This window comes from Moschus berezovskii, chromosome 7, assembly GCF_049115385.1.
Source record: "Moschus berezovskii isolate FMDL1 chromosome 7, NW_MosBer_1.0, whole genome shotgun sequence".
Taxonomy (NCBI): Eukaryota; Metazoa; Chordata; class Mammalia; order Artiodactyla; family Moschidae; genus Moschus; species Moschus berezovskii.
In genome coordinates, this window is record NC_142466.1 from 119,738,626 (window position 1) to 119,810,714 (window position 72,089).

General features: G+C 49.5%; 1 long non-coding RNA gene across 2 annotated transcripts; it reads right to left on the bottom strand.

Moving 5' to 3' along the window:
- Positions 1 to 21,609: 21,609 nt before the first annotated feature.
- LOC129557229 (uncharacterized) lies at positions 21,610 to 39,715 on the bottom strand. Of its 2 annotated transcripts, none has more exons than XR_008686185.2 (3): positions 39,582 to 39,715; positions 38,396 to 38,503; positions 21,610 to 22,141 (listed from the first exon to the last, which is right to left on the bottom strand). It is a non-coding gene; the product is annotated as an uncharacterized LOC129557229 (long non-coding RNA). The 2 variants fall into 2 exon arrangements; XR_016037937.1 differs by lacking the exons at positions 38,396 to 38,503; positions 39,582 to 39,715 and adding exons at positions 23,713 to 26,220; positions 27,196 to 27,515.
- Between the last annotated feature and the right edge of the window lie 32,374 nt (positions 39,716 to 72,089).

The window sequence follows — 72,089 nt, forward strand, 5'->3', positions numbered from 1 at the left end:
CTTACTGCCAAGTCTGCCCATATTAGAGCAAGGCAAAATACAGTCTTCAGCTTTAAATTATGACTTAGCACAAATTTGTGAAGATATTATTTCATCAAATATTCCTGTTGGGTATTTTACAATATGTCTCTATTGAGTTAATGTCATTTGACCTTTATAAATGAGTAGACTGTATAAATGAATAAAATGCAATCCCAGATTGATCTTATTATGTAACATCGTTAAAGAATCAAAATGCATTTCCCCTACCAACTTTTTTCTAGTTTGTTTTCGTCTGAAACAAAGAAAATAAGCAACGATCACCGGGAATAGAAAATGACCTTTCATGGGACCATAAATGCAAATCCTGGATCTAATAAAGACAGAATTCAGACGGAGCAGACCAAAAGAAATATGGATTTGATTTCCATTTTAGCCTCAGACGTTTGTGGGCCCCCAAGCCCCTAACACTCGTGTGTGGCTGGTGAGGGTGGGAGGGGCCCGGGCTGGGCTTGCTGGTGAGATGCTTGGACCCTGTCCCCACAGGAAGCAGTGCCTCCTCCCGCCCAGCTGGGGAGACTAAACCTCAAACCCCAAACCCGTGTGCATGCTCCATCGCTCAGGCATGTCAGACTCTTTGGGACCCTAAGGACTATTGCCCGACAGGCTCCTCTGTCCATGGGATTCTCCAGGCAAGAATACTGGAGGGGGTTGCCATGCCTTCAGACCCTTGAGTGCCGTTTACAAGGTGCAAATCAAAATAAATCAAAACTTGAAGCACCTTCCTAGTAACCTGCAGGGCCATGGAGCTATGCTGCTTGCAGCCATTCAGTAACAAGAAGAAGTAGCATTGAAGACATTGTGATCTTCATTCTGGTGAAAGAGGAAAATTAACTTTGTGAGACTTGTAGAAAAGCCAAGAGAATCGAGGTTTTGTTTGCATCTGAGACTGCCCTTTGTGTTGAAGTGATGAAGTGGCCTTTACAATCTTGTTTTACTTTAATAGCTAATAAAAGACGTCCAACTTTTTAAATGCATACCGTCTCTTCCAGGTGCAGGGTCAGCGCTGGTGCACTTGGTGTGTCTAAGCTGTGGAAATGGACATTCCTGCACTTGGAAGGATTTGAGAAAAGTCCATAAATGCACGATGTTGGTGCCTGGGGATGCCCCATGATATGTTTACATTAAGTCTATGGTCATTTACAATAAAACACAATGGTCATTTTAATGGAATGGTGGTCAGGCAGCATGAGGAAATGGCCTGTGTCCTACGTGCCCAGAGCCGTATAACAAGGATCTGGAGCCTGCAGGCTGTCCGGGCGGAAGCTGGCTCTCCTGCAGTGATGCCCCAGGCATCCAGGGAGCCCTCTCTGCCCTGCACTCCGTGTGGCTGCCCGTGTCACCCTGGGCTCGTCCGGCTTGGCGAGCAGACGGTGTGAAAGCTGGACTCCTGCTTGTCCTTAGAGACCATTTTCCTCTCTCCCCAGACACTTCCGAACAATGCAACAAATACAATTTTTAGGAGACTGCATTCCCCACAGGCGTCGCCCTGCTGACGTGGGGAATCTGTCCTGCAGGATGTAGACGTCAAGGTTCCGTCAGGTGCTGGTGACAGAATAATGAAGCGGCTTTACTCATTTGCTGGAAAGGAAAGGGTCCGTTCAAGGACTCTGCTGTGTCAGTCTGCTCTGGCCCAGCTCTCTCCCAACAAAAGGCTTTACCGGGAGGAGGGCCCCTGGCCGAGACGGAGTGGGTCACGGGCTGGCTTGCTCCTGGGACAAGAGCAGCTGCAGGCCTCTCCTCGCACAGAGCAACAGCGGGAGGCGTGTGTTGTGGACCCCACAGCAGGAAGTCTCGTGCTGGTCAGTTTATCAGGCGGGAAAGACCCGGGGTGCCACTCCCACCCCTCACCCCACATCATACACCGTGCAGGTGGGAGAACCAGGCACTGGTGCAGTGTCCGGGCCCTTAACCTTAGCTCCTGAATTAATACAATTTCTACTCAAATCAATAGGACCCTAGTAATAATTACACTGGGTTCAGTCCCTGGGTGGGGAAGATCCCCTGGAGGAGAGCATGGCAACCCACTTCAGTATTCTTGCCTGGAGAACCCCATGGACAGACGAGTCTGGTGGGCTACAGTCCACGGGGTCGCAGTCGGACATGACTCGGTGACTAAGCCCAGCACAGCACAGGAGTTACACTGGGTTGTCACTGTTGTTTAGTCGCTAAGGACCACAGGGTAAATCCAGGCAAACTGGTCGCACCTCGTCGAAACAGTACTTTTCTGCATGTTTAGGGAACCGTGAGCCTGGGCATCTGCTTGGTCTCCGGGATACTGGCCAGTGAGGCCTGCAATCAAAGAGTTGGAAGCCAGGATGTCTGCACCTGGATGTCTGCACCCGAAAGCCTCCAGGCAGTCAGTCTAGCCCCACACCACTAACTTGTAGAAAAGATAATCAAGACAGTTTTCATTTTTCTCTGAGTCAGGAGGGAAAACAAACAGAGCTGCTCACGTCTGTTTGCTTGTTTGTTTTCCTCTTATAAACACGCATGCTGAGATCTCTGATGATGATCACGGTTTCCAAGATAAATTAGCACTTCATTCTGTAAGCTGACTGGAGCTATTTATTTTAAAATGAGCTCCTGTTTCCTTTTCACGGGGTTCTTTGTAATTTCTCAGTTGAATGATTATACTTTACTGATCCATTTACGTCCTCACCCTTCTCAAGGGTGAGTGACCCCTCTGAAGGTCAGCTCTGCTGAAATGACATTAGTCAGCTGATTACCACCTTTTTCAGATCATTACTAACTCTATTAAGACTATTCAGAGGGCCCAAACCCAACCAAGTCCAGGGGCAAATGTCCTTGACTCAAATGTCTCCATTTGTCAACTCTCCACTTCTGGTCTTCCAGAGAATTCTCTCCCTCCAGGGTGGGCAGTTTTGCGTTCGGGTGCCCAGACACACACGATGCTTTCCCCTGGCAGGCCCCCTGAGCAGAGAAACTCTGCGTGATTTTATTCTTTTTTGCTTTCAATTTGTAGGTAGGAAGAAAGTTTGCTAACAACAAGGGCTGTGTCTCTGCAGCCTCAGCTCTGTCTGATTTCCTGTGGTCAGGAACGGGAGCTGCCTTTCCTCCGGGACAGTTACCTTCTGAGTCCATCTTGGAGGCTGGAGTTGGGGGGCCGCGTCTGGAGGTGGCCCCGGGGGAGGGGTGAGGCGTCAGCTCCTTGAACTCTGAGCTCCTCTCAAACTAGTAGAGACCACCACAGTTGTCAGCACAGCTCCTCTGATAAAAATCTGGTGTTTGTCTGGAGTGGAGGGTCCCCCAAAGCAGGGGTCCCCAACCTCTGAGGTCTAACACCTGCTGATCTGAGGTGGAGCTGATGTAATGACAATAGAAATATAGTCACAGTAAATGCAACGTGACTGAGTCACCCCCAAACCGGCACCCACCCTGGTGTGTGGGAAGACTGTCTTCTGTGAAAAGGGCCCCTGGCGGCCCCAAAGGACCGGCCACTGGGGTGCGGCTGGCTTCTGCGTGGCCTTGGTTTGGTTTCTCTATCAGTGTGAATATCAACACAGCAGGAAAAACCTGCTCAAGTACTAGTTTAAAAATAGTTCAGCCTCAAGAAGCCCTTAAAAGTCTCAGGGATCTCAGGACCCTTGGATGTAGCCCTGCAGTTTAGGGACTGCTCTATGCAAAGTTAGTGTGTTAAAGAAGTATCACATTTTAATGTGTTGTTATACACTTTTGCAAATCTTTTCTTTTTTGCATCATTATTACTAAATGAAAGTGATTTATACTTGTCTTGTTTCATTCTTTGCTTCTGGAATCAATATTTTACTCCTAATAAAGGTAATTTGGAGGATGTTTTGCTTTCTCTAGGAGAGTTCTCTATTGGCTCAATTTCTTTTGAGGATATTGATTTCAACGTTATCACTCTACTATGGTCAAATTTATAAAACTATAAAGTGAAATTTTTAGTTTATTTGGGTGTTTACATTTTACATGTATAAAATTGCACAAAGTGTTATCTTGGATTTTTAAATTTTCTTCTGATTTATGGTTATTTTTCTCTTGTCATTTCTAATTTAATTTGTTTGTCTTTCTCCTATTTTCTTGATTAAGTTAGCTTGTAATTTTTGCATATTCTTTTGACTTTTCACAAACGTGTTTCCGATTTGGTCTGCTCTTTGTGTTGTAAATAAATTCTTTTTTACTCTTTCCTTGGGCTTCCCTGGTGGCTCAGAGGTTAACGCGTCTGCCTCCAATGCAGGAGACCGGGGTTCGATCCCTGGGTCAGGAAGGTCCCTGGAGAAGGAAACGGTAACCCACTCCAGTATTCTTGCCTGGAGAATCCCGTGGACGGAGAAGCCTGGTAGGCTACAGTCCACGGGGTCGCATAGAGTCGGACACGACTGAGTGATGGAACAGAATGGAACTCTTTACTTATCCATGTCTTGCAGGTCAGGAAGCAACAGTCAGAACTGGCCATGGAACAACAGACTGGTTCCAAATAGGAAAAGGAGTACGTCAAGGCTGTATATTGTCACCGTGCTTATTTAACTTATATGCCGAGTACATCATGAGGAACGCTGGGCTGGAAGAAGCACAAGCTGGAATCAAGATTGCCGGGAGAAATATCAATAACCTCAGATATGCAGATGACACCACCCTTATGGCAGAAAGTGAAGAGGAACTAAAATGCCTCTTGATGAAAGTGAAAGAGGAGAGTGAAAAGGCTGGCTTGAAGCTCAACATTCAGAAAACAAAGATCATGGCATCTGGTCCCATCACTTCATGGGAAATAGATGGAAAAACAGTGGAAACAGTGTCAGACTTTATTTTTTTGGGCTCCAAAATCACTGCAGATGCTGATTGCAGCCATGAAATTAGAAGATGCTTACTCCTTGGAAGGAAAGTTATGACCAACCTTGATAGTATATTAAAAAGCAGAGACATTACTTTGCCAACAAAGGTCTGTCTAGTCAAGGCTATGATTTTCCCCATGGTCATGTATGGATGTGAGAGTTGGACTGTGAAGAAAGCTGATCGCCGAAGAATTGATGCTTTTGAACTGTGGTGCTGGAGAAGACTCTTGAGAGTCCCTTGGTCTGCAAGGAGATCCAACCAGTCCATTCTAAGGGAGATCAATCCTGGGTGTTCATTGGAAGGACTGATGCTAAAGCTGAAACTGCAATACTTTGGCCACCTCATGTGACGAGTTGACTCACTGGAAAAGATTCTGATGCTGGGAAAGGTTGGGGGCGGGAGGAGAAGGGGATGACAGAGAATGAGATGGCTGGATGGCATCACCGACTCTGTGGACATGAGTTTGAGTGAACTCTGGGAGTTGGTGATGGACAGGGAGGCCTGGCGTGCTGTGATTCATGGGGTCACGGAGAGTCGGACACAACTGAGCGACTGAACTGAACTGAACTGAACCATGTCTTGTGCTTTCTTTTTTATTTTAGGGTAGAAAATGTAATTTAAGGGATTGGCTAAATCATATTAGACAAAGAAAAGCGATCAGTGAGCTATCAGAGGTAGCATCTTCAGAAGCAGACACATCCCCAGGGATGGGAGGATAGGGGAAGAAGTCGAGGTTCTAGAAATGGGGACCCAGGCCCCGAAGGAGAGCAGGACTGCAGCAGGTGCTGGTATGTCTAGGGTGCTGTGATGAGCCGGTCCTGGTGATGTGGAAAACCTGGAAGTTGGGAACAGCTGTCATGACGCCAGCCTGCTCTATTCCAACCCCTCCTTCAGTTGTTTCTTTTTGAATCTTTTGGTTTAAGAGGTTCTCTTATATACAAGGCGCATGGAAGTTTTCTCTGTTAGCCAATTTAAAGTATTTCAATAGGTGCATTGAGCACATTTACATTTACTGATGTAGGCAAATTAATCTCAGTTTTGCCATCTGTTTTGTGTTATATTTGGCTTTCCTAATAACTCAGTTGGTAAAGAATCCGCCTGCAACGCAGGAGACCCTGGTTCAGTTCCTGGGTTGGAAAGATCCACTGGAGAAGGGATAGGATACCCACTCCAGTATTCTGGCCTGGAGAATTCCATGGACTGTATCATCCATGGGGTCACAAAGAGCTGGACACGGCTGAGCGACTTTCACTCACTTGTGCTGTATTTGTGCGTCCACCAGGCTATGAGATGGTCACTGGATCATCTCTATTCTCTCTCAGTCCTGTCCTTGTAAGACTGTCATTTGGTTTGCAGAGAGATTTGTATTGCTGTTGCATTGTTCCGTTTCCGTTCCGTTCCGTCGCTCAGTCGTGTCCGACTCTATGCGACCCCGTGGACTGTAGCCTACCAGGCTTCTCCGTCCATGGGATTCTCCAGGCAAGAATACTGGAGTGGGTTACCGTTTCCTTCTCCAGGGGATCTTCCCGACCCAGGGATTGAACCCGGGTCTCCCGCATTGGAGGCAGACGCTTTACCTCTGAGCCACCAGGGAAGCTTTATCCAAACACTTCTTGTTAACACTCTCTGATCTTCTCTACTTCAAATGCTGATTCTCTGTAGTAAGTAATCTCCCATCTTCATTTCCAGCATTTAACTCAAAGTAACCTCCTTTTCTCACATGCCAGTAAAGCAATTCTCAAAATTCTGCAAGACAGGCTTCAACAATATGTGAACTGTGAACTTCCAGATGTTCAAGCTGTATTTAGAAAAGGCAGAGGAACCAGAGATCAAACTGTCAACATCCACTGGATCATCAAAAAAGCAAGAGAGTTCCAGAAGACATCTATTTCTGCTTCATTGACTATGCCAAAGCCTTTGACTGTGTGGATCACAATAAGCTGTGGAAAATTCTGAAAGAAATGGGAATACCAGACCACCTGACCTGCCTCTTGAGAAACCTGTATGCAGGTCAGGAAGCAACAGTTAGAACTGGACATGGAACAACAGACTGTTCCAAATAGGAAAAGGAGTACGTCAAGGTTGTTTATTGTCACCCTGCTTACTTAACTTATATGCAGAGTACATCATGAGAAATGCTGGGCTGGAAGAAGCACAAGCTGGAATCAAGATTGCTGGGAGAAATATCAATAACCTCAGAAATGCAGATGACACCACCTTTATGGCAGAAAATGAAGAAGACCTAAAGAGCCTCTTGATGAAAGTGAAAGAGGAGAGTGAAAAAGCTGGCTTAAAACTCGACATTCACTGAGGAACAAGATGGTGGAGGAATAGGATAGTGAGACCACTCTCTCCCCCACAAATTCATCAAAAGAACATTTGAGCATGGAGTAAAGTCCACAAAACAACTTCTGAATGCTGGCAGAGGACATCAGGCACCCAGAAAAGCAGCCCATTGTCTTCAAAAGGAGGTAGGAGAAAAAATAAAAGATAAAAAGAGAGACAAAAGAAGTAAGGACGGAGCTCCATCCGGGGAAGGGAGCCTTTAAAAAGAGAGGTTTCCAAACACCAGGAAACACTCTTACTGGTGAATATGTGGCGAGGCTTGGAAGCTCAGAGGGCCACATAACCCTCTTTTTTTTTAAGATTTTTTTAAAACCCACAGATTACCTGCCAAACGGTAACTCCCAGCGGAGAAGCAGCGCAGACGCCTGCATACGCCATTAGCAAGCGGGCACTGGGCAGGGAGGAGCCGGCTGAACTGCTTAGAGAGAGGACTGGGCTTGAATGCCGCGAGAACAATTTGAGAGAACTGGGGAGAGCAAAGCAGACTGGGATAGCTTCCCCACGAAAAGACGGAAAGCTCTAACCTAAGACTCCGCCAGCCCCGCTCACAGAACAAAGGGCTGAGCACAGCGAGCCGGCTGCGGTCAGCCCATCCCCCATCCCCCGCCAAGACAGGCAGGGAGGGCAAGCCAGAGCCTGAGGGGGCAATCGCAGCCCCAGAAAGGCATCCAATACAAACTGCAGGCAGGCTTCGTTGCTAATCAAGACTTCTTGGGCTCGGGTGGTCGATATCCACCTGAGAAGGTGGGCCGGTTGTACACCCAGAAAACCGAGTGGCAGGGACTGGGGAGGCGATAAGTCGCAGCGAACACGCTCACCAAACACCTGGTCACCTGAGCTGCTCAGACCGGGGAAGGCACCAAATGCAGACCCAGCCAAGTGGAGTACCCGAGAACCTGAACTGGAGCCGCTCAGACCTGGGAAGTGCATACAACCCAGCGCCAGCCTCGGACAGCTCCTGGCAGAGCAACCTAGAGCCTGTGCAGTGTAGACTGGGACAGCACACACGCTGTGAGCGGGGACAAACCCAGTGTGGCCGAGACGCTGCGAGCACTCCCCACAGACGCCAAAGATATTTGTCTGCAGCGTTCCTCCCTTCCCAGAACAGGACTGAACAACTGAGCCTTAAAAAGTGTCCACCAGCCCCCTAGTATCAGGGCAGAAATTAGACACTGAAGAGACCAGCAAACAGAAGCTAAAACAGAGGGAACCACCTTGGAAATGACAGATAGAGTAGTCTAGAGGCTACTCCAAGAATAAGACAAAAACCAGAGGCAAGAGGCTTAAGCCCGAATCCTGAGAACACCAGAGAACTCCTGACTCCAGGGAACATTAATCGATAGGAGCTCATCAAACGCCTCCATACCTACACTAAAACCAAGCACCACCCAAGGGTCAACAAGTTCCAGAGCAAGACATACCACGCAAATTCTCCAGCAACACAGGAAAATAGCCCTGAGCTTCAATATACAGGCTGCCCAAAGTCACTCCAAACCCACTGACATCTCATAACTCATTACTGGACACTTCATTGCACTCCAGAGAGAAGAAATCCAGCTCCACCCACCAGAACACCAACAAGCTTCCCTAACCAGGGAACCTTGACAAGTCACCTGTCCAACCCCACACACAACGAGGAAACTACATAATAAAGAGAACTCCACAAACTGCCAGAAGAGGGAAAGGCCACCACAAGCAAAGCAATATAAGCAAGATGAAGAGGCAGAGAAATACCCAGCAAGTAAAGGAACAAGATAAATGCCCACCAACACAAACAAAAGAGGAAGATATAGGGAATCTACCTGATAAAGAATTTAGAATTTTGGTGGTGAAAATGATTCAAAATCTTGAGAGCAAAATGGAGTTACAGATAAATAACCTGGAGAAAAGGATTGAGAAGATGGAAGAAAGGTTTAATAAGGACTTAGAGGAAATAAAAAAGAGTCAATATACAATGAATAATGCAATAGATGAGATCAGAAACACTCTGGAGGGAACAAACAGTAGAATAACAGAGGCAGAAGACAGGATAAGTGAGCTAGAAGATAGAATTGTAGAAATAAATGAAACAGAGAGGAAAAAAGAAAAATGAATTAAAAGAAATGAAGACAATATTAGAGACCTCTGGGACAATGTTAAACGCTCCAACATTTGAATCATAGGAGTCCCAGAAGAAGAAGACAAAAAGAAAGACCATGAGAGAATACTTGAGGAGATAATAGTTGAAAACGTCCCTAAAATGGGGAAAGAAATAATCACCCAAGTCCAAGAAACCCAGAGAGTCCCCAACAGGATAAACCCAAGGCAAAATACTCCAAGACACATATTAATCAAATTAACAAAGATCAAACACAAAGAACAAATATTAAAAGCAGCAAGGGAAAAGCAGCAAATAACACACAAGGGGATTCTCATAAGGATAACAGCTGATCTTTCAACAGAAACTCTTCAGGCCAGGAGGGAATGGCAAGACATACTTAAAGTGATGAAAGAAAATAACCTACAGCCCAGATTACTATACCCAGCAAGGATCTCATTCAAATATGAAGGAGAAATCAAAAGCTTTACAGACAAGCAAAAGCTGAGAGAATTCAGCATCACCAAACCAGCTCTCCAACAAATGCTAAAGGATCTTCTCTAGACAGGAAACACAGAAAGGGTGTATAAACTCGAACCCAAAGCAATAAAGAAAATGGCTACGGGATGGTACTTATCAATAATTACCTTAAACGTAAATGGGTTGAATGTCCCAACCAAAAGACAAAGGCTGTCTGAATGGATACAAAAACAAGAACCCCATATATGTTGTCTACAAGAGACCCACCTCAAAACGAGGGACACATACAGACTGAAAGTGAAGGGCTGGAAAAAGATATTCCACGCAAATAGAGACCAAAAGAAAGCAGGAGTAGCAATACTCATATCAGATAAAATAGACTTTAAAACAAAGGCTGTGAAAAGAGACAAAGAAGGAAACTACATAATGATCAAAGGATCAATCCAAGAAGAAGATATAACAATTATAAATATTTATGCACCCAACATAGGAGCACCGCAATATGTAAGACAATTACTAACAAGTATGAAAGGGGAAATCAACAACAATGCAATAATAGTAGGAGATTTTAATACCCCACTCACACCTATGGATAGATCAACTAAACAGAAAAGTAACAAGGAAACACAAACTTTAAATGATACAATAGACCAGTTAGACCTAATAGATCTCTATAGGACATTTCACCCCAAAACAATGAATTTCACCTTTTTCTCGAGCACACATGGAACCTTTTCCAGGATAGATCACATCCTGGGCCATAAATCTAGCCTTGGTAAATTCAAAAAAATTGAAATCATTCCAAGCATCTTTTCTGACCACAACGCAGTAAGATTAGATCTCAATTACAGGAGAATAACTATTAAAAATGCCAAGATATGGAGGCTGAACAACACGCTGCTGAACAACGAACAAATCATAGAAGAAATCAAAAGAGACATCAAAATATGCACAGAAATGAATGAAAATGAAAACACAACAACCCAAAACCTCTGGGACACTGTAAAAGCAGTGCTAAGGGGGAAGTTCATAGCAATACAGGCACACCTCAAGAAACAAGAAAAAAGTCAACTAAATAACCTAAATCTACATCTAAAGAAACTAGAAAAGGAAGAAATGAAGAACCCCAGGGTTAGTAGAAGGAAAGAAATCGTAAAAATTAGGGCAGAGATAAATGCAAAAGAAACAAAAGAGACCATAGCAAAAATCAACAAAGCCAAAAGCTGGTTCTTTGAGAAGGTAAATAAAATTGACAAACCACTAGCCAGACTCATCAAGAAACAAAGGGAGAAGAACCAAATCAATAAAATTTGAAATGAAAATGGAGAGATCACAACCGACAACACAGAAATACAAAGGATTATTAGAGAATACTATCAGCAATTATATGGCAATAAAATGAATAACCTGGAAGAAATGGACAAATTCCTAGAAAAGTACAACTTTCCAAAACTGAATCAGGAAGAAATAGAAAATCTGAGCAGATCCATCACAAGCACGGAACTAGAGGCTGTAATCAGGAATCTTCCAGCAAACAAAAGCCCAGGTCCAGATGGCTTCACAGCTGAATTCTACCAAAAATTTAGAGAAGAGCTAACACCTATTCTACTCAAACTCGTCCAGAAAATTGCTGAGGAAGGAAAACTTCCAAACTCATTCTATGAGGCCACCATCACCCTAATCCCAAAACCTGGTAAAGACCCCACAAAAAAAGAAAACTACAGGCCAATATCACTGATGAACATAGATGCAAAAATCCTTAACAAATTCTAGCAATCATAATCCAACAACACATTAAGAAGATCATACATCATGACCAAGTGGGCTTTATCCCAGGAATGCAAGAGTTTTTCAATATCCACAAATCAATCAACGTAATACACCACATTAACAAACTGAAAAATAAAAATCATATGATTATATCAATAGATGCAGAGAAAGCCTTCGACAAAATTCAACATCCATTTATGATAAAAACCCTCCAGAAAGTGGGAATAGAAGGGACATACCTCATGCTGATTGCAGCCATGAAATTAAAAGACGCTTGCTCCTTGGAAGGAAAGTTATGACCAACCTTGATAATATATTAAAAAGCAGAGACATTACTTTGCCAACAAAGGTCCGTCTAGTCAAGGCTATGGTTTTTCCTATGGTCATGTATGGATGTGAGAGTTGGACTATGAAGAAAGCTGATCGCCGAAGAATTGATGCTTTTGAACTGTGGTGTTGGAGAAGACTCTTGAGAGTCCCTTGTACCGCAAGGAGATCCAACCAGTCCATTCTAAGGGAGATCTATCCTGGGTGTTCATTGGAAGGACTGATGCTCAAGCTGAAACTGCAATACTTTGGCCACCTCATGTGACAAGTTGACTCACTGGAAAAGACTCTGATGCTGGGAAAGGTTGGGGGCGGGAGGAGAAAGGGACGACCGAGAATGAAATGGCCGGATGGCATCACCAACTCTGTGGACATGGGTTTGAGTGAACTCTGGGAGTTGGTGATGGACAGGGAGGCCTGGCGTGCTGTGATTCATGGGGTCACGGAGAGTCGAACACGACTGAGCGACTGAACTGAACTGAACTGAACTGAACATCAACATAATAAAAGCTGTATATGACAAACCCACAGCAAACATTATCCTCAATGGTAAAAAACTGAAAGCATTTCCCCTAAAGTCAGGAACAAGACAAGGGTGCCCACTCTCACCACTACTATTCAACATAGTTCTGGAAGTTTTGGCTACAGCAATCAGAGCAGAAAAAATATAAAAGGAATACAAATTGGAAAAGAAGAAGTAAAACTTTCACTGTTCGCTGATGACATGATCCTCTACACAGAAAACCCTAAAGACTCTACCAGAACACTGCTAGAGCTAATCAATGAATACAGTAAAGTTGCAGGATATAAAATCAACACACAGAAATCCCTTGCATTCCTATACACTAACAATGAGAAAATAGAAAGAGAAATTAAGGAAACTATTGCATTCACTGTTGCAACGGAAAGAATTAAATATTTAGGAATATATCTACCTACGGAAACAAAAGACTTGTACATAGAAAACTATAAAACACTAGTGAAAGTAATCAAAGAGGACACTAATAGATGGAGAAATATACCGTGTTCATGGATTGGAAGAATAAATATTGTAAAAATGAGTGTACTACCCAAAGGAATTTATACATTCAGTGCAATCCCTATCAAGCTACCAACGATATTTTTCACAGAACTAGAACAAATAATCTCGCAATTTGTATGGAAATACAAAAAACCTCAAATAGCCAAAGCAATCTTGAGGAAGAAGAATGGAACTGGGGGAATTAACCTGCCAGACTTCAGGCTCTACTACAAAGCCACAGTCATCAAGACAGTATGGTACTGGCATAAAGACAGAAATATAGATCAATGGAACAAAATATAAAACCTAGAGATAAATCCACGCACCTATGGACACCTTATCTTTGACAAAGGAGGCAAGAATATAAAATGGAGAAAAGACAGTCTCTTTAACAGGTGGTGCTGGGAAAACTGGTCAGTCACTTGTAAAAGAATGAAACTAGAACACTTCCTAACACCATACACCAAAATAAACTCAAAATGGATTAGAGAGCTAAATGTAAGACCAGATTCTATAAAACTCTTAGAGGAGAACACAGGCAAAACACTCTCCGACATAAATCACAGTAGGATCCTCCAAGACCCACCTCCCAGAATATTGGAAATAAAAGCAAAAATAAACAAATGGGACCTAATTAAAATTAAAAGGTTCTGCACAGCAAAGGAAACTATAAGCAAGGTGAAAAGACAGCCTTCAGAATGGGAGAAAATAATAGCAAATGAAGCAACTGATAAAGGATTAATCTCCAAAATATACAAGCAGCTCCTGCAGCTCAATTCCAGAAAAATAAATGACCCAATCAAAAAATGGGCCAAAGAACTAAACAGACATTTCTCCAAAGAAGACATACAGATGGCTAACAAACACATGAAAAAATGCTTAACATCCCTCATAATCAGAGAAATGCAAATCAAAACCACAATGAGATACCATTTCACACCAGTCAGAATGGCTGCTATCCAAAAGTCTACATGCAATAAATGCTGGAGAGGGTGTGGAGAGAAAGGAACCCTCTTACACTGTTGGTGGGAATGCAAACTAGTACAGCCACTATGGAGAACAGTGTGGAGATTCCTCAAAAAACGAAATAGAACTGCCATATGATCCAGCAATTTCACTCCTGGGCATACACACCGAGGAAACCAGAATTGAAAGAGACACGTGTACCCCAATGTTCATTGCAGCACTGTTTATAATAGCCAGGACATGGAAGCAACCTAGATGTCCATCTGCAGACGAATGGATAAGAAAGCTTTGGTACATATACACAATGGAGTATTACTCAGCCATTAAAAAGAATGCATTTGAATCAGTTCTAATGAGGTGGATGAAACTGGAGCCTATTATACAGAGTGAAGTAAGCCAGAAAGAAAAACACCAATACAGTATACTAATGCATATATATGGAATTTAGAAAGATGCAAATGATAACCCTGTATACGAGACAGCAAAAGACACACAGATATATAGAACAGTCTTTGGGACTCTGTGGGAGAGCGTGAGGGTGGGATGATTTGGGAGAATGACATTGAAACATGTATGTTATCATATGTGAAACGAATCGCCAGTTCAGGGTCGATGCATGTTACAGGATGCTCGGGGCTGGTGTGCAGGGATGACCCAGAGGGAGGATAAAGGGAGGAGGGAGGTGGGAGGGGGGTTCAGGAGGGGGAACTCATGTACACCCGAGGTGGATTCATGTCAATGTATGGCAAAACCAACCAATATAATATTGTAAAATAATTAGCCTCCAATAAAAAATTAAAAAAAAAGAAAAAGCTCGACATTCAGATAACTAAGATCATGGCATCTTGTCCCATCACTTCATGGCAGATAGATGGGGAAACAGTGGAAACAGTGGCAGACTTTAACTTGGGAGGTTCCAAAATCACTGCAGATGGTGACCAGCCATGAAATTAAAAGATGCTTACTCCTTGGAAGGAAAGTTATGACCAACCTAGACAGCATCTTGAAAAGCAAAACATTACTTTTCCAACAAAGGTTCGTCTAGTCAAGGCTATGGTTTTTCCAGCAGTCACGTATGGATGTGAGAGTTGGACTGTGAAGAAAGCTGATCACTGAAGAATTGATGCTTTTGAACTGTGGTGCTGGAGAAGACTCTTGAGAGTCCCTTGGACTGCAAGGAAATCCAACCAGTCCATTCTAAAGGAGATCAATCCTGGGTGTTCATTGGTAGGACTGATGCTAAAGCTGAAACTCCAATACTTTGGCCACCTCATGCGAAGAACTGACTCATTTGAAAAGACCCTGATGCTGGCAAAGATTGAAGGCGGAAGAAGAAGGGGCCGACAGAGGATGAGATGGTCGGGTGGCATCACTGACCCAATGCACATGGGTTTGGATAAACTCTGGGAGTTGGTGATGGACAGTGAGGCCTGGCATGCTGAAGTCCATGGGGTCGCGAAGAGTCGGACACAACTGAGTGACTGAACTGAACCGAACCTCCTCTTACTGAGTTCAGAGTCTCTCTGGCGATTGTCAAGTCTTTCTAACCTTTTGTGCTCTCTTTCAACCCCCTCTATTTCTGAATACCCTTACTCTGTTGCCTTTATCTCAGAAATGCATGTCCGGCGGCCCGTAGCGTCTGCACCCGTGTGACTGCGGCTGTTGAAGGCCGTCTCTGGCTTCTGTTGAAAAACTAACCCCCAGTCTCGGTTTCTGCTCTGATAAAATGGAAAAGGTCTAATCTTTCAAGGCCAGTTTTAAGATTGTCTGCTTGACTTTTCGTCTCTGCTTTCTGGAGTTTTATTTCGATGTGCCCTCTTTATTGCTTATTCTTTTATGCTTATTCTGACTGGGGTTTATGGGATTCTCAAATCTGCGGTCTGATGTCTTTCATCAGTTTTGAGGCATTTTTGTCTTCTAAACGCTCGCTCCTCTCCACCCCTCCTTCCTGGGCTCCCAGAGCCCGGGTCACAGGTACGTCTGGCCTTGCACTTGCTCCATGACTGCTGTGGCTTTTTATTCTTATGGGTCTCTCCTGGGTTCTCTCTGTGCTTTGCTGACAATGTTACCTCTGGGACATCTGTTTCACTGTCTCTTCTAGCTGTTTGTTGAGTTATTGATTTCAGGTATTGAATTTTTAATCCTAGAATTTCCAATAGTCTTTTCAAGCTTCCAATCCACTTCTAAATTTTTTGTTTTATAATTTCTAGCACAAACTAATCACAAATATTTAAAGCTGTACCAATTCCTACTGTGATACCTGGGCATCCTTCGGGAGGTAGCAGGCGGTCACCCAGCATCCCTGCACCCTCGCCATGTGGGGTCCTGAGCAACTGTTTGGCGTGAAGCAGCCCCTTCATGATCACCTGTTGGGTTTATGAATGCTTGCTATGCATCTGTCTCTGGATGATCTAGGCCAGTTACTGGGGTCAACAACCAGTAGGGCCCTTCCCATCCCCGAGGAGCTCGAAGGAGTGACCCTGAAGGCGTGTGTCAGGGCGACGTGGCAGCTCTAGTCTTGTGGAAGTGGCTCACGGAGGACCCTGGCTCCCCAGATTCTGGGAGGATTGTGGAACTCTGTGCTCAGCGTGGGTAAAGGCATCAAGTAACCCGTGTACTTTACCCTGAGGGGACCCAGCTCCGTGATCTCACCCTGAGGGGACCCAGCCCCGTGACCTCACCCTGAGGGGACCCACCTGCATGACCTCACCCTGAGGGGACCCACCTGCGTGACCTCACCCTGAGGGGACCCACCTGCGTGACCTCACTGTGAAGGGATCCAGCTCTGTGACCTCACCCTGAGGGGACCCACCTGCGTGACCTCACTGTGAAGGGACCCAGCTCCGTGATCTCACCCTGAGGGGACCCAGCCCCGTGACTTCACCCTGAGGGGAATCACCTGCGTGACCTCACTGTGAGGGGACCCAGCTCTGTGACCTCACACTGAGGGGACCCAGCCCTGTGACCTCACCCTGAGGGGACCCACCTGCATGACCTCACTGTGAAGGGACCCAGCTCCGTGATCTCACTCTGAGGGGACCCACCTGAGTGACCTCACTCTGAGGGGACCCACCTGCGTGACCTCACCCTGAGGGGACCCACCTGCGTGACCTCACCCTGAGGGGACCCAGCCCCGTGACCACACCATGAGGGGACCCAGCCCCGTGACCTCACCCTGAGGGGACCCACCTGCGTGACCTCACCCTGAGGGGATCCACCTGCATGACCTCACCCTGAGGGGACCCAGCCCCGTGACCACACCATGAGGGGACCCAGCCCCGTGACCTCACCCTGAGGGGACCCACCTGCGTGACCTCACCGTGAGGGGACCCACCTGCGTGACCTCACCCTGAGGGGACCCAGCTCTGTGACCTCACCCTGAGGGGACCCAGCTCTGTGACCTCACCCTGAGGGGACCCACCTGCGTGACCTCACCCTGAGGGGACCCACCTGTGTGACCTCACCCTGAGGGGACCCACCTGCGTGACCTCACCCTGAGGGGACCCACCTGTGTGACCTCACCCTGAGGGGACCCACCTGCGTGACCTCACCGTGAGGGGACCCAGCTCCATGACCTCACCCTGAGGGGACCCACCTGCGTGACCTCACCGTGAGGGGACCCAGCTCCATGACCTCACCCTGAGGGGACCCACCTGCGTGACCTCTCCCTGAGGGGACCCAGCTCCGTGACCACACCATGAAGGGACCCAGCCCCGTGACCTCACCCTGAGGGGACCCACCTGCGTGACCTCACCCTGAGGGGACCCAGCTCTGTGACCTCACCCTGAGGGGACCCAGCTCTGTGACCTCACCCTGAGGGGGCCCACCTGCGTGACCTCACCCTGAGGGGACCCACCTGTGTGACCTCACCCTGAGGGGACCCACCTGCGTGACCTCACTGTGAGGGGAACCAGCTCTGTGACCACACCGTGAGGGGACCCACCTGCGTGACCTCACCCTGAGGGGACCCAGCTCTGTGACCTCACCCTGAGGGGGCCGACCTGCGTGACCTCACCCTGAGGGGACCCACCTGTGTGACCTCACCCTGAGGGGACCCACCTGCGTGACCTCACTGTGAGAGGAACCAGCTCCGTGACCACACCGTGAGGGGACCCACCTGCGTGACCTCACCCTGAGGGGACCCAGCTCCGTGACCTCACCCTGAGGGGACCCAGCTCTGTGACCTCACCATGAGGAGACCCAGCTCCGTGACCTCACCCTGAGGGGACCCACCTGTGTGACCTCACCCTGAGGGGACCCACCTGCGTGACCTCACCCTGAGGGGACCCAGCTCTGTGACCTCACACTGAGGGGACCCAGCCCTGTGACCTCACCCTGAGGGGACCCACCTGCATGACCACACCGTGAGGGGACCCAGCTCCGTGACCTCTCCCTGAGGGGACCCAGCTCTGTGACCTCACCATGAGGAGACCCAGCTTTATGACCTCACCATTAGGGGACCCAGCCCCGTGACCTCACCCTGAGGGGACCCACCTGCGTGACCTCACCCTGAGGGGACCCAGCTCCATGACCTCACCCTGAGGGGACCCACCTGTGTGACCTCACCATGAGGAGACCCAGCTCTGTGACCTCACCCTGAGGGGACCCACCTGCGTGACCTCACCGTGAGGGGACCCAGATCCATGACCTCACCCTGAGGGGACCCACCTGCGTGACCTCACCCTGAGGGGACCCAGCTCCGTGACCTCACCCTGAGGGGACCCAGCTCCGTGACCTCACCCTGAGGGGACCCAACCCCGTGACCTCACCCTGAGGGGACCCACCTGCGTGACCTCACCGTGAGGGGACCCAGCTCTGTGACCTCACTGTGAGGGGACCCACCTCCCTGACCTCACCGTGAGGGGACCCACCTGCGTGAGTCCCTGTGCCCCCAGGCTGTGCACTGCCCTGGACGGACACCTGCTGAGGAGTGACGAGCATGGTGTGTGAAAGACAGGCTGGCCTCTCCTGCTCAGGACAGCGGTGATAGGGCCCAGCATCTCCCTGGAGAAATCAGGGGCCAGAAATCCACTGACTCGCAGCAGAGCAGCGGCAACACTGTCAAGCTGCCTTCAGAACATTCTGTTGTCGGCTCCTCCTGCTAATGCGTGAAGGGGGTGCTGCCACTACATATCAGGGGGTCATTTATGAAGTCCAGTGACCCCCAGAGGTCCACACCCCTGGTCACACTGCCTCCTGGACTCCTCCTGGCCGAGTCAGGGACCAGCCTCCTTCCTGGTCACCTGTGAGGAGCTATGGACGCATGCACCCTTGAGGCTGCCCACTTGCCTCAGACCCCAGCCTTCCTGTGTCTGAAGAACACAATTTTGCATTTGTACAACCTTTTAGAGAAGGTCCTTTTTAGAAGACTCATTTCCCCTTATTTAGATGTGTCTGCAGCTAGTTCCATAATTAAACTTTGAAAGCCCCCTCATTTCCATGGACTTAAATGTCTTAAGAGGATGCAGCTGTGTCGTTCTTGGCATCTTTCAAAGAAAATACACAGATTAGGAAGTGCAGAAAGAAGGGCTCTTTGCTCTCAGCAGCTCCTCCGAGACCCCGCCTCCTGCTTTCCCCCAGCTTGAGTCCGTGACGTGCCTGCCTTCCTAGCACTGGGGATCCATCTGTCCTGTCAGAGTCCATGAAACTGTCCAGGGCCCCAGGGATGAGGAAGATGCAAACTCCTTGCTTTGACTTGCTAGTAGCTTGGCTTTGGCAGTTCTCATTTATTCTTTGTGAAGGGATACAGCCCTGGGTGTGGGGAGGTCACTTCCATTAGCACAACCCTTACCTTAATGAGAGATGGTTCTCCGTGCCCGATGGTTCTCTGTGCCCAGTGGTTCATGGAGCCACTGGAGCTGGGAATAAAACAGAGTTGCAATAAATAAAACACAGCCTTCATTTCTCTGTATCCCTCTGAGAGAGCAAACATTCTTACCTACCTAACCCATAGAGTTTATATTTACTATTTCTCCCAGTGAACCAGAAGGTTTACGTTTAAATAGAGCAGCAAATGCAGACATTCAGGTCCTCTTGAAGGTGCCGTGTGGACACATGGGTCACGTAGAGACATCCTGTCTGAGATAGGGCTAGTGGATCTGCTCAAGGTCACCTGGGCCACCGCGTTTGGGAGACACATCCAAACGGCTCCAATTTTATTTGTCTTGATTCCTGCCTTTTTCACTTGGGGCTTCTCCATTATTTCAAAGACAAAAACAATATTCAAGCTCTTATAAAAGAGTGAAGGAAACCCATCCTTAACAGGTAGAGGGGATGGCAGGGCCCTAGCCTCAGAGGTTGCCTGCTGTGCCAGCCAGGCCTGCCAACTGCCCCTCAGCTGGCGCCACGTCCCCTGAGACAGCTTGGCTGGAAAAGTTTCTGTCATTGTGAATGTGCCATGAACACCAAACTTTTCCATGTCCTCAACCCTGTACGCCAGCTAACGGCCATCTTCTCAGAGGAGAATCCTGACGCATCAACTGGCCCGCCCAAACAACTTTCAAAATATGAAAAAAAAAAAAAGGAAAGAAAGAAAACCAAAACAGAAGTAGCCCACAGGGAGCTCAACGGCTTTTCCTTGTCTTGGTAACTTTTCCAGTAGTTTTGCAAGAAATGCACATTTTGCCAAGTATTTAAAAAATTTGGTTTTTACAGATCTGCATGTATTCTAAAATTGAGCACAAAACAAGAGAAATCTTGAGAGCTTTTCGATGAGGCTCCCCATTAAAGGCTTGTTTCTGTCCCCAGGCAGCCCTTCTGTCAGAACCAGGCCCAGGGACCGGATGTCTAGGAACGACGTTTGGTTTATTATGTTAAAGCACAGAGTTGTCCCCTTCCTCACCTCTCAGCCGAGGCCGCGGGCGAAGCACACCCTCACTGCTTGCGCTGGAGCCACAAAATACTGAAAAATCTTGAAAACTAGAAGATTCTGAATTCCTCTTCTGTTAAAAGAGGAAAGAATATTCTATAAAACTAAAAAGACCACATTATTTCCAAGTTCCATCCATAATTTACAAGGAAGTTTCCACTCCTAAATATTATGTGAATTAAAACCCTTCCATTTAAAGTGACTTTTTAAACTTTTCATCAAATGCAAAATTTCTAATAGTTTTCACGAAAGGGAACATAACAGGCTTGACGAAGTGCAGACCTTAAAAGTGCAGATGGTGATTATTTCCAGAACCACAAGTTCTAGTTTTCTTGGCGCAGAGGGAAAAGTGTCTCTTTAGGAAAAAAAAAGAAAGAAAGAAGAAAAGAATAGGCAGCTGTTCCCCCTGTTGGTGGGGTCCCCTTGCCCGCTGGAGTTGCGGCCGAGTCTCAGACCCCAGGCCTGAGGCTGAGTGTCCCCTTGACCTCATGGGCTGGAGGCGCACAGAAAAGAGTCGGACACCCACCCCACCCCCAGGCAGTGCCTCTCTTCTCAGACTTGGGGTCCCTAGAACACGGGTTCCTGGGCGCAGCACCTCTCTGACCCTGTGGATACCCCCAGACGCCTCGCTCCCCATCCTCGGCTCCTGGCAGATACAGGAATTCTCCCCTGGACCTCCAACCAATTACGGACCACAGTGGAGGACTTGTGGGTGTCTGGCTTCCTCTCCAGGCCCTGAGCTGCTCCTGTGACAGGACTGTCTGTCCAGTTCCTCTGCTGCGTGTAGCCTCATCCTACACATGATAATGTGCAAGAAATGACCGCTGACAGGACATGAGTGAGCCCTGCAGAAGTCCCGCTGTCGACTGAAAGAGCACAGGATCTGAGAGCTGAGAGTCGAGTTTTATTGGGGTAAAATGAGGACTCTAACCTGGGAGACCACATTTCAGAGAGCACTGAGGAGACGCCCCACAGAGGCAGGCTGGGGGTCAGTACATACACTATTCCAGTGGAGTGGGAAATACATGCAATCAAACACATTGTTTCTTTTTCAGAAGGCTGCTGCTAGTTACGAGGAGCAGACATCACCACGAAGGATTTTAGTGCTTTTCTAGGTAGGAGATGCAAGGTTCGGCTTGTGCGTCTTCTGAAAATATCCGTCAGCCTGAAGGACTGTTCTGCCAGCTTTCGCAGAGCACAGAGGGTCTTATTCCTGTCTCCACCCTGGACTCCTCTCAGGGGGCTGAAGGTCAGGGGTCAGGGCAGCTTGCATTTAATTGATGCCAGGTAGACGACAGGTGCCAACCTTCAGCTGGTACACCGGCTGAGGGAAGGCAGGACAAGGCAGAAGGCTCTCTCTGCAAAGCTCAAGCTTCGTGTGTTGCGGCTGCAGATTTTGGGGGCGATGCTGCAAACAGACTCCAGAATTCTGTAAAGCAATTGTCCTTCAATTAAAAAAAAATGCATTTTTAAAAGCAATTAAGCTTGAGAGCCCGAAATCCTGATTTCTGTCAAATTCAAATTCCTAGGGAGACTGAAGAAATATAGTATGACATTCTGAACCCAAATTGCAAATATGAAAGGAAGTTGTGAGTTAATCTACACTGGCCTTTCCTAAAATGTGACCCTTAAACTTTTATTCCTTTAAATAAAATAGGAGAAAATTATGATATTGAAGGGAGGACTCAGGTTATTTTAGTATTTGTTCTAATGTTAGAAAAATTGATACAGTGTGTCAAAATTAATGTACTGTGCTGCAATATGTGTTTATATTTTTAAGGGAAACATACTTTTTTTCTTGTAGATTTAATTTATATTCATTATCAACTATTAAGAATAAATAAAAGTAAACTAAACTGAAATTAAATTATCCATATCTCATCACCCAGAAATAATTCTTCTTAACATTTTAGTGGGTGTTCTTCCCGATTCTGTCCATGTGTGTTTGCATTATAGTTTCCAGAAGTAGGGCTATATTGTATTTACTCTTTTGTAAACTTTCTTCACCTAACAGTATGTTGTTGGCATTTTTCCAAGTCAAACTCTAATTATGATTTTTGGGACCAGTGTGGATTTATCATAATTCATTTAGTTACTCTTTTACTAATTGCAGTTTATCTTGTTTCCAGTTTTATTTTTATTAAACACTTCTGTAAAAATTATTCTTTAAGCGTACACATTTGCTTGCTTATTTTTTTCTTACAAAAGTTTTCTGGCACTGTTGCATATGGTTTTTAAATTATCAGCACATATTCTTAAATGGTCCTTCTAAAAGCTCATCCTGACATCCCACTGAGGCTCACACAGAACAGTGACTTTCCCATCTTCACAGCCCAGGAATGGCTCTCTCTTCTGTTTCAGCCATTTTGGCTGCAAAGGAAGAGCAGACGATTGTTGTTCACACTTTCATTTTTGGAAATCTAGTGATAGTAAGCCTTTTCTTATGTTTCTACTGGCTCTTGTGTTTGTTTAATAAGAACAAGAACTCCTTTGTCGAGGAAAGTGTTATAAGGGCCACTTGGAATAGGGGACGAAGGTGTAGGGGCCCAGTGCTGGCTGGGGCCTGGAGATCACGGTGACAGCGACACGCTTAGAGTTAGAAAAGGGGTGATGCATCTGAGAAGGGAAGGTGATGGTGTGCTGTGGTCTGAGGCAGGGGTAAAGTGCTGAGGAAATCCCCGGTCTTGTGGTCATCCACATGCATCTCACAAACAAGGCTGTTCTGTGCTGTAGGACACGAGTGTGTGTGTGTGATCACCTTCACTCATCTCTCACTGTGAGGAATGGGAAATGCATCTGCCCAGTTACTGACTCTGAGGCAGAAATCATATAAACCCGGCACAATTCGATTCTTCCCTGAGGTCAGCCTGGTCCTGAGATCAATCTCCGGGTGTGAGACCATTTCTGTCAGTGATGATTGCTGCATATTTGTCACCGTGCCCCTAGATCAAATGAGCTAGAAACAGAAGTAAAACCCAAGCAATCAAAAAACACATGTACCAGGAAGGTGAACTGTTTGTCAAGGATGCTGAAGTAGGTGAACCGAGGTGTGGGCAAGCCCACACCCTGACTCAGCTGCAGAGTCTCCTGTCCCCAGGCCTCAATGAGGGGTCTCCCGCGTGGGCAGAAGCCTCCTGGCTTCCGTCTCCCTCTAGATGGTGGCAACCGCAGCCTGCTTTCACCTCCTCTGCACGCTGACTTCAGAAGGATGAACCTGTGGAGGCCTTGACTTCAGGAGGATGAGCCCGCGGAGGCCGTGGCTTGTGCGCAAGTCCTCGCTGGGCTGAGCCGCGTCCACAGGCCCCAGGTCCAGGGTGGCTCAGCTCCCCGTGCTCCTCCTGCCCAGCCTGGTCTTCACAGGTAGCGTTCCTTTCCTCGGGCTGCTCTCAGCCAAGGCTGTGGGGAGTGAGGAGCTGATCCACGTAGCTGGGGTGTATTTTTGCTTTGCCAGCCGGGCTCCTGTGAATAAAGAGCCAGCTGCACAAGGACAATGTGTGCAAACAACGTGCAAATGACCAGAGTGGCGTCAGGACAGCGCGAGGCTCCGGATCAGCACCCGTGAGACGGATGACGGCGTCAGAAATGCAGACGGGCCCGGGGGGCAGGCCCCACACCGCATCCGAGCTGGGGGCGGCAGGCCTGGGCCGGGCTCGCTTCTGCATCTGAGAACACGTCCTCACATCCTGGGACAAGGTTGACAAGAACCGAGATGCACTTTTTTCAGGAAGAAGTAACGAGGGCTCTTTCTGTCTCTAAGCAGATGCGAGGAGCGTGGCTGCAGCGCCAACGATGAAGGATCTCACGGAGCTGTTACTCACTCAGCAGGTGGTCTCACTCCTCAGCCTGCAGATGGGCTCGTCTGTGCGCGTGTCTGTGTGTCTGTGTAACAATGTGCATTTGCAGAGTGACAAAGTACGTAGAACATATGCGTACGCAGTGAGCGTATGAAATACCCTGTTCTCAAGCAGCAGACCTTCACTTTAGACTTTAGTTTCACAGAAACTGGAGAGAAAGGTACAGAGACTTGAGATAAAGCTCCTGCCCCCACACCCCCACCATGCACAGCCTCCCCAACTGCCGGCGTCTCCCCAGAAAGTGCCTTTCCTACAGTGGGTGACCCACAAGGACACGTCACCACCGCTCTTGGTGCTGACAGTCTGCAGGTTTGCACACGTGTACAGTGACACGTGTCCACTGTCCCGTGTCACGTGGAGCAGAGTCTTGCCCTGAGCATTCTCCGTGTCCCACCTATTTTCCCCTCAAACCTTTGGCACCCACTGATCTTTCTGTTCTGTCTTTTCCAGAATGTCATACTGTTGGAATTTTGCAGTGTGTAGGTCTTTCAGAATGCCTTCTTTCACTTAGTAATGTATATTTAAAGTTCCCCCATGTCTTTTCATGGCAGGTAACTCATTTCTTATTCAGTTCAGTTCAGTTCAGTCACTCAGTCGTGTCTGACTCTGCGACCCCATGGACTGCAGCACGCCAGGCTTCCCTGTCCATCAGCAACTCCCGGAGCTTATCCAAACGCATGTCCATTGAGCTGGTGATGCCATCCAACCATCTCACCCTCTGTCATCCCCTTCTCCTCCTGCCCTCAATCTTTCCCAGCATCAGGGTCTTTTCCAATGAGTCAGCTCTTTGCATCAGTTGGCCAAAATATTGGAGCTTCAGCTTCAACATCAGTCCTTTCAGTGAACATCCAGGACTGATCTCCTTTAGGATGGACTGGTTGGATCTCCTTGCAGTCCAAGGGACTCTCAAAAGGCTTTTCCAACACCACAGTTCAAAAGCGTCAATTCTTTGGCGCTCAGCTTTCTTTATTATTAGCACTGAATAATATTCCATTATTGTGTCTGGACATATGAGTTTATTTTTACCTGTTCACCCTCTGAAGGACGTCTTGGTTGCATCCACGTTCTGGAGTTATCGATAAAACCGCAATAACTATCTGCATGCAGGTTCTCATGTGAGCATCTCTTTTCAGCAGCCTTGGTTAAGTACCAGGGAGCACGAGCTTTGGACTATGTGGTAAGAGCATGTTTTCTGTGTAGGAAACCATCCAGCTGACTTCTGAAGTGGCTGCACCTTTTGTGAGACTTCCTATTGATACACACCTTCCCAAAACATGCCGCTGACAGGGCTCTGGATTCTGGCCTTCTAATAGGTGTGTGGTGCTACCTTGCTGTTGAAACCATGTGCTTAAACGCAGTACGACTGAAGTGACTTAGCAGCAGCAGCAAGGGTAACAGTACTGAGAAGGGTGGGGCACAGAAGTCAGTCAGAACTGCTCGTGTGAGTGGGGACCCGCGGAAGGCCGGCGCCCACAGGCTGCTAAACTGTGCCGGTTGCGCTGAAGTCGCTTGAGCTCCCTGAGCCTCTGTTCATCAGTTAGCAGTGAGCGTGATGATAATGCCCGCCTCCTGGGCTTTGGTAAGCTGTGGGTTGAGCAATGTCAGCTGTCACCATCATTATGTCAGAAGCACTGGTCACAAGAACGAATACTAGCTGGAATAAGAATGTAGAAGAGAGAATTTAGATAAATCAGTGAGTTGACACCCCAACAGGACACTGACAATAAGCCAATTCATTCATTAATTTATTTTGCAAATAGTTATTAAACACTGATGTCATACTTGGACCTCAGGACACAATTCCCTCAAACCAGGTCTGGCCTTTGTCCTCACTGAGGTGAGTTTAAATGATCATAGCAGAAACTAAGGGATAAATGCTGTTATTCACTGGATAATTTAAATTACTAGTAGCAAGCCTCTTGATGAGGATGAAAGAGGAGAATGAAAAACTGGCTTGAAATTCAGTATTAAAAAAACTAAGGCCATGGCATCTGGTCCCAACACCTCGTGGCAATTAGATGGAGGAAAGGGGAAGCAGGGACAGATTTCACTTTCTTAGGCTCCCAATCACTGTGGACAGTGACTTCAGTCAGACTTGCTCTTTGGGAGGAAAACTATGTCATTTCACTGACAAAGGTCCATACAGACAAACCGTGGTTTTTCCAGTTGTCATACACAGATGTGAGAGTTGGACCGAAAAGAAGACTGTCAAATGACTTACGCATCTAAAGTATGCTGGAGAAAACGAGAGTCCCCTGGACTGCAAGGAGATCAAACCAGTCAGTCCTAAAGGAAACCAACCCTGCATTCACTGGAAGGAGCTGAGGCTCCAATACTTCGGCTACCCAACGTGAAGAGCTGACTCTTTGGAAAAGACCCTGATTCTGGGAAAGATTGAAGGCAAAAGAAGGGGACGGCAGAGATTGAGACGGTTTGACAGCATCGCTGACTCAGTGGACGTGAATTTGAGCAAACTCTGGGAGGTAGTGGAGGACAGAGGAGCCTGATGTGCTGCAGTCAAGGGTCACAAAGGGTTGGACAGGACTCGGCGGCTGAACAACAGCAGCACCGAGAAAGAGCATCCTGGGCTCTGTGATGGAAACGACAACCCAGCTCCCAGCCGCCTCACCTCGAGTGTCCGACCTCTTTCCATCAGACATCAGCACTCGAGAGCGGAGCCTCACTTTAGCCTCTGTCAGCTTTACTGATGACGTGGGCAGGTTTCCTCTCTGCCGGACACGCTATCCTGAGAACTGCTTCCGGAGGGGTGGCCGTGACTCAGCGCAGCTGGATGACTCAGAGTCGTGTGCTCGGATCTCTGGGCTCAGAAGAAGGATGTGGTCATTCGGCAACATGCAAATGATGCAATTTCTTACTCCTTTGCAAGCCCAGTGTGGTCACAGTCAAAAAAGAGTGCATCTATTTATTCCTCAGCAAACAAGAGCAAGTAAGCACATCTTTCTAAGTTTCCTATTTCTTCTTAAAGCAACAGTGGAACCTGCTTGAGCAGAACCTAGCTTCTTCTCAAGCCTTTGGTTCACTCAGGTATGAACTGACTTCTCGGTGGGGTTTGATGAAACCTCACCCCATAACTTTTCAAGTCGAAGACGTTACTCTATTTTATAAGGGAATACACTTTTGCATAGATGCTGGACCAGCCGTGCTTTCCCTGGCGCGTGTGACGCTGCTTCTCACACAGGTCAGGAGGACCCAGCTGCTGGGGGCAGGGACCGTTGAGCCCTGACAGACTGGTCTGCACCTCCTCGTTCTCGGCAGGACGTGCACTCGTGACCGCAGGGCCTTTGGCTGGGCAGAGCCGGGGGGATTTTCTCCGGTTCTCGGCTTTAGGGCATCTACACTGTCTAACCTGCACCTGATCCTCGTGCTGCTTCCATACTGATGTCCAGAGGGGTCCTTTCAAAGGCAGCGTCAGACCCTGGACTTACATAAGCTTCCATCCACAGACCCACAACCAGAACTTAACTTTTTAACCTCCAATCCCCTGTCTCAACACTCACCTCTTCTGGAAACTTAATTGATCAGAGCCTCCAAATGAGAGAAGTCAGCTGATGCACGCACTGCCCACTGGCCTGCGTCCTAGCCCATCTTCTCTGGTCTCACTCCGCGCCGCTGGGTTCGGGCTCACCCACAGCCTTCCCATCAGGCGGTGTTTCTCAGTGATGACTGACTACATGTACATCTGGCCCCGTGCTGAGACAGTGTGGCTGCTGGAGGTGAGCTGACCGAGTTACTTAAATTTCTTGAGCTTTCATGTAACCCTTTTCAAACCGGGGTGGTAACACCCTCCCCGGCAGAGGTGAGCCCCTTTCCACAGGGACAGGGATGTCCATGCCTCCTCTGTTTTCTGGGCGGCAAGGAGACCCTAGGAGGTACAGCTAAACCTGGGTCTGCAATTGACTTGCTGTGGAAAGGGTTTTAGCTCCTAAGAGAAAATGTGTCCGTTCCTTTAACTTGTGTTAGCGTTACAGTCTTGCAACATACTCCATGCACACTAAGCGGACATAAGGAAAAGGATCACAGAGCATTTCAGGGGAAATAAAAACTGAGTCAGATTTTTCTATTCTGTTAACCAGCCTGAGGAGAAGGCAATGGCAAGCCACTCCAGTACTCTTGCCTAGAAAATCCCATGGATGGAGGAGCCTGGTAGGCTGCAGTCCGTGGGGTAGCTCAGGGTCGGACACGACTGAGCGACTTCACTTTCACTTTTCACTTTCACACATTGGAGAAAGAAATGGCAACCCACTCCAGTGTTCTTGCCTGGAGAATCCCAGGGACGGGGGAGCCTGGTGGACTTCTGTCTATGGGGTCACACAGAGTCGGACACGACTGAAGTGACTTAGCAGCAGCAGCAGCAACCAGCCTGAGGATCTCTCACACGGCATCAAACATTTTGCTAGGTTTTGCTGGGTGAGCCCCTCTGCACTTTTAAAGAGGGCTGACTCTCCAGATTTTGTGCACACTCTGCCTAAACTTGTAATTTCATTTTGGGGAAGAATTAACAAGTGAAGAAAAAATTCTGTGTTTGGCATCTACCCGGGTCCCTCTCCTCGGGTGCCCTGACCCCTCACTTGGAGATGAGGACTGGCCCCACCTGGCCACATGGGGACCCAGTGTTCCTTGCGCTGTGAGCACTTAGCAACCATAGGATGTCACCAGTTCAAGAGCAGTTGTTTCAGTTGGCGCATCTGAGCACAGCATTTCCATGCACGTCAGGCCCGTGTAGAGGGAGCTGCTCCGCTGAGACTCACCATGGTCTCAACCTCTTAACCCCTTGGCCTTTGTGAGGTCGCTGCCTGAGTCAGGAGAGGGAAGGCTGCTGCGGATGAATATTAAAAGAGTTTGTCTAAAAGAGAAACCAGTGGGTTTTATGAGACTCTGAATTAAAGGGAAAGGGATTTGAACAGATAAGCGTCTCTAAAATCTGGTTCTTACTTGTCTTTCAGTTTCAGCACTTTTTGGTGCATCACAGGTCCACTCAGTCAGTTCAGTCCCTCAGTCGTGTCCGACTCTTTGTGACCCCATGGACTGCAGCATGCCAGGCCTCCCTGTCCATCGCCAACTCCCAGAGATTACTCAGACTCATGGACCCCGCTGCCTCAGAAACAAACCTTCAGATAAGTCCCCGTCTCTGCATAAGCCAGCTCTGGAGAGTTCTGCTCCTGGTCACCAAGCATGCCACCAATGGGAAGACCTCCGTGCCGACCTTGCTAGAATTATCTACAATAAGTTAGTGCTGACCAGCTGTGAAGCCGTGATTTAGCTGATCTCTTAGGTCAGGCCTTGAGTCACCACTCCCTTCCTGAGCGGAGAAGCTCAGTGGACCGGCCTGTGTTTCCTGTTACTGAACGAATTGTGCCAGAGCTGTTCACTCTCATGGCTAAGGCTGCAAGGGCTGCAACCCTGTGTGTGCCCTGGGGTGCTGTGTTGTACCCAGCACATACCCATGCTGGTCTGAGGTCCCTGATGCAGGCGTCACTCCTGTACTGGGGAGACCAGCCGGCCCAGGACACAGCTCCCGCCCCACCCTACCCCCCAGCTGGAACGTTCCAGCCTGGATTTCCCAAACCTGGGGTCTCACCCCCGCCCCCCCCCGGCCTCATCAGAGCTTCATGTGCAGCCACAGCTTCCCGGGATCAGCCCACACCTGCCCAAGGTGACGAATGACCCTGTCATCTCCGTTTGTTTGTACAAATTTTGAGGAGAGACTTTTCATAGGTCAGATATTAGCAAAAAGAAGTGACCTTATTTTAGAAAGCACGATGTCTCAGAGCTTCAAAGGGTTTCCATCAATATTCAAGAATGATTCTTCCAGGACATAACAGAGTTAAGAAGGTGAGGAGGCACAGTGAATCACTAGCTGACTCATCTACTGACTTCAAGCGAAAGTTGGAAATTGTACTTTAATGCAATACAGGCGAGGCAATTCGCTCAGTGGCCAAAGGGTGAATCTCAAACCCAATCACTAACTTCAGCGGAAGAAGGGCCAGCACTGTGCCCCCTGCCCCTCTGACCCAAGCCAGCCTGGGTCCCTGGGTGAGCAATGGTGCCTTTCCTGGGCTGGCTGACTCAGGGCTCTTGGAGTCAGACCCGGCCGTCTGGGTGGGGGCCCAGAGCCAACCACTGCCTCCTTGCAAATGAGATTCAGGAAAAATCGTGCCTCTCTTTAGAGATCGCTTCTGAACCAGCCTGAGCTGTGAGTCACTGCCCTTGACAATACATCTGAAAATGAAATGCATTTTTTGAAGTCTCTAACAATTTGCAAAAACTAAGTTCCTTTGTTTCAGACAAAAATATATACACCATGTCAGCTCACAGCAGTTCTAAGATCTTGAATTATTATGGTAATAAACAAAATGATTCTGCGGCACAAACTCTTAAAGTCGAAAGTTAGATTGAAGGAGATCGCAGCCCACTCCCATCAAAGAGAAGACAAACTTCCCCTGTGGCCGGCTCCAGCCCGATGCCCACCTCCGTCCAGCCCAGCCCGTCTACACTGAGGCCCACTCAGCCATCGCCCTTGTCCCAGTGGCCTCCAGGGCTTTAGGGGAAGGTCCTAAGCCCATCAGCACACCCTTGGCCCTCATCTCTGGCTCCACATGAGATGGTACTTCTCCTTCTCAGCTTCCTGATTTTTCTCATGAATTCATGTGCTATTAAGCGCTATTCATTATTCGTGCATTCAGGACAGTGTCCAACACACAGCTGAGTGACTGACGGAAGCCCTGCTCAAGGCACGTTTAAGCGAAATGTTATCAGAGCCCAAATTGCTCGCATCACGACGCGCCTGCCTCCCTCAGCTAACTATCATCTTGGCTTCCGTCGTCATCATCGGGGGTTAGTTTCGTGTATTTTTGAACCTTGTAAAGATGAATCACACGCTCGTGATGTCGTCATCCAGGCTCAGCTGTGCCGGGGGAGAGCGGCCTCCTGCTGAGGCTCGGTGGCCGTGTCCTTGGTGAACCCACGCTCCATCCTCCACTCAGCAAAGGTCCATCTCAGCGGCCTAGCCCACACCGTGGCGCTGTGTCCGAGGAGAGCCCATCTTCTCTTGCTGTGGCACGAGAGTTTCGCTAGGATACGGACAGAGCTTTGCAGATGTCTGCTCCCACACTGTCTTGCCTGTCTTTTCTGACAATGTCTTTGTGGACAGACTTTCATGATTTCAATGTGGCCCTTTGTCACACCTTCCTTGATGGTTGGCTTTTCTGTTTGCTGATAGAGGGCTCCTCCTCGAGGCAGTCCAGATGTCTGACTGTCACCTCCGTGGGGCCTTGCTCACCTCCACGTTTATACTCACTCTCCCCTGGGAGGGTTTTGCTGATGCTGAGAGCTAGGGCCACACTGTAATTCTTCAGAATGACCCGTTCACCGAGAAGTCTGTGCTTTACTACTTCTCTGAGGTGTCCACTGCCCTCAGCTGAGTGTCCAGCTGCTGTGGGCTTCTCTGTCCATTCTGTTCCTGGGTCTATCATCCATGCTGTGACAATTCCCCAGTTTTTAATTATTGTAGCTTTGTAAGGCTACAATTATTGCAAATTTGTTCCTCCACAAGATTTTCTTAGTCTTATAAATTATGCTAACATTTTATATTAAACCCATAAAACACTGCAGAAACTGACATATTTAAAATGATTGAGCCTTTCAATTCAATTAGGTCGTTTCTAATTTCTATAATGCTTTCTGGATTTTGTCATAAAGGTCTTGAGTATCTTTTGTTGGATGTGTTGCTAATATTTGACTCTTTGTGTCCCTAAAAAGGTATCTTTTAAATTGTGTTTTCTAATCATTTATTGCTGGTATGGAGAAGGAAATGGCAACCCACTCCAGTGTTCTTGCCTGGAGAATCCCAGGGAAGGGGGAGCCTGGTGGGCTTCCGTCTATGGGGTCACACAGAGTCGGACACGACTGAAGTGACTTAGCAGCAGCAGAGGTAAACAAAATTAAAAGATGCTTGCTCCTTGGAAGAAAAGTTATGACCAACCTAGACAGCATATTAAAAACATTACTTTGCCAACAAAGGTCCATCTAGTCAAGGCTATGGTTTTTCCAGCAGTCATGTATGGATGTGAGAGTTGGACTAAAAAGAAAGTTGAGCCCCAAAGAATTGATGCTTTTGAACTCTGCTGTTGGAGAAGACTCTTGAGAGTCCCTTGGACGGCAAGGAGATCCAACAAGTCCGTGCTAAAGGAGATCAGTCCTGAATATTCATTTGTAGGACTGATGCTGAAGCTGAACCGCCAATACTTTGGCCACCTGATACGAAGAGCTGACACATTGGAAAAGACCCTGATGCTGGGAAAGATTGAGGGCAGGAGGAGAAGGGGACAACAGAGGATGAGATGGTTGGATGGCATCACTGACTCAATGGACACGCGTTTGAGTGAACTCTGGGAGTTGGTGATGGACAGGGAGGACTTCCGTGCTGCAGTCCCTGGGGTCGCAAACAGTGAGACAGGACTTAGCGACTGAACTGAACTGAACTGAACTGAGAGGTAAAATGTTTCGTATGTTGATCTTTATCCAATGTCTTGCTAAATTTAGTTATCAAATTTTAAGTTTATCTGTTTACTTTATTGGATTTTCTGCATACATAATCAGGTTATTTACATAGAAGGGTAGCTGTGTTTTTCCTTTCCAGTTCTCATGTATTATTTCTTAATCTTGCTTTCCCGCCCCCCCCCCCCATGCTGGTTAAACGTCAGTAGTGACGGTGAATTTCTGGCCTCCTTCCTGACCTTGAGAAAGGATGGTTTCGTCTGCACGGCCGGCTCTGAGTTTGCTGCAGGTTTTCACGCCCTTTTGTTTCTGGTTTGCCACGTCCTTTTCGTTGATGGTGCTGATTGTGGTGTGCGATACACATCAAGTGTATCGGATGCTTTAATATCTGTATATGCGGCATCTTATCAAACACCTTTCCTGCATCAGCTGCTGTAACTCCTCTCTGCCCTGTTCCCGCGGAGTTTACGAGAACTGGACCCAGCACATCCGCTGCCTCACTCCTTGCTGACCCCTCGCATGGCTTTTCTGGTCGTCACTGAAGATGTATTTTTAAGCCAAACAGTACAGGGAGTATTTGTACACCGATTTCTCGTTGGTTTGCTTTTTCCGGCCTCGCTGAGGTATGACTGACAAGAATGGCGTCTTTTTAAGGTGTGCAGTGTGATGCTCCGATTCCCACGCACAGCTTGAAATGATCAGCACAGTGGAGCTGTTTAACAGGCCCATCACCTCACGTAGTCACCACTGTCTTATTTCACTTGCTGGGGTGGTGAGAACACTTAAGATTTACTCGCTCGTGAATTCCAGGCACACAGAGCGGTAGTGTTTGCTGTAGTCCGCGTGCTGTGCGTCAGACCCCAGAACTCTGTCACTCACAGTTTGTACCAAGATCACCCTTCTCCACACCCACCCTCAGCCAGGGGACCTCTGTATCACAGCTTCCAGCTTCCTGCCAGAACTTCCCGCTTCAGTGTGCTTCCGGTCCTTGCCATCATGGTTGTCCTATAGCCCACGTCCGATACTCCCAACGCGGATCCCTTGTGGGTCTGACCGCTTGTTCTCCTGGATTTTATGAATCGTCTCAGAGAAGGTCTGAGGCTCTGGCTGAGTTATTCCTTCACAGACTTGCTTCTGCTACCCTCAGTCTGAAGGGACAGAGGATTTGAATACAATCAGGGAAAGGAGTAACAAGGAGCTTTCTCTATTTCCTGTTTTTCCTATCTCCCGGATGAGACATTCAGACATGGATCCCACGGCGAGGCCCAGACTGCTTCTGGTGTCCCTGCTCCGAGATGAGAGCGATGTCCTCTGGGACGCTGGGACCTCGCGTATGGGTTTCAGGCGCTCTTCATCTACCTCGGGTGAACAGTCTCCCCTGAAGCCAGCTCCTGCCTCCTGGTTTCATCCTCTGGGTCCCGGTCCTGGCACATCCTGAGCCCTCAGGCCTTCAGCCACTTTTGACAAGACTTGTGTCCGGCTTCTCTAAGAGTGTCCACCCAGTGGCCTGGCCTGCAGCTTCCCCCAGACGTGGAGTCCATCAGACATGGTCTGGACACAACACCTCCTCCTCCAGGCTGGCTTCCTGGGCTGTCCACGGGCTGGGCCTCACCCTGGCACGTCCCCACATCACAGGAAAACATGGAGTCAGAACTTGGTCACCCACTCTCCTCTGGGATTTAAGGGTCTGCCATAGAAATGGCACCAAGGTCTTGGGAGAGGGTGTGCCGGAGAGGGGCCAGGGCGCGGAGGTGGCTCCATCTGTAGTGGGCGCCTTCCTGCCCGTCCTGGTTTGCCCTTATCACGTTCATAAAAGGAAAACTTCTGCATTCATTGAAAGAAAGCAGCCAGCGAAGCCTGCCTTAACGGTGCTCTCCATGGAGTGGGGTCGTCTCTCACTTCAGCTCCTGGGTCAGAGCCCCTGCCTGTGAATGGGGGTCAGGCCAGAATGCTGGGCCTCCACCCCCGCTCTTTGCCGAGGCCTCGAGAGTAGTTTATCCTTGATAACCATGGAAATTTTATTTCTAAAGACTTTTTAATTTATTCTGAATCTTTTCAGAGATGGGATTGGGCCGTGTTTTGCCCTGCCGGTGCTCAGAACAAATCGCGTTGCTTATCTAATTAGCAAGTGAGTCATACCTGGGGGCCTCACCCGGGGTAATTAAAACTTAATTGGGCTCTTCATCCAGCTAATGTCACCGTGGAGTCGCTGTTAGCAGCGGCTGGAAGGAAGGCTGTACTCAGAACGGACGGGAGCTGGGCTCCGTCTGTGTCGCAGCGGCTCTGCTACAGCTCTGGGGGCCACAGGTGGCAAGGCCGTCTGTGATTTCCAGGCTTCGTGCTCTGTGCTCCAGCCGCGGGGGGCGCGTAGGCTGAGCGGTGGGAGGTTCTGCGGCCCCGGGGCCGGCTTCGTCACCCACCACCCCGAGCTTCTCGTAGGCGCAGGTCACGGGGTGCCGGGGCAGCCCAGGGAAGTCTGCAGGAGCGCACAGCATCGGCTGGGGTGACGGGGCGTGAAGAGCCCGCGGCCACGGTCCGCGCGGAGCGTCCTGCGGGCTTGGACTGCAGCGGCCCCAGAGCGCCGCGAGCTGGAGACGGTCGCGGGGGAAGGCGGAGGGTGGGGGGGGTGGGGGGGGTGGGGGGGGTGGGGGGGGTGGGGGGGGTGGGGCGCCCCAGCCCCCCGGGGCCCCGCCGACCCCGCCAGGGGCACGCGTGTGCCCCCCGGGGTGCGGCCTGCTGTCCAGGGCAGAGTCCCAGGGGCCCAGTGTGAGGCAGGGGGTCACCCCTCTCACAGATGCGTTTTTCCATCCTTGCCACGACGGCCTTCACAAGTGGTTTGCATTCCCCGGAAGAGAAGGCAGTATGTGTTTACAGTTTAGGCCAGAACCGTGAGACCATCTCGGTCTCTGCCGCGGCGTGGTCCGAGTCCAGCCGGGACGTCCACAGGCGCCCAGCCTTGACAGGCCGGTCAGCAGGCAGATTAGAGCGGGGCGCGCGGCGCAGCGTGGGTGCACCCGGAGGGGCGCGGGCGCGGGGCGGAACTGCGCCGCGGTAACTAGAGCGTCTCCTGCGCTCGGCGCCGGGTTTTCAAATCACAAGACACAGTAACAGCTTAGACGACTCTTCTCCTAACGAAGGTTAAGATCATTTCTTTATCCGTACTTTTTTTTTGCAAAAAAATGTGAGAATGTGAATTGCTGGTTTGTGCCCTAGCTTCCCAGGGCTGGCTTCTGACGCTGGCAGCTCTGAGATCCACAAACTGCCCTTACTCCCTGTACCCACGGCCAGGCCTCTAGGAACCCAGCCGGGTGGGCAGGTTGCGTCCAAGGACACAGACCCTCTGGGATGAGCAACTCGGCTCCTGGATGGTGGGCGGTGCGACCAAGTTCTCCAGCCTGCAGACCCTTCCTGAGGGGCGGGCAGAGGAGCGGCAGACACCGGTGTGATCGCGTCTAGTGTAACACAGGTGCAGCCCTGCTGTGGCTCACAGTGCCCTGGACATGGTGCCAGGGGCAGGACTCGGGAATGAGAACGCATTCACCTCTCCCCTGCACTCCCAACACCTAACACAACAGGGGCACGTGGCGGGTCCTGGATTTTCTGCCTGAAGGCACACTAGGCTTCTGTCTCCTTCCTGTGTCCACTCCCCTAGCAGGGCAGCGCTCTGCACACCGGCCCACCCGACCGTCCTCCTGAACAGCCCCGTGCCCCCTCCCCACCTGGGGGCCCCACGGGCCCCACTTGGACCCCGAGTGGCCTCAACCACAGTCGTCCAGTGCTGCCCTGCCCACGAAGGCAGGGGATGCAGATTCAGTTCAGCTCCATTCATCACAGGAAACTTTGATTGCGAGTTTAAAAGAAAGTTTAAGAAGAAGTACCAGCATCACCCTTGTGACTTGCCAAGTGCGCTCACTCCAGACCTCTCTGAAAGCTCGTGTTGGCTGCGTGATTAATGAGCTGTTGGTAGTAAATTGCAAGCACATTCACACCTCGGAGTCATATTGTCTAACCTTTAACTTATTGACTGGTGAAAACTTAGAAAACAAAGTGTAATTTTACGTGTCCGATAGGCCTAGCTAACTTGAGAACGTAGAATTTTAGACGAGAAGCTTCAGATTCTCTTTGTCAAACATTCACGTGGAAATGATAGCTCTTCACCCAGGTTTCTCAGTTTTCTTTAGGGGAAAAGGAACGATCACTGTCAGGCTCTCATCAATCATTTGCTTTTTCCAGCCCAGGCCGTCCGCCAAATCAGATAAATTAGGGCAGAAACACAAGGAGCCGCCAACAGGCACAGGGAGGCCCCAAGGGCTGGCCGGAGTCCCTGGGGGTCGCCCTGAGAGCCCTTCAGTAAGGCCAGCGGGCTAGAGAGGAGGGACTCCTGCTCAGAGACAAGTCGGTGCGAGGCTGCCCTGGTGTCCTGAGTGCCCACAGACCCGGGCTGAGGCCTCATTCCTGCTGCCCGGGGAAGCCCCCTGTGGTCTCGGTCAGGACGGCCAGCCCTGGCCCTCACACAGGCTGGGCCCGGGGACGTGCTCCCTGAAATGACCCCCACGGGCAGGCCTGCCTTCTGGACAAAGTCTCCCGATGACCCCCACCAGAGCTGCTGCTGAAAGCCTGCATCTCTGCAGACGCCGACGGGGCGCCTTGCTTCTCGTCTGTTTCTGCCCAAACCTCCTCATCGTTTCATCCTTCTGTTTTTCTAAACAGCCCCTCCCCGCTGACAAAAGGTCAAGACAAGCAGACAGACAAAGCCAGCTGTCCCCTCTGTCCTCGGGGTCTGCCTGAAGACAGCGCGTCCTCCGGTCCCCCGTGAGACCACCCGCTTCCCATCAGCACGGCCCAGGTCCCCACCAGGGGGCAGCCACCTCCTGCCTGACACACCCCTGAGCCCAGGGCCACCGGGAACCCCTCAGAGTCCCCGGAGTCCTTCCAGGCTTAGCCCTGAGAGGCTCAGTGTCCCCCCCGGGCCTGGCGAGACCCCAGGGGTCCCTCAAGGTCCAGCCTGTGAGGTCTGAACCTCCCCCACCTCAACCCTGTGCTTTGCCAACACGAACCACATGGTCTAACTTTGTATGCTCTCAGCTCTCTCTCTGAACGTGTGGCCCTGGGGGACTGCCCCCCGAGTCCTCATATTTGCAGGACGGGCACTGGCCAGAGCCCCCATCCTCTCCCTCTGGCCTTGCAGCTTCCCCACGGTCAGCCTCTAGAAACTGACTTTTCCAAAACGCATTTGTATTTTATCAAGAGAATCTTCGGAGATATATATATATATATATACATGAATCAAACCCAAACAAGATGGAACTTACTGTCAAAAACACCATGGCCGAGTCACCCACCCTGGTCTTGTGAGCTTCTTTCTAGAAGATGCTGTCCAGTCTCCTAAATCAGGAGGGTTATTTACTCCTGGCACAGACCTGTGGGGAAAGAGAGGTTTTTATTTTGCAGAATAAATCATGGAGAGGCTCCAAGTTGCTGTAACTTGGAAACCTCCGTAATTAAACAATCAATTAGAAGGTTCTTGGCCCCATTCCAAGGGGCCCAGAGGGAGGGAGGCCTAACTGTCCTGAGGCTGAACTTGACCCAAAATGGCCAATGCAATACAAACAAACACAAAGCACTGGTTTTGGCTAAATGGCTACGCTTTTTAACTTAATCTCACAGTTAATCTCACACAGGCTGAATGTGCCTGCAGAGGCTCCGGATAAGATCTATGCTTCCCTGTTCTCCCCTTTCGGCACCCTCCGCCTCCCACTGCCAACATTTTCCATTAGAATCAAGAAAAGGGAACGTTCAGTGAGTACCCCAGTGTCAGCAAAGCACTCAGGGAAGCACGAGTTTGGCACAAAAGCCAGTACAAATCCCGGTTGACCAGGGGCTGGAACTCTCTGGGCTTTGTTAAAACTTAGCAAAGGATGCAAGCACTCTGTTTTGTGACATGGGTCTGCCAGGTCCAAGGGGCGCCCTTGGTGACTTGGACACAGTTGATCACCAGGGCCGACACTCAAGTGTCTACTGCCTAAGCGACCAGTGTGACACTTCCCAGGAGACTGGATTCCCCTTCGATTAAGCCTTTGAATCCCCCGACAGGAAGTGGGCTCACACTGCTGCCCACGAAACACAGCGTCTCTGCGGGCTCAGTAACTCTTCCCATGAGCTAGGAGCCCTGTCCCCTGTGCCCTGCGCCCTGTTCCCTGTGCCCTGTCCCCTGTCCCCTGGACCCTTCGTCAAAGCTGGGCTTGGAGCCACAGGTCCAGATTCCGGTGACCCCACCTCAGCACGGATGGTTGTCTTCAGTGAGTGAGTTTAGGGCCACACTGCTGTTGCGGAAAACAGATTTTGAAGGTGGCCGCTGACTTGCTCTGGTTACAGCTGAGGCGCAGCAGTTATCCAGCTGTGCTCCTGAGGCTGGACCAGCAGAGTGACTTGGAGCAACCCTGATGCGGGCACAGGAGGCTGGATCTGCACAAAGCGAGGCTGAGTGCTCTGACCTACCAGTGGGCCTGCGGCCAGCAGTGAGGTCTCCGGACACCTGTCTGGTCGCCGCCTGACAGAGCTGGGCTGCTGGGGGCCCCGAGCGGCCAAGCCCGGGGGTGCTGGGGAATCAGCAAAGGAGGAGACAGCTCTAAGCTCAGCGACGCCAGAGTCAGGGCCAGAAGGAGGAGGAGGCCGGACTCCAGGACGGGCTGGTGAGTGGGGCGGGCGGGACCATCACGTGGTCTGGCGGATGCCCAGACCTCAGGAGGGAGTGGGGGGGACTGCAAGATGACACCCCGGTGCTTGGTCCACGTCTGCTTTCAATTACACTGATTTTGTCCACAGAATTATTCACAGCATCTAAGTATCAAACTCTATCCAGTCGCCTTCAGCCTCAAAGAAGATGGTCTTGCGCCAGCCTCTGTTTCCATTTGTAAAGGAATGAAAATACATCTGGCCTCCACTTACACGGGTCGCCCAGATGTAGCCTAAACCTGTGCATTGAGGAACTGCCCCTCACAGAGCAGATCCACGTGGAGAGCAAGGGCTGTGTGCAGGGAGGTGGGGGCTTGGGGTGGGGACACAAAGTATGGAGTCCCAGTCTGGGACTCCAGAGGCAGGAGGGAAAGCGGTGTGCTTCACTGTGCTGGCTCCTCTACCTGTCAGAAGTGAGAAAGCGCAGAATTGAGGGCACCCACCGGTGATTCTCTTGAGGTCATTGACCGAGCTGTTTCCATGCACAGTTACCTGTGTTAGCAGATACAAGAGTCGCAACAGAACCCAGAACAAAGGGTGCGTGGCAGACACAGGGGAGATCCGCTCTCGATGGAACTTTTGCTCCTAAACTTCCCCGCAGCTAATTCTGATGGCTACACGTGCTCAGAGAAGCTCTTTCCTGTGTACTGTGGCCTGAAGCTTGCGTAAAGTACGGATGTGTGTGTGTGTTTACATTTTTGGCACTACTTTCCTACCTCCACAGGTTTAAGGAGTGTCTTTTCTTACATGATGGGACTTTAGTTAGGTGGTCAGAACGCAAACATCTGTGGTTTATGAATCTGGAGACTTTGTGTGTGACCACCGGCCACGTCCACCCCAAGGCAGTGGGCGCCCTGCTGAGCAGGTCTGAGCTTATTCTCACCTCTCGCTTTTGGGTCCTGTTATTTCAGAGCCGAGCACACTCTACCTGATACCTGTGTGCATTTGGAAACAGTTCTCTTGATCCGACTGTGACCTTCACTTTGCCCCTCAAGAGTGTTGGTTTTCTTTTTATCATTTCATTGCAAAACAATCTAGTCCCTTCACTAGTCCTCGGAGGATAGGCTTTGAGGACACTTGTCACCCTGCTGTTTTATTTTAATTTCATACTTCTCTTGTAAAACACGTTGCCCCACATTGAACAAGATGTCACAGGTGTGATTTGCTTCCAGGATGGCTGCTAAGATCAACATAGATGTGTTTTCTGCTGACTCAGGATAAATCAACAACTGCCAACCACAGCCCCCATCCTGTACTTGATTTTCTCATTGGCTGAGTGCCAGAACTTCCACATTCTCTGTGATTCCAGATGCCCTCTGCTGCCTCCTCTTCCCTCGTGGGCATCTAGGAATCCACTGCCTATGACTTGCCTGGTGCGAGAGGATTCCACCCATCACATCCTCCGCCCAGTTTAGGGGCCCTTGAGGCAGGTACGTGAGGTCCCTCCTTCCTCTGGGAAAGGGCTCAGAACTCATCCTGTGTCAAGATCAGTGTCAAGGTCATTAGTCTTTTGAACTGATCTTCCCACGTGAAGTCCCAAAAATCAATCGGAAATAAAAATGATGCAAAGAAGTGCCTGGCTGGCAAGATCTTTTCCATTGCTCTATAGATGTCAGTGGCCAAGCACCCCTGAAAAACCTCATGTAAAATCACACGGCCTCCAGACATGCTCACAAAGTGAAGCTCAGTGAGGGAGGGGACACTGCCTCACAGGAGCCCCTGAGCTCGTCCACTCAGCAGCCCTGGTCTAAGGCAGTGAATCGCCATTTCAGATGACAGCTCAAGGCGAGGAGGGAAGACACAGGCTTCCAGGGACCGCGACACGTGGCTCAGGGGTGAGTGGTCAGGACCCCCCTCACGTCCATCGGGAGGCGCCCTTTCCATCGAGTTTAAATATTTGGGTCCCAGGCATTTCACTGCCTTGAAACTAGATAGTTCTTCCACAAATGCCGGCTACCTACCGAGGGTACTGGAGCATCCAGGAGACTCTACAGCAGAGCCAGGGTGAGCTAAGCAAGGAGACAGGAGCATTTCAGGGGTGAGAAGGGGTTTAGGGATAAACCCTAATGTACCAACAGAAGTGGTTTCCTGACTGAGCTGGGCGAAGATTCACCTTTAGAGCCAAACAGTTCAGAGAAAAGACTCCCATCTTGGGGATGAGTCTCCGCAGTCAGAAGTCCTGATCGCCAGGGGGTCAGGAGGCAGGAGGTGCTGCTGGTCGGGTCCTGACCCACAGCTGAGCGCATGGGCTCGGCCGCCTGCACAGGGGGGGCAGGTAAGGAGGGACCCCCACCCGCCTCCCAACCCCAGTCCCTGAATCTCCAGGTGTGCATTCAGCTGGGAGGAGGTGAAGCTTCCCTCTGAGCAGGAGCTGATTTGAGTGCTAACATCCTCCCTGTCCCCTGCCTCCCGTCCTCGGAGGAAAACCCACAGCTCCTGGATCTCAGCAGCCCCCCAGCCACCACGGGACCCAGCCCTCCCCCGGCCTGTGCGCAGACCCCCCTGGCTCCGTGAAGCTGGCTCGGCTCCGGGAAAGGCAGTGACCGCGCAGTCCCCTCGCTTTGCGTTCTTCTCACCGTTTCACGGCTGCTCACAGCGGGGCGGCGTTGAGCCTCCACCAGCCGGCCCTCGCCCCACTGCCTGGGCCTGTAGCCCTGAGTGATGTCCCGGGGCTTCTCACGCACGCCTCATGGTGCCAAACACGCCCAGTGAGTCAGCTCTCATGCACTGTTACCTCCATTGTACAAACGGCAGAAGGCTGGGGCAGTGTGTGTGTGTGCGCCTGTGCAGAGCAGACGCCCCCTTTACCCCCAGCCGCCCCCAGCCTCACCCCAACTCCAACCCCAGCCTAAAGCCCTCTGTCTCGGGTGGACCCAGGTCTGGACCCGGGCAGCACCGGGCCTGCTTCCGCTCACACCCTCCTTCTCCCAGGAGGGTTCCCTACTGATTCCCGTGGACTCTGCCCTTTTCAGGGGCCACATGGCACTGTCACTCGCATGACCGCTGTTGGAGAAGATGAGTTAAAACCAGACAACACTGTGAGCCCCTGGGCGCAGCGGTGCGTCCACACGCAGCCGGTCAAACCTCAGCAGCCCTTCCTCCGAGAAGAGTTCAGGGTACAGCTCAGCCTTCACAGAGCACAGCTGACATCACCCTAGAATGTCACAGACCCTGGGAACACGTGAGTGTCCTTTGCCCCGTCCCCCCAGCTGGCGGTCACGTCAGAACAGAACCAGTTCCTCCTGTTTCTTGCCCAACTTAGTTCCTTGGTCACCCTGAAATGCTGCTGCTAAGGAAAGGCAGCCTTTGCTGCAGGCACCTGGAGCCACTTCCTGCTGCTCATTTACAGGGAAGCTCAGTGATCTGTGTGTCAATTGGAGTGACTGGTAGTGATTTCATCGAGACTGCGTTTGTTTTTCATTGATCTCCGTCATGTGGCCCCACGTCTCTGAGCCTCTCAGGGACAGAGACAGAGAGCTGGATGCTTGGGAGGTGCTAATTAGAATCAGAAGCAGTCCGAGTTGCTTTCCTTGCACATGTTGAGAGCCCAGAGGTGCGAGCCTGGCGCCAGGGTTGGAGCCGTGGGTGACAGAGATGCCCTACGGCGTCTCCACTTCCCTCTCGCCCGACCGTCTTGTCCTCCCACAACCCTGGGCTCGTTCGCAGCCCACAGACACTGTGTAGACCAGGGCTGATTCAGACCGAGATGGTCGTGGTAAACGGATTGCTTTCTTATTGAACACCAGGGGAATTCCTTCCAATCTTCCTCTAAGTAACTTTTATATTTAACATTTCTTATAACAATCTGGGTTACAATAATGAGTTTGTGGGGCCGGAACCCTATTTCCAAGCCCCACCTTCCACTTGCAAGAAGGGGCCAAGGGCAGCTCCTTAACCTCTGCACCCCGTTTTTCCCGCAAACAGGACAGAACAGCAAAGAACACACACCTCCCCAACTCCTAGAGTCCCTAGAGTCTACACTCCCTATAGTCCACGTGACTCTAGGACTCCAGGAGCTAACCCCGAATCCACACGGTGCTCAACCAAAGTTTGGTTAATGAGTTAGGAGGGAATATAAATAATCACGAATGTGGGAAAGTGCTGTTTCATAGAACAAATGAAACACTGCGCGAGCCAATGACAACACCGCCGGTCTTTGGGCTTCGAGAGTAGTTGTGACGAACAAAACCCCGCTGAGCGGCGGTTCAGGGACACGTGTAAGTGTGCAAACAGCAGCACCGACAGCAGCCAGGGTGCACGCGTGCTGCCAGCCGTGTCCTGGTTTACCGGGCAGGCACAGCCTGCTTGCGGCCCTCACCTGGCGTCCGCGGGGCTGCCTGCAGCCACGGCCCCGACCCGACTCTCGCCTCCCGGCCCCTGGCGCCGGCTCTCAGAGGCTGCTCCCAGCGACAGCTCTGCTCTGCCTCCCCTGGGCCCCCCACCCCGCTCCGCCTTCAGCCTCTGACGCTGGATTCCTGCAAGCAGGGCGGGCTGGGCGTCCTTAGGCAAAACCGCCAAGTGCACTGGGTCCCCTCCTTTCCCTGTTCACCCGTGACACCGGCCCCAACCTCCACCCTGGTGGGCTGCGACAGCTACACCCTAAAACCTGGTTTGAAATGAGGCTCCTCACCCGTCGGCAGCTGTGACTTCAAGGGAAAGTCGATCTTGTGTTTTTGGCACAAAAAGCACTTGGTAAGGAGAACGCAGGTGTGCTCCCCAGAAACGCTAACGGCTGAGAATTGGTTTATTAGAGATTGAGGTCGTCCCAACTCCGCTCATATCCTCCGTTCAGTTTGGCTAAGAAGAGAATCACGTGTTTGGAGATTTCTCCAAGAAGAAAGAAAACAGGGAGGAGGGCAGGAGCCTGCATCCTTGAAAGCACCAGACGCAATGTCAGAAGAATCCCACCGGGACGAGAGGACCACAGTCCCCTCCCGCTCCTTCCCTTCTGGGACTTTCTGTCTCAGGAACCCGCGGGTCCTTCCTCGGGGACCCACCCGGAGCTGAGCTGCCCCAGGGAGCAAACAAGGCAGCAGGCACAGAAGCCCAGCCCAATCTCTGTTCTGCTCAGTTCATTGCTCAGTCGTGTCCGACTCTCTGCGACCCCATGATCACAGCACGCCAGGCCTCCCTGTCCATCACCAGCTCCCGGAGTACACTCAAACTCATGTCCACAGAGTCGGTGATGCCATCCAGCCATCTCATTCTCTGTCGTCCCCGTCTCCTCCCACCCCCAATCCCTCCCAGCATCAGGGTCTTTTCCAATGAGTCAGTTCTTCGCATCAGGTGGCCAAAGGACTGGAGTTTCAGCTTCAGCATCAGCCCTTCCAATGAGTGTTCAGGACTAATTTCCTTTAGGATGGAAGCTCAGTCTCTAGAACTTTAACAAAATCATCTCCCAGTCCTGGGAGTCAGCCCGGCAGGCCCCAGGCAGCACATCCAGTCAAGGGAGGAGGGAGGTTTGGGATGAGGTCACTTGAGGCAAGGACCTCTCTGTGTGCAGCCCTCAGCACTGAGCACGGCGGAGACTGTGGAAGAGCTGTCGGGGTTCCGGGGCCCGCGGGCAGCTTGAGGATGACCCTTGTGACCCAGGGTGCCAGAGAGGCCACCACTCTCCACTCAGAGACGTGGAGCTGCAGGGCGTCAGGGGTTGTCCCCCTGCCCTCTGCCAGGGGTGACGGCATTTCCCTGTAGAGATGCTGTTCCTGTAAGTGCCACGAGGCCTGGTCCCCTCTGGTCCAGAGGGGGATGAGGACAGCATCCGGACCCCGAGAAGCCGGGGCCACCCTCCCACTGCCCCTGTCACCCAGGCTCAGAGGCCAGAGGCCATCAAGAGAAGCATTTACACGAAATAAAAAGATACCAAAAAGAAAAAAAATAAATAACCTAGAATTCTTCACCATTCAAAGGGAGGCGGGGAAAATACATTTTTAGATAACAAAAGATGAGAGAATGTTCCTACCAGACCCAAACCACAATAAATGCTTTGGGAAGCTGTTCAGGCTGGAGGAAAATGATAAACGTCAGACCTAAGGAAAGACTGAAGGGTGCCAAAACAATAACTCTGTGTGCGGAGGTGTTACTGTCCTTTTCTTTTCTGGTGTTTATAAAAGGCTGTTGGATGTTTGAAATAAAAGTTATAACAATATCCTCTGGGAATTACAACATATGCAGAAATAAAATCTATGACAACAGTAGTACAAAAGATGAGAAGGAGCTGGTGTGGGGTTTTATCTGTAAAGTGTCATTGCATTCCTGGGACATAAATAAGTCTCTGCAAAGAGAAAGAGTAAGAAAGATCTTTTAGAAAATATACATATAGTCATTTACATTAAAGTTGAATGGAAAATATAAACTTTATTCTAGACAGAACCGAAAAAGAGAGTTCCATAATTAGAAGATCTTTACATACGAGGAGACCTTTCAGAACGTGGGACAGAGAGCCGGGGGAGAAGGAGAAGTTAGGGGCTGGGGAGGATTCGGTGACGGGTCCTGTCTCTTCATCGAGTACGTGCTGGAGGGTCGCAGGGGTGGGGCGGACCCTGCTGCTCGGCGTCCAGAGGAGGGCAGACACTGCTGAAGGACCACACAAAGTCCTGCGCAGGGTTGTATTAAAAAATCCCATACCTAAGACTGTCGTGGGAACATATCAGAATATCCAAGGCAAAGTGAAAATTGCAACCAGAACTACAGGGTCAGTTCTGTTCAGTCGCTCTGTCGTGTCCGACTCGTTGTGACCCCATGGACGGCAGCACGCCAGGCTTCCCTGTCCATCACTATCTCCCGGAGTTTGCTCAAACTCATGTCCATCGAGTCGGTGATGCCATCCAGCCATCTCATCCTCTGTCGTCCCCTCCTCCTCCTGCCCTCAGTCTTTCCCAGCACCAGGGTCTTTTCAAATGGGTCAGTTTCTTCGCATCACGTGGCCTAGATGTGAACTAGAGGGTAAATACAGCTTATTTATGCTTCTTTGAAACAACAGTTAAGCTAACAGTAGAATTGGCTTAGCAGCCACAGAGACCAGGAGGCAACGCAGCAATGTCCTGAGGGCTGTGAAGGAGAGGGCACGGCGGCCTGTGACTCTGGGCACGGCGGCCTGTGACTCTGGGCACGGCGGCCTGTGACTCTGTGCACAGCGGCCTGGGACCCAGAGGCGGCTGTAAGACAAACGCCTTTTAAGACGGGCAACGCAATGCTCACCGATGGCCACTCAAAGAGCCGCAGAAGGAGTGGGACTGACCGCCAGGCGCGCACAGCGGGGTGAGGATGGTCTTGTCAATTAATGGTGTTGGGAAAACTGGGCATCCACATAAAAAGAATGAGATCGAACCCTACATCACTCACAGAATCAGCTCAACACGCATGAAAGACTTAAGACCTGAAACTGTAAAACTTCTAGAAGAAAGTAAAGGGAAATGTTGCTTGTCTTGAAAATGATTTTTTGGATATGGCACCCAAATCACAGGCAACAAAGTCAAACTAAACAAGTGGGATTATATTAACTGGAAAAGCTCTTCACAGCAAAGGGAACAAGGTGAAAAGGTAGTCTATGGAACAGGATGAAATATTTGAAAAATAAGTATCTGGTAAGCTGTTAATAGAAAAATATATAAGAAACTCATATAACTCAACAGCCAAAAAAAAGCCAATTAAAACATGGGCAAAGGACCTGCAGAGATATTTTTCCAATGATGACATCCAAATGGCCATACAGTACATGAAAATGTGCTCGACATAACTAATCATCAGGGAAACGCAAATCAAAGCCACGATGAGATCTCACCTCACAGCTGTAAGGATGGCTACTGTCGCAAACACCTGCTGATGGGAACCTGAACTGCTGCAGCCACGACGAAAAATGTATGGCGGTCCCTCAAAAGCGGAGACGCTTAACTGTCATGTGACCCACAACCCCAGTCCTGGGCACAGGGTCAAAGGACGTGAGATCAGAATCGTGAAGACATCCCTGCACTCCCGTGTTCATCACAGCATCGTTTTCACAATGATCAAGATGTGGAAACAACCCAAGTGTCAACAACGGGTGAATGGATCAAGAAACTGACTTGCAGGTCGTTATTACAAGCTCAGTAGTGGAAAGAGAATATGAAAATATTTTACTTTGTTAGAAATTAGTAATGAACATTAATCAATTCATTAAAATCTACCTTTGTGGACATAATAAATTATTCCACTTTATTCTCCACTGACTTTAGATTCTAATTTCTAAAATTATCTCTTGCCCACGCCACTTCCTTCAAATCTCCAAAATAACGCTGCTATTTTTCTCCTTATAAATTTTCCCATCTCTCTTTTTTTCCAAATTACTGATTATTTTGTACAATTCTGAGGGAATCATGAGGAGCCTGGTAGGCTGCAGTCCGTGGGGTCACTGGGGGTCGGACACAACTGAGCGACTTCACGTTCACTTTTCACTTTCACACATTGGAGAAGGAAATGGCAACCCACTCCAGTGTTCTTGCCTGGAGAATCCCAGGGATGGGGGAATCTGGTGGGCTTCCGTCTATGGGGTCACACAGAGTCGGACAGGACTGAAGTGACTCAGCAGCAGCAGCAGCAGCAGCAGTGTTCTTGCCTGGAGAATCCCAGGGACGGGGGAGCCTGGTAGGCTTCCGTCCATGGGGTCGCACAGAGTCGGACACGACTGAAGCGACTCGGCAGCAGCAGCAGAGGGAACCATGTTCTGACTCTTAATAAAGTGACTTCATGACGCCAACACCTTAACTGCTAAGTCCCCAAGATGATACCCACAGGCCACCCAAGCCACAGGGCTTCCCTCTACTGAGTTTGACTAAGGCTGCCTGACAGCTACGTTTGAATTATGAGCTGTTTAATAAAGAAAAAAAAAACAAAAACCTTTGTTGATAAAGAAGGATTTCAAAACCATGAGTTTAAAACACGTATTAGCGTTTTTATAATTTGTCGCCTCTTCTCAGATTCTCATGAACAGTTGTTTTTAAAGAGCATTAGTTTCCTTATTCTGCCCTCTCTCCATGGTTTCCAGGCAGCCACGCCCAGCGTGATCCAGCAGAAGCCTCCAAACGTGACGTATTTAATGGAAAAGGGCGTCATAGGAAACAGGAGAGAGGGGACTGTTTTCCTGTTGCTGCCGGATGCGTTTCCACTTTTCTGACCCTACAATGGATTAAACATTCAAGCCAACCAATGACTTGCAACCTCAAAGAAACCTTAGAAAAGTTATTACAGTTGTTATTTTAATTTCTCAGGTGAATAAAGAGTCTTATCTCCATTGAGGGTGAGGTGACTTCCCTGAGTTTCCTCAGTGGGAGGCGCAGGGCCAGCAGTCAGTCGACGTCCACACTGAAGTCGAAGCCTCAGTCTCTCCCGCAAGCTGCCCACCCTCCGCCAGCCTGAAACTGAGATCCACGGAAACGGATCGCCGCCACTTACACAAGGTCTGTGCCCTTCGTCCTCCGACCTGGAGAAGCTTAGGGACTTTCTTATTCGGTTGGTTTGAGCAGAGAAGGACGTGCTCCTGTTCCCAGCGCTCATGAAGCTCGTGAAGGAGTGAAATGACCGTGTGAGGTCAGGGAGAGGTCGTCAAAGGTGGAGCCTTCACAGCAGAAGCCGGCGTGGGGTCCGCGTTTCCGGGGGGATCACAGTAGGGAGCCTGAGCAAATGAGAGCTCAGCCTCTGCTGTGGGGTCACTGCGGCGTCTGTGTGGCGAGCAGAGAGGGCTGAGGTCCCGGAGCTCCTGGAAGTGACCGCTGGGCTGCTGTCCTCAGGGCAGCCTGCCTCTCCTCTCTGCTTTGTTGCTAGTTCTGCTTCAAAACCCATCGCAGTGTTTGAAGGAGAAGTGGTGTTCATGGTTAGTTATAGCCGAACGAATCTTGAGCGATGAAAAATGTGGATATCACTTTTGGAGGGCAGGTCAGCAGACTGTGATGCCAACCAGCTCTCCCAACATTTCCCACGTGAGCCCGCCAGGCTCTTGTTTTTCGCACGGCTTCTAGGCTGAGAGGTCTGGACAGAAGGCAGGCATCACCCACAAACATGCTCAGTGACAGACAACCACCATTGGGAAAAACAGATTTTATCAGTTGAGAACCAATCGATCGTTTCCCGAATCACTGCCTAAAGGGCAGGGCTGGGCCGGTCCCTGGGGGACCTCGACTCAGGGCCTCCCACAATGCACTGGGGTAACAGCAGTGTCCACACAAAACTATTGACTCAGCACGGAGCCTGACTCCTAATCAACCGCTGATGAAACCAGTGATGCCAGGGTCCAATATTTAGGCAAATGGACCATATCACATTATGGAAGAGGACTGTCCAGCGGGTTTTGGCTTCCTAGTCACTGAGCAGGAAAAAAGACGTGTTCAGCAGAGTTCTACAGAGTAGCTTTTAGCTAATCCGCAGGGATAGCCAAAGTCATGTGATCTACTGTTAAGCATGTGTGAGCAGCTTTCTAGGAGATGAAACCAAAGACATCTCATAAGAAGGACGTGTTAAGCCGCCGTCATTTTAAGGAGAAAAGGGGCAGCGAAAGAGGTGCTTCGTCTTAAACACATGGTCACGTGAGGCCTGACGGGAGGCGGGTGAGATGCTGCCCGTTTCAGTTCCAGGTATTCTGCCTGCTGTTTCAGCTTCTTTCTTCTCCACAGTTATGACTGGGTTTTTCTTTAGCCTCTGCTTCAGTGGGGTTTGGAGGAAGTCACAGCACCAACAGGTCAGAGGCTCATCCCGACAGTGCTGTTCTTTCTCCAAATAGATGATTTTTAAAATAGAATGTTTGGCAAAATCTGTGCCCATTTGCTTGTTTTCTTTTCTTCTGATGCTGTTGCTTTCCCCTTGGATCGCTAGCGAAACCCTGTGAACTTCTTCTAGTTTGACGCCTTCCCTGCATTAAAACCTGCTGTGTGGCCACCTTCATGACTGGTGACCAGGCAGGACAGTGAGCACCATGTGAGCGCCCCTGTGGACACACTGTCAGCCTGATTCAAGACGTCCCGAGACGTCCCTGGGCCCTGCAGCCTGTCATGTGGAAGGTACCCTCGTTTCTGGAGGTGGAGCTTCCAGAAGCAGAGACCTCATGTCCCCGAAGTTCACCCCAGCTGCACAAGTAGCCTCTATTTCAACAGGCTCAGCACGCCCCAGTTTAACGCGTAAACCCACTTTGAACGTTGGGAACGAGGCCCCTTTATTTCCTCCCTCACTCGACACTCTGCGGTCATCTTTGTGTTAGGTAGAGGGCACAAGGCAGGAGAAATCAGCAGTTTCAGAAGCGTCCGCCTCCTGGAGCAGAGTCACACGGGGAAGACAGATGTCAGGCAAAGGAACAAACGACCCTGCTGTGTGTGTGATTCACAGGTCCCTGGTGTGTGCGTCCGTGTGTGTGCATGTGTGTGACAGAGAGGTTTGTGAATGGCTGATTTGGAGGAAAAGTGAATTCGTGAGACATTGTGACTTTGAGCTTAAAGAGATAATCTTCAGAAATCACACTGTTTGTAGATTTCTGTTAATGGAAGCTCTTTCCAGAAATTTGACTTACAAACACCTTCCAGATGGCGGAGGGGAAGTTTGACCTCAATTTCCCAAATATAAACACTCCAGAGAGTGCAAATACAATGGTGAACTATTGTTGATTCTTTAAATTTGAGTCCTTGTAAACAAGAGTGGACACTGCCAAACTCACATGTGAATAAGATTCAAAGAAAACGGCCTCACAAAGCAGGACGAGAGCTCAGATCCGTGCAGGGCCCCCGTGAGTGTGGGGTCAGTGACCCTTGGAGGGGCAGCTCCTTTTGACTCCAGGCCAAGCCGCTGGAAGCCCAGGCTCCTCCCCAGCCTGTCCTCCCTCTCCTGCGGGCCTGAGGCCCCTGCTGCTCCGGGTGGTGAAGCCCCCCAGCCCATCCAAGGACCTGCAGAGCAGAGCCTGTGTGACCCCAACGCAGGCGCCGAGTGTGTCTGCGGAACGCCAAGTGATGGGACGGAAGGGCCGTGGGCAGAGGCCCCACGCAGCCGGCGAAGCCTGATTCTGTGTAAGTCGTCTTGGTCATCAAGCAGGTGCATGGATGCACAGGGAAGCTTGGAAGTGCATGAGCTTGGCAAATAAAATGACTGTTTTTAGTTTAAAAGCTTGTTCCCTAAAAACCAGTCCATAGAATAAAGTTAACATGAGGGAAGCTTTTCAAATTAAAATGAGAAACACTGTGATTTTATGCGACTGTTCTCTATCCTGATGACAGCTTTTGTGCACTGGTCCCTTCAGAAAATCGCTGGGGGCTCTTGAATACGCTGAGGCTCCCCCAGGACCCTGGCTCACATGGGGCCATAAATCGACGGCACTAGAAGCTGAGGTCTCCGGGACAAGGGCACAGGAGTCCCTTCTGCTTGGAAGATTTACAATCCCAGCCTCCCTTCTGAAGGGTGTTTCATTTCCAACAGCCACCTGTATAAATAATTCATTCTCTTCAAATATGCTGAAAACACGACAGTTGAGCCATGATAACTTCTGGAGGAAGGAGAAGTACACACGTGTTAGGAAGAGGCCATATTTCCTGTAAGCTGTCATCTCTGAGGATTTGTGTGATGCTGAATAGGAATCTAAGTCAACTAGAAAGCCTACCTTGAAGATCTCAGAAAATTCCAAAATAACATTTCTTTCGTGTAAATTTCAACAGCGATGAAATTCATAAATGGGATGCTTAGAACTTTATCAGAGCTTCGCTCCGGAAAAGCAGCACATGGAACATGCTGTGTGAGGAGGCCCCTCCGATGCTACCTTTCCGTTCCGTGTACACTAACTGTGTGGTTTGCCAGCCTTGCGTGCTGGGATTCTTCAGGACGAGCGTGCAGTTAGTTGCTTAGGTCCACGTCTCAGGGCTGGAGCTTCCCACGCACTGCTGGGAGTTAGGATGCACTTCTCCCGCCGTGGCCTCATCACGCTTACAGAGACGGTGGTCCAGGCCCCACAAGCCAGCTGGTTTGCTAGTGACGGGCTCAGAGCCCCGTGGCTTCCTGCTGCTCCCTTCCCGACAGCCAGCAAACTCCTCAAAGCCAAGGACGTCCTCCGATCCTGGGCTCTCCAGTCCTTGGAGCAGCAGCTGAGCTTGTAGAGCTGTGTGGGCAACATGAGTGAGTGAGCATAGCAACGTCAGAGAGAAACAGGGCACTGAAGAGACGGGTGGGTGTGAGGACAGAGAGGTCACGGATGCGCAGTGGATCAGTCACCAGTCGTGTCCGACTCTGCAACCCCAGGGGCGCCTCCGTCCATGGGATTTTCCCAGCAAGAGTACTGGAAGGGGTTGCCATTTCCTCCTTCACGGGAACTTCCCAACACAGTGACTGACCCTGTGTCTCCTGCATCTCCTGGACTGGCAGGTGGATTCTTTACCTGCTGGGTGGCCCAGATGACGATAGACAGACAGACGGATGCATGGACAGATAGGTTCATAGACAGGTGGGTGGCCCAGAAGACGATAGACAGACAGACAGACGGATGCATGGACAGATAGGTTCATAGACAGGTGGGTGGATACATCCTCAGGGCTTCCCAGGTGGCACCAGTGGTGAAGAACCCGCCTGCCACTGCAGGAGACATAAAAAGATGCGGGTTCGATCCCTGGGTCGGGAAGACCCCCTGGAGGAGGGCACAGCAACCCACTCCAGTGTTCTTGCCTGGAGAGTCCCACGCACTGAGGAGCCCGGCGGGCTGCAGTCGAACACGCCTGAAGCGACTTCACACACACGTAGAAGCACAGATAGGTGGACAGACAGGCAGGCAGACGTGCCCTGGCTAAATCCCCGGCCAGATCCCTGCTGAACGACGCGGAGTCTGCACTGAGGACTCGAGGAGGCTCCTCCAGGTCGCTCAGGAGGCGCATGATCGCCCTCTGGATGCAGCTCTCCACGTGAACGACGCTCAGTCAAGAAGCACAGGCTGGATTGTGGTTCTGGGACGGCACTTCTACAGGGAGCCAAGTTAATGCCGTCCAGAGCATGTTTCCTGCTGATGATTTAAGTGGATATCAGCTTGAACTCAAAGAAGCCAGAGAGATGAAGGATTAGCCTGTCCCCAGGGCCCTGGCTGAAAGGCCCTGTCTCAGATGGTCTTTTGACAAGAGATGAATAGTATTATCTCAAGACACATAGCCTGGCAAGAGCCTCAGGAAGCACCCAGCCGTTGCTAAACAATAGGCAGCATATGCTTTAGTGCTCATGAGGCCAGCCTGACAGAGCTTTCACTGTGCAGAGAGAGGGGCTAGCTGCCTCCCTGGGTCAAGTGTAAATCATGGCCTGATTTGCAGATTTGATTTTTTAGATGGAATAAGGGCTTCAAATTTCCTTTCTACATTTTAAATAATTTCTTGTTTTATTAACAAATCAAAGAGGATGACCGAGTGGTTGATGTGTGATGCCGTGTAGGTCGCATGAAGCTGTGTGAGACTCTGTGCCCTGGCACACAAGGGCAGGAGCCTGTTGTTTTAGCTGTATCGGCATCTTCGGGAGGTCAGCACTTTCTGCTTGTTTAGAGTCAACTAGAAAAGTTTCCTTGAAGAGCTCAGAAAATTCCAAAATAACATTTCTTTCATGTAAATTTCAACAGCAATGAAATTTATAAATGGGATGCTTAGAATTTTATCAGAGTTTGTTCTGGAAAAGTAGCACATGTAACTCACTACGTGAGGTCCCTCCAATGCCATCTTTCTGGCTTCATGTACATTAACTATCTGTGGACAGGCTCAGAGGTCAGAATCCAGAGGTAGGAAGGTAGGGAACATTGGGTGAATTTACATGGAGAAGTGGTCTGACCACATATGTGTATAAAAAGATAGTGGTGACTCTGAGATTAGAAAGGAGACAGACCTGGCAGAGGAGTATTTGGCCGGGTATTAGAATGACTCAGACAAAGGAAAATAAAGGCCCCAGAGCAGCAGCGCTGAAGGTTTGAAGACATTTTACTGCTTTGTCACTGACTGGTCTTCTGGATAAGAATCTCCACGTTCACATTTCTTTTAAATCATTTCCCTTTCTTAACTGTGTTTGCGTCTAGTGGCTCAGTGGTAAACAGTCTGCCAGCAATGCAGGAGATGCCAGAGATACACATTCGATTCCTGGGTCGGGAAGATCCTCTGGAGGAGGTCATGGCAACCCACTCCAGTATTCTTGCCTGGAGAATCCCACGGGCAGAGGAGCCTGGTGGGCTACAGTATATGGGGTCATGAAAGAGTTGGACGTGATTTAGCTACTGAAAGTGAAGTCGCTCAGTTGTGTCCGACTCTTTGAGACCCCATGGACTATAGCCTATCAGGGTCCCCTGTCCATGGAATTTTCCAGGGAAGAGTACTGGAGTGGGTTGCCATTTCCTTCTTCACTGGATCTTCCCAACCCAGGGATGGAATCCTGGTCTCCCGTGTTGTGGGCAGACACTTTACCGTCTGAACCACCGGGGAAGCTCAGCAACAAACAACATATTCATGTTACATGTATTTTTAAAAAATTATTTTAATTGAAGTCTAATTCCGTTCCATTCCGTCGCTCAGTCGTGTCCGACTCTATGCGACCCCGTGGACTGTGGCCTACCAGGCTTCTCCATCCACGGGATTCTCCAGGCAAGAATACTGGAGTGGGTTACCGTTTCCTTCTCCAGGGGATCTTCCCGACCCAGGGATCGAACCCAGGTCTCCCGCATTGGAGGCAGATGCTTTAACCTCTGAGCCACCAGGGAAGTACTATACAATATTGTAGTGGTTTTTGCCATACACTGACATGAATCAGCCATGGCTGTACATGTGTCCCCATCATGAACCCCCTCCCACCTCCCTCCCCATCCCATCCCTCTGGGTCATCCCGGTGTTACATGCATGTTAAACACAAACCATCTCCTATACCTCTTTGGAAGTGGGTGTGATGCAGTTAATGAATTGTATATAAATAGCATTTCTCTCCTCTTATCACAGTAGTTTTCCAGAACAAGTCATTGGAAGGCACGTTCATCTAATGGGATAGAAATCAGAAGAGGCCAGTCCTGTCACCGACTCAAGTCTGTGTCCCCGACACACTCACAGAATCAGACATGACACTGATGCTGTTTAAGCAAGGCACGCCGACGGTGTGGAGGCGTCTACTTCGCATCCCTGTGAGGCCCTCAAGTCCTCCACGGTGCTCCTGCGTGTGTCCCTGAGACGGACAAGAACAGGAGAGCTGATTGCCCTGCAGAGCCGGGTCCCCTCCTCCCTCCTGCCAGCGGACGCTGGCCCTGAAGTCTCTCCTTGGTCTCTCCTGGGCCGCGGGCACCAGGGGTGGGGAGATGGAAGCCCAAGAGGACAGCGGTCCCCTCCCTCCAGGGCCGGTCCCAGCGCCTCCGCCTCTCCCAAGAGCCATCTCTGCTTTCAAAAATAGAAACAAGGTGGGAGCTAGCTTCCAGAAAACAACTTTTTGGACTTTTTCCCAGCATAGAGCATTTCCCCTCTCCTCCAAAGCGTTTCTAGCGGCAGAGATGATTCCAGGAAGGGCTGACCCACAGCAGGATGAGCGGGTGTCGGGTTCAGTGGTGTGATGTGGGGCCAGGCCTGACGGCTCTGCTGCCTGGACTCCCCAGCACCCCGACACCCTGCACCCCACCTCCACCCTCGAACTCCTTACCACCCTCGCCCACCCCCAAAACACCCCCTCCTCCATCCGCAAGGAGACCTGCCCCGGCGTCAGCTGTGTGACCAGCAGTAACAGGGCACCACTCCTGAGGCACCTGGTGAAACGTTTGCAACCGTGTCCTCTTTCCAGCTTTATGAGAGTGACTGACATACATCACCTCGTCAGTTTAAGAGAACAGCATGACGGTTTCACTCATGAGCTGAATTGTCATCCATCATCTCAAATCCATGGACCAAAAAGAAAATTTAAGTTCCAGCCCTGAGAACTCTTAAGAACCCTTTAGCCTTCTTCTCTCAACACATCCACGGAGGTTGATTTTTTCAGCCTATTTTTGAGATGGAGAAGCAGAAGGCTGGTAAGGGAGGCCCTGGAAAGGGGACGCGAGGCCCAGGGCAGGGGTGTGACCTGGGAGGGCCCAGGACTCACTGGTTCTGGACCCCGAGGAGCCGCCCGGCCACGGGCCAGGGTCAGCCCTGGAGTGAAAGCCCCTGGTCCCCCCACGAGGGGCGGGCAGGCGGCTGGGAAGCGCTGGGGAGGAAACGGTCCCAGCGGAGACAGAAGCCTCGAGCAGCGCGGGTGACAAGCGCAGGGCCCACGGGCCTGGGTGACGGGCCTGACTCCTCCGCCTCCTCCACCGACCCCCAAAGCCCGGGCCTCCTGGGATCGCTCTGGCCTTCTCTGCCAGCGGCCTCAAAGCTACTGCGACCCCCTAAGGCTTCGGCTGAAGTCGCGGGCCGGGCCCTGTGCCCCTAAGTCACTCTGGAGCCTCCGGGTCCTGCTGCAGGCTCGCGGCAAGCAAGCCCGGTGCCAGCCCCTCCCCGGCAGCTGCCCCGCAGGAAATGGCCCTGCCTGCCCGGCCCGTCGCAGGACCCAGGCCGAGCCCGACCCCTGCAAAGCCCAGCACAGGACCGACACCCGTGGGCAGGGCCCTGACGCCTCCCGCCTCAGGGGTCTGTGCCCTGTTCCCCGCGGCCCTCAGAGGGGCCGGGGCAGGCGAAGCGCTTAGCCTTCACCCCGGCCAGGGCACCTCCAGGATGTCACTGGCGCGGCCCACGGAGTGGAGTGTGACACGCGGGGCGTCTGCCGGGGACCACCCGCTGCGGGGAGCCGCCACCTCGGGCCCGGGGAGGGCGGCCGGCCTGCTCCCCAGAGGAGGCTCCTCCAGGGCGGCGCGGTCTCCCCAGCGGGCTCACGGGCTCCACTGCAGACGTGTGACACAGGGAGCAGCAAAACCTACCCCAGAAATCGTGTGAGAGGGGCTGCCTCTAAGTAATGCGGTCAGGGAGGTGATACTCCGCAGAGACTTGTTTTCCGAGTTTTAAAAACCTTGTCTTACTCTGTGAGTCACAATTTTAAAATGTAAAAAAAAAAATCATTTAAGGGCTCAAACTATATAAATCCTTGAAAAACTGCTGTACTTAACAATAGTACTTGAAAAACTATTAAAAACATTTTTCTGTAACTGTTTATTCATGCGTTTTAATTCTCCAGACGTTTCTCAACGTCTCTTCTCTGGTGACTACCCCACCCAGATATTCACCGGGATTTCTTCTGTGTATCAGTGTCTTTGGACTTGTGAGGACAGCATAGTTTAAAATGACTTGGGACACACGGACGACCCTGAGGGATGGGATGGGGAGGGAGGGAGGGGGGAGGGGGGCTCGGGATGGGGACGCATGTTCACCGTGGCTGATTCATGTCAACGGATGGAAAACCCCACTGCAATGATGTAAAGTAACCAACCTCCGGTGAGAACAAACAAATGAATAAAACGCTCCGGGACTGAGAACCCAACTACAGTGAAGGAGGAACGACGATAAAACTTAACAGAAAGCGTGAAAAGAAGACGCAGGGTCCATTCACGTCACAGTCACTTTCCCACCTTCTCAGTTTGATTCTTGCACTTTTTTGGTGACCGTAGTTTGTTTTCTCTCAGTAAATTCTTTTCTTGATTTCTACCAAGAATTTTCTCTTTTGTGGCTAACAAAGATAGGATTACTCACGGTTTCTTTTCAAAATAAATACAGTTTTGACTTTAAAAGGCAAACAGGCTGGAAAGAAAGCCTTTCCACCATGAGGCAGCTGAGCGGAACCGAGGAGCTTGTGGTCCCCGGGACCCCTGACTTTTTCAAGCTGGAGGTGTGTGAGGATCGGAATCTGCTCTAGGAAATATCACCTGATCTGCTCACAGTGTCCGCTAACCATCACCAGGTTATTTCTGTGTATTTTTAGTGCCATTGCCTTGGCGACCACTCTAACAGCTGCTCGGATCTCCGTGGGCCCAGGGAGCTGAAGCACCCGGTTCACCAGCCAAACCCCAAGGAAATAAGGCCACACTGGATGCGTCGGACACGACTGAGCGATGGAACGGACTGGCTCCTGGAGCTAGGGCACTGGCTCTGTTCACGCTGTGAGGACAAGTCCCTGCCAACGCACCGTCCTCCAGTTCAGAGGGACACTTGGGGCTGGGAGGGCTCCTCCGCGAGAGTCAGCTGTGGTGCCCCAGTTCACTCACCCACTCACTCAATCGTTAATTCACTCACTCACAAATCATTACTTCACTCACCCACTCAATCATTAATTCACTCCTTCACTCACTCAGTCATTAATTCACTCCCTCAATCATTAATTCACTCACTCAATCATTAATTCACTCACTCAATCATTAATTCACTCACTCATCATTCATTCACTCACTCAATCATTCATTCACTCACTCAATCATTAATTCACTCACTAATCATTAATTCACTCACTAATCATTAATTCCGGAGAAGGCAATGGCAAGCCACTCCAGTACTCTTGCCTGGAAAATCCCATGGATGGAGGAGCCTGGTAGGCTGCAGTCCATGGGGTCGCTACGAGTCAGACATGACTGAGTGACTTCACTTTCACTTTTCACTTTCACACATTGGAGAAGGAAATGGCAACCCACTCCAGTGTTCTTGCCTGGAGAATCCCAGGGACGGGGGAGCCTGGTGGGCTTCCATCTTTGGGGTCACACAGAGTCGGACACGACTGAAGTGACTTAGCAGCAGCAGCAGCAGCAGCAATCATTAATTCACTCACTCAATCGTTAATTCACTCCTTCACTCAATCATTAATTCACTCAATCGTTCTCCACTCACTCAATCATTCATTCACTCACTCACGAATCATTACTTCACTCACCCACTCACTCAATCATTAATTCACTCCTTCACTAATCATTAATTCACTCACTCAATCATTAATTCACTCACTCACTCAATCATTAATTCACTCTCTAATCATTAATTCTCTCACTCAATCATTAATTCACTCACTAATCATTAATTCACTCACTAATCATTAATTCACTCACTCACCCATTCATTCACTCACTCAATCATTAATTCACTCACTCAATCATTAATTCACTCACTCAATCATTAATTCACTCACTAATCATTAATTCACTCACTCAATCGTTAATTCACTCCTTCACTCAATCATTATCCACTCACTCAATCATTAATTCACTCACTCACTCAATCATTCATTCACTCACTCACTCAATCATTAATTCAGTCACTCAATCATTAATTCTCTCACTCAATCATTAATTCACTCACTCACCCATTCATTCACTCACTCACCCATTCATTCACTCACCAGCTCATTCCTTCTAATCATGTGTTAAACCCTACTTTGTTTAAGCTGTTGTAAATTCTGACTAGAAAACATTTTTCTTATCCTCCTAAGAGTGCAAATTCATCCAATAACTCTTAAGAGAACTTTTTTCTGGGGTGAGAATAAACATGTCACAGGACCAAGAACATATTTTGTGATGATTCAGTTTTTCTGTCACCGTTGCTTTGTGGTCTGCCATGTAGATACCCATAGCTCTAGTTCATTCATCAACAACTGAATGCTACAAATTCAGCACCATTGAGATATTTTCTGTTATCTCACTGCAATCAGCATGTGTAATTATTGCCTGGAAAGTGCATGAAAAGTGCATTGTTAATAAAAGTGATCACCATTCTCTTAATTAGGAACAACCCATGAGAAAAGCAAGTAGCAGGAAGGTGTGCAGAGGCAAGAACACTGCAGGAGGAGCTGGAATGAAGCCCCACAGACCCGAGCAGCTCGAGAGGCACGAACGTCCGACCCAGCGGGCCCACCTGTCTCCCTGCATGAGCCGGGCAGTGATGATGCTCATCAGGGAGGGGGCCCGCAGCACAGACCCTTGGGGTGTGGGGTGAGGTTGGCTCAGGAGGGCAGGAGCCCCTCGACCCTGAGCGCAGAGTGTGGATCGGGCCCCAGATGTCACAGGCTTTCTTGGGAGAGAGGGTCCCAGAGAACATGCTCATCAAGTGCCTACCAAGGTGTTTCCATTGTTATTCCACCCAGGGAGAATTCAGGTTACTCACCCAAATCACGTGGATGTATGTGTGGGCAGCCATAGCCGCATGCAGGGATGGGCTGGACGTTGGCAATGAGCCACAGGACGAAGGCCTCATCACAGTCTCATGTAGGTAAACCATGTGCTCTGATGGGGGGCCTGTGCCCACGGAGCCCAGAGGAGACATCAGAGAGGACATAATGTTGCTTCAACATTTTCAGAATCGTGTTTGGTGTCAGGAGAAATAGACTGGGTGATAGCAGAAGAGCCAGAATGGGATCACCTCCTCACTGAGGCCACAAAGCTGCGTGTGTTTTGTGCTCGGAGAGTTAGGGTTAATGGGATTCTCATGAGAGTAGCTGATTCTTCCTGAGAATTTGGCAGCTGATGCAAAGCCTTTATACAGTCAGTTCGCTCCATTGTGCAGATCTGTGGGACGAGACCTATAGGAATTGCTGATTTGGGCTCCAGTTTGATAACTAAGCAGGGGACTTGAAGGAACACAATTCATGGAGGCCCCTGGCTTTCATCCAAATTCTGAGCGTCATCTGCTGTGTAATAACTGCTTCATTTCCCGTTTCTTCTTCCCATTGAAAGAAAACTCAGAAATTATATTAATTCATTGTGACGATTTTTTAATGATGGGAAAAAAACCTTTAGTAGAAAATAAAATTATTCATATAAACGAGGCTGGTATGACCTGGGAAAATAAGCTAAAGAATTGGCCAGACAGATGCCTTCCAAAAGCTCATGTACTTTCCCTGAGGGTGAGCCATCAGCTGGAAACATAGCGTAGACACAGGTAGGCGGGGTGGCCTCCTGCTAGTCCTGGGGCTCGTGGAGGGGGCTGATCCTTAGAAGCATCCGATTTATGGGGCAAACACCCCTCACAGGGGTCACACAACTGAAACTGCAGAGCCAGGCAAGTCTCGGGAGAAGAGTTTTTAAAAGGTTTTTAAAATTTTAAATGTACCTTTGACTGTGCTGGGTCTTTGTTGCTGTGTGGGCTGTCTCTAGTTGTGGTGAGCGGGCTTCTCATTGCGGTGGCTTCTGCTGCTGCAGAGCACAGGCCCTAGACCGCAGGCTTCAGCAGCTGGAGATCAGGCTCAGTAGTTGTGGCTCCCAGGCTCCAAAGCACAGGTTCAGCAGCTGTGGTGCATGGTCTTAGCTGCCCCGTGCACGTGGAATCTTCCTAGACCAGGAGTCAAACCGGTGTCCCCTGCATCGGCAGGTGGCTTCTTAACCACTGGGCCACCAGGGAAGTCCCAGGAGGAGATTTTAAACTTGACTCTGAGGAATCCCTCTGTGTCGACTATTATATTTGGAAAGACCCCTCCAGGTGGGAGAAGGACATGTTTGGGCACCCGTGTCATTACTTTAAGAAAATCAGAACAAACACTAAAGCATGCCGATGGCAGAGTGTGCTGAAACAAAGTGGATGTGCAGTTGAAACGCACTGCTGCTGAAGTAGGGCGTCCAGTCATTAACGTGACCTGTTCAAGAAAGAAACGTGACCGAGTCCACATTAGAAGGCAGCATGTGGGCAAAAACAGGAGCAAAAATGGAGAAAAAGGCAAAAGCAGCAACAAGGCAAAAATGTATGAAATCAGCATGAGCAGGTTTCGCTGAGAAATAAGCCATACTGTGCCTTCCGGGAAGCGTCCCTGCCCCTGAATCTACGCCAAGCCCTGCTCCCCAGCCACGCAGGGTAGCCCCCACCCCAAGTGTGCTTCGCACAATCCCACAGGGACGTGTCTTCTTTTCCTTTTTTTTTTTAACACACTTTGGCCCACTTAGTGACACTCCCTTTCTGTCTCACAGCTCAGAGGATTCTCCTGTGTGGACACAACAATTTGTTGGACCTGCCTCCGACATACGGACATGCAGTTACCGTCACTGTCACCTGGATTCAGCGAGACAGTCAGCAACTCCATGTGTTTGCATTCTGTGTCATTGGAGAGTCGTCATCAGAGGAAGTTCCCGAAAGAGGGGTGGTCCAACCAGAACACGAACGCACAGGCAACGCTGACAGGTGTTTCAGAACGCTACTTCAAAAGGGGGTGGCAGCGCTCCTTCTGTGGGCCTTTTCCCCAAGGCCTCACACATCAGGCAGCCCAGACCAGGAGACCAAGAGCAAGTTGCTCTCACGCGATCCACACTTCTCAGGTGACGAGCAATCCTCACACCCTGTATCTTACAGGCCTCCTCCTCCTGTTAATGCAGCTTTGTTGAGACACGACCCACACAGCACGAAACCCACCCTTCGGGCTGCCCGCTCCAGCTGTGGGGTTCCGCTTCCTTTGAGTGTGCTCATGGCGGTGCCCCCCTCACTGGTGAGGGAGCCTCCACCACCCCAGCAGCAGGCACTCCTAACCCCTCCTCCCTGCAAGGTCCCAGCCACACCGAGGCACCCCTCTCTCTCCGGAGGGACCTGATCTGATGGTTAACATCACTGGGCTCACACATCTCTGTGGCAGGCCTCTTTGCTTGGTTTATCCATGCTGTAGCTGGCAGAAACTCCACGCTTTTTATTGTGGGATAATATCCCCTTGGACAGAATAACACATGTTACTTGACCACTAGTCATTCCTTGAACATTTAGGTTGTTTCCCCATGTTCAGTTCAGTTCAGTTCAGTCGCTCAGTCGTGTCCGACTCTCCGCGACCCCATTAATCTCAGCACACCAGGCCTCCCTGTCCATCACCAACTCCCGGAGTTCACTCAAACTCATGTCCACAGAGTCGGTGATGCCATCCAGCCATCTCATTCTCTGTCGTCCCCTTCTCCTCCCGCCCCCAACCCTTCCCACATCAGAGTCTTTTTCAGTGAGTCAACTCGTCGCATGAGGTGGCCAAGGTATTGCAGTTTCAGCTTCCCCATGTTAGGCACTCTGAATAACGCTTGTGTGCTTTTGTGGACACATGATTTTAATTCTCTTGAACATATACCTAGGAAAGGAATTATTGAATCACATGGCAACAAGTTTACCATTTTTAGAAAAAGCCAAAGCTGAGCTGGTTTTCCAGACTGGCTGCATGTTGCGTTCTCACAAGCGCGGGTGAGGAATCCAGTTTCCCTGCACCTTCGCCAGTGTGTACTCTTGCCTGTTCGTTTCAGCCTCCTCTTGCTCTGATGTGCGCTCTCCTGATGCCTAATAACACTGGGCAGCTCTTCCTATGTTCGCCGAATGGTTACACATCATCTTTGGAGCAATGTCCACGCACATCCTTTGCCCATTTTAAAGAAAATGTATTACTTGTTTTTTCATTTTTATTTGCAGCTGTTACTCATGTATCCTGGATAAAACCTGCTTATCAAATATGTACTCTGCAAATATGTTGTCTCATTCTGTAAAGTTTTACTTTCTTTAGGCGAAGAACAGATTTTAACTTTTTTTAAAATTAATTTATCTATTTTAATTGGAGGCTAATTACTTTACAATATTGTAGTGGTTTTGCCATACATTGACGTGAATCAGCCATTTGTGTACATGGGTTCCCCATCCTGAACCCCCTCCCACCTCCCTCCCCATCCCATCCCTCAGGCTCATCCCAGTGCACCAGCCCGGAACGCCCTGTCTCATGCATTGAACCTGGACTGGTGATCTGTTTCACATTTGGTAATATACATGTTTCAATGCCATTCTCCCAAATCATCCCACCATCCCCCTCTCCCACAGAGTCCAAAAGACTGTTCTATACACCCGTGTCTCTTTTGCTGTCTCGTATACAGTGTTATCGTTGCCATCTTTCTAAATTCCATATATATGTGTTAATATGCTGTATTGGTGCTTTTCTTTCTGACTTACTTCACTCTGTATAATAGGCTCCAGTTTCATCCACCTCATTAGAACTGGTTCAAATGCATTCTTTTTAATGGCTGAGTAATACTCCATTGTGTATATGTACCAAAGCTTTCTTATCCATTCATCTGTAGATGGACATCTAGGTTGCTTCCGTGTCCTGGCTATTATAAACAGTGCTGCAATGAACATTGGAGTACATGTGTCTCTTTCAATTCTGGTTTCCTCGGTGTGTATGCCCAGGAGTGCGATTGCTGGATCATATGGCAGTTCTATTTCCAATTTTTTAAGGAATCTCCACACTGTTCTCCATAGTGGCTGTACTAGTTTGCATTCCAAGCAACAGTGTAAGAGGGTTCCCTTCTCTCCACACCCTCTCCAGCATTTATTGTTTGTAGATTTTTGGATAGCAGCCATTCTGACCAGTGCGAGGTGGTACCTCATTGTGGTTTTGATTTGCATTTCTCTGATAATGAGTGATACTGAGTATCTTTTCATGTGTTTGTTAGCAATTTGTATGAATTCTTTGGAGAAATGTCTGTTTAGTTCTTTGGCCCATTTTTTGACTGGGTCATTTATTTTTCTGGAATTTGAGCTTCAGGAGCTGCTTGTTTATTTTAAAGATTAATCCTTTGTCAGTTGCTTCATTTGCTATTATTTTCTCCCATTCTTTTCACCTTGTTTACAGTTTTCTTAGTTATGCAAAAACTTTTAAGTTTAATTAGGTCCCATTTGTTTATTTTTGCTTTTATTTCCATTACTCTGGGAAGTGGGTCTTAGAGGATCCTGCTATGGTTTATGTCAGAGAGTGTTTTGCCTGTGTTTTCCTCTAGGAGTTTTAGATTTTAAGTTTTTCATGAAATTCTGTTCAAAGGCCACAAAAGCCACTCAGCATTTTAAATCTTTTCTTTGTGTTATATACGGTATATTATATATTGTTATTGTTTAGTTCCTAAGTCTTTTCCGACCCTTTGCGACCCCATGAACCGCAGCACTCCAGGCCTCCCTGTCCATCATCAACTCCCAGAGTTCACCCAAACCCATGTCCATCGAGTCTGTGATGCCATCCAACCATCTTATCCTCTGTCGTCCCCTTCTCCTCCTGCCCCCAATCTTTCCCAGCATCATGTCTTTTCAAATCAGTCAGCTCTTCGCATCAGGTGGCCAAAGTATTGGAGCTTCAGTTTGAACATCAGTCCTTCCAATGAACACCCAGGACTGATCTCCTTTAGGATGGACTGGTTGGATCTCCTTGCAGTCCAAGGGACTCTCAAGACTCTTCTCCAGCACCACAGTTCAAAAGCATCATTTCTTCAGCGCTCAGCTTTCTTTATAGTTCAACTCTCACATCCATACATGACCACTGGAAAAACCATAGCCTTGACTAGACAGACCTTTGTCGGCAAAGTATTGTCTTTGCTTTTTAATATGCTGTCTAGGTTGGTCATAGCTTTTCTTCCAAGGAGCAAACATCTTTTAATGTGTAATACTGAATAATAATAATGGCTGAGTAATAAATGATAAACACAAAGATTTATCTATAACAATGCTCTGAAATATTGTGTTTATTTTCAAAACATAGTTGGGAATAATAAGAATTAGTTAAATACATTATGTTTCATACACAGTAACACCAGATAGTCACTACAAACGATACGGTTGCATGACATGTAGTGTCATTCACATTATATTGCTAAGAAATCACTTATAAAACAGTATGTATCATGTTGTAGCATGGATGTGACCCCAAAACCCTTTGTTGAAGCCCTGAGCCCAGGTCCCTCAATGTGCATGGGGGGGCTCATGAGCAGGTGGTGAAGGTTAAGTGAGGTCATAAGGGCAGAAGAGACCCAGCTGCCCCCACCCGTGTGAGCACACAGCAAGAAGATGGAACCCGCCGCCTTGCCTGACGGGGAACCAGCCTGGCTGGCCCTTGATCTTGGGCACCCGGTCTCCAGAACTGCGAGAAGCGAGTGTCACCAGGCTGCGGAGCTGCGTTATGGAAGCTGATGGACCATATGGTGCCTCCCCCTTCCCATTTTTCTAAAAGTGTAATCTGTGTGTAGGAGGGGGAGCAAGTTCTACCTGAAGTTTCCTCACAGCTGTGGGAGTCTTGCTAAGTTTAGTTTCAATGTCTTTCTTTATTTTAAATTGGATGCACAAATTTTTCAATGAAAGCACAATAGTTTTAAACTAGAAGCAGTGAATTAAAAAAAATCAAAACTTGGCCAAAGTCATGAGTTCTGAATAAAAGAATCAAAAAATGCTCCTTTACAGTGCTCCGAGGGGACCACATAAATCAGTTTCTGGGCCTCTGGAATCTAAATATTATAAAAGTAAATGTAACATAAATTTATTGGTGCCAGAATAAATATTAGAAAATTTAAGTTTTATAGTATTTTATTTTTTAAAAGATTTATACACATATACAGACATAATTAATAGAAGATTCTGAGAAAATGCTTTGTGAAGAGCAACAAAGAAATAAGCAAAACACTATTAGAATCAGATTCTTAAAACATCTGATAAATCACTTTCGTGTAAATTTCATCTGGTGAATTTAGAATGGTGATACTGGAACTGAAAGGAAACATGCAAACACAGGGTTACAACCAAGAAAAATCTTCTGCTGCAATAACATTATAACTGCAGATATGTATTTATACATGTGCTTTAAAGGGCTACCCAGGAGGCGCTAGTGGTAAAGAACCCTCCTGCCAAAGCAGGAGACGTAGAGACACAAGTTCAGGCCCTGGGTCCGGGAGATCCTTGGGAGGAGGGTGTGGCAGCCCCCTCAGTATTCCTGCTTGGAGAATCCCGTGGACAGAGGGGCCTGGTGGGCTACAGTCCATGAGGTCGCAAAGAGGTGGACACGACTGAAGTGACTTAGCGTGCACGTATGTGTGTTTAAAACTTACACACACGTTTCTATTTAATGTTAATGCACAACATTAACCCTTCAGAAGGAGCAGGACCGATGCTGCCAGCATCCCCAGCGGTGCCCTCGCAACGGAGGCCGCACACACAGGGCAGTCGGGCTGGGGTCTCTCTCAACAGGGAAACACGGGTCATCAGCCGGAGTGAGACGCGAACAGCCGTGAGAGAGTCACGCGTCCTTCACGCTGCGCTGTCAATGTGCGGTCGTGATTCAATGTAACGAACATCCTGTTGGGCTCTTCCACTGATCTGTAGAGGCAGAACAGTGCAAATAATAACTGAGCTTTCACTTTCGTATTCTTAACCAGGGAGTCCATACAGCAATCTCACAGCATTTTTCAAAAATTTCAACATATTTCTGTAAAATGGAAGGTAGCTGTAAAGGAAGTCATGTCTGCAGTCTGTTAAGTGTTTTACGATGATTTCTGTGTCATTTTAGTCATAACATTTGTGCAAAAATCACTTAAGCTGCACAAACCACATGCTTCTGATGAATAAGGGCATATTTGCCAAAACGCAAGTGAACTAATTAGACATTCTTTACGTCCTGCTTTTCAAACCCAGCAGAGCCTACGCATCACCTGTGGATCTTTTCAAAGTACGTCCCAGTGCCCCGAGCCTCCTGAGACCCTTGGGGTGTGATTTATGCTCTCCACCCACTCCCTGTCCCGGGCTCACCTCACCACCTCTGACGAGGGGCGCTGCCCCCCCATAGCTGCTGAGCCGAGAGTCTGGGCCTCTGCTCACGCCCGTTCGGCCTGCTGGGGTTCTGCAGGGCTGGGACGGCCCTACCTGCATAGCAGCACTTCCGGAACTCCCTTCTCTGTTCTGCCGTGGGGACCGACTTGCTGAGCCCTCACTCCGGGCTGGGCTGCAGGTTCCCCATCCTCATCGCCCTGCTTTCTAGGTCCCCGCAGTGTGACCATCCCCGGTTACAGAAATCAGACTTCACTGTAGCAGCTTAGGGGGTGTCCACCCACCTGAGTCCCCCTCAGCCCCGCGTCCGTCCGTTTGTCTGTCTGTGCTTCCCTGTTTCAGCCCGGCTCCTGCCTCAGCGGTGATGGCGGCCTCAGGCTGTTCCATTAAAAACGTTTCACCCTGTGCTCACCGCTAGAGTCTGCTCCCTCCTGCTTCTGTGTGAGATGGTGTTTTGTGTGTTGGCAGGGATTTCAACACCTGAGCACAGGTAGGACCTTTCAAAAGGCATAAACATGGCCAGTTAGCAGGAGGAGTGAGGCACACGCAGATTCAAAGTAAAGTAAAATGCATCCATTGGAGAAGTGTAGAGCTGCAGGGAGAAGCTAGAAGATCCTTTTATAGCTGGAACACTATCCATCCAAGCACATGTTCTCTGCTAGAGGACTATCCATCCAAGCACATGTTCTCTACCACTCTGAAGAGTACAGGAAATAAATTAATACTCAAATGTCACTTCTTAGAAAAAGTCAGCAGCAAATGTGAAAAAGATCTCTCAGATGCAGCAGGAGTGTGGCCCCGAGTGCCGGCGCCCCTGCCACCGTGGTCTCCTGAGGATCCCCACCTCGGCTCAGCCCAGTCCACAGCATCCTGTGCAGCTTTCCTTTCACTTTCTCTGTGGCTTAGTTCCATCATCTGCAAAATAATAACAACGGTATTTGCTGCCCTGGAATTTGGAAGAATTAAGTGCCTCTGTGTGCCTGGAACAGCGACTGCTCTGAACACCCGTCACCATCTCTGCTCCCTGCCCCCCTCAGACCCTGCCCCGGCTGCCCCTGAACTCCCCGCCGTCCTCTCAGTGGACAGCCTGCCTCCTTACTCGCAGAGTAACCGGCCGGGCGCCTTGGTGACCGGCTCCAGGCCTCCCACGCTTCCCAGGTGAGAGGCCGCCTGGTCCTGAGCCGAGTCTCAGGGCGGGTTTGCCTGCAGTTCCGCTCCGCCAGGGCCCGTGTCTGTTTTCTCTGCGCCCCACCCGCAGACAGACGCTCCTCCACGGCTGCAGGTCTGACCAAAGCTGTTCTCCACTTTCCCTCTCCGACTCAGCATGGCCCCCTGAGAACATGAGGACCACGTGTCTCTGTCTCAGGCTCCCAGGAGGATGAAGTGCAAGTTCTTTGTGGGACACCCTACGTCTTTTCAGTGTTTACCTGACACTTAGGCCTGCAACGCTTTTGTCACCATAACTCTCAAAAGTCACACCACTAACTTAGTGAAAATCTGCCCAGCTCTCGCCATGTGTCTTTAGAGATTAACAGAGATTCTATGTTACTTACCCATGCATGCCATGACATGACGTGAAGTCGCTCAGAAGTGTCTGACTCTTTTTGACCCCACGGACTGTAGCCTACAAGGCTCTTCTATCCATGGAATTTTCCAGGCAGGAGTACTGAAGTGGGTAGCCATCTCCTTCTCCAGGGGATCTTCCCGACCCAGGGATGGAACCCGCGTCTCCAGCATTGCGGGCGGACGCTTTACTGCCTGAGCCACCATGCATGCTGCTGCTAAGTCACTTCAGTCGTGTCCGACTCTGTGCGACCCCATGGACGGCAGCCCACCATGCACAGCAGACAGCAAAGTTGATACCAGACCGCGTTTCAACTAGCAATGAGGTGGGGGCAGCGGCAGCCCTGGGCCAGGGCAGCCTTCATCTCCCACCGTAACAGCGGGCTGACTGCTGGCTCGTTCCTGCTCCAGGCTCCTGATCTAGGGCCTGTGTGCCTGACGGCAACCAACGGGCAATCCTGAGACATTCAGTCTGCGATCTTTCTGTCAGGGGTGTTATTTGCTTGAAAATATCCTTCATTTGTTTTGGTAGTGTCAATTCAGGCAAGGCCAATTTTGGGTGAACAAAATATTAGTTTTTAAAGTTGGTTTAAAAAATGCAGCTGCCATCTTTATTAGACAGTAATAAATTAGTAAGATTAGGATTACCAGCTTAGAAGGTTTTATCTCCGTTCAGTTCAGTTCAGTTCAGTCGCTCAGTCGTGTCCAACTCTCCGCGACCCCATGAATCACAGCACGCCAGGCCTCCCTGTCCATCACCAACTCCCAGAGTTCACTCAAACTCATGTCCACAGAGTCGGTGATGCCATCCAGCCATCTCATTCTCTGTCGTCCCCTTCTCCTCCCGCCCCCAATTCCTCTCAGCATCAGTCTTTTCCAGTGAGTCAACTCGTCGCATGAGGTGGCCAAAGTATTGGAGTTTCAGCTTTAGCATCAGTCCTTCCAATGAACACCCAGGACTGATCTCCTTTAGAATAGACTGGTTGGATCTCCTTGCAGTCCAAGGGACTCTGAAGAGTCTTCTCCAACACCACAGTTCAACAGCATCAATTCTTCAGCGATCAGCTTTCTTCACAGCCCAACTCTCACATCCATATATGACTGGAAAAACCATAGTCTTGACAAGATGGACCCTTGTTGGCAAAGTAATGTCTCTGCTTTTTAATATACTATCTAGGTTGGTCATAACTTTCCTTCCAAGGAGTAAGCGTCTTTTAATTTCATGGCTGCAATCAGCATTTGCAGTGGTTTTGAAGCTCAAAAAAATAAAGTCTGAAACTGTTTCCATTGTTTCCCCATCTATTTCCCAGGAAGTGATGGGACCAGATGCCATGATCTTTGTTTTCTGAATGTTGAGCTTCAAGCCAACCTTTTCACTCTCCTCTTTCACTTTCATCAAGAGGCTTTTGAGTTCCTCTTCACTTTCTGCCATAAGGGTGGTGTCATCTGCATATCTGAGGTTATTGATATTTCTCCCGGCAATCTTGATTCCAGCTTGTGCTTCTTCCAGCCCAGCATTCCTCATGATGTACTCTGCATAGAAGTTAAATAAGCAGGGTGACAATATACAACCTTGACGTACTCCTTTTCCTATTTGGAACCAGTCTGTTGTTCCATGTCCAGTTCTAACTGTGGTTTCCTGACCTGTATACAGGTTTCTCAAGAGGCAGGTCAGGTGGTCTGGTATTCCCATCTCTTTCAGAATTTTCCACAGTTTATTCTTATCCACACAGTCGAAGGCTTTGGCATAGTCAATAAAGCAGAAATAGATGTTTTTCTGGAACTCTCTTGCTTTCTCCATGATCCAGCGGATGTTGGCAATTTGATCTCTGGTGCCTCTGCCTTTTCTAAAACCTGCTTGAACATCTGGAAGTTCATAGTTCACATATTGCTGAAGCCTGGCTTGAAGAATTTTGAGCATGAATTTACTAGCGTGTGAGATGAGTGCAATTGTGCGGTAGTTTGAGCATTCTTTGGCATTACCTTTCTTTGGGATTGGAATGAAAACTGACCTTTTCCAGTCCTGTGGCCACTGCTGAGTTTTCCAGATTTGCTGGCATGTTGAGTGCAGCACTTTCACAGCATCATCTTTCAGGATTTGAAATAGCTCAATTGGAATTCCATCACCTCCACTAGCTTTGTTCACAGTGATGCTTTCTAAGGCCAACTTGACTTCACATTCCAAGATGTCTGCTCTAGGTCAGTGATCACATTATCGTGACTATCTTGGTCATGAAGATCTTTTTTGTACAGTTCTTCTGTGTATTCTTGC